General features: G+C 43.9%; 4 protein-coding genes, 2 long non-coding RNA genes and 1 pseudogene across 6 annotated transcripts; 4 read left to right on the plus strand and 3 right to left on the minus strand.

Annotated features, from left to right (window-relative positions):
- Window positions 1-1,722: 1,722 nt before the first annotated feature.
- LOC123407043 (ADP-ribosylation factor 3) lies at window positions 1,723-20,395 on the minus strand. Its single transcript, XM_045100078.1, has 8 exons — window positions 20,045-20,395; window positions 19,897-19,935; window positions 19,723-19,785; window positions 16,134-16,152; window positions 14,146-14,257; window positions 4,408-4,455; window positions 4,029-4,159; window positions 1,723-2,005 (listed from the first exon to the last, which is right to left on the minus strand). Exons 1-8 carry the CDS (start codon window positions 20,145-20,147, stop codon window positions 1,972-1,974), a joined length of 549 nt encoding a protein of 182 aa, XP_044956013.1. The 5' UTR covers window positions 20,148-20,395; the 3' UTR covers window positions 1,723-1,971.
- A 2,461-nt stretch (window positions 20,396-22,856) lies between these two features.
- LOC123408734 lies at window positions 22,857-24,139 on the plus strand. Its single transcript, XM_045101785.1, has 5 exons — window positions 22,857-22,923; window positions 23,006-23,167; window positions 23,246-23,650; window positions 23,748-23,954; window positions 24,054-24,139. The coding sequence occupies exons 1-5, from the start codon at window positions 22,857-22,859 to the stop codon at window positions 24,137-24,139; spliced, it is 927 nt and encodes a 308-aa protein (XP_044957720.1).
- A 42-nt stretch (window positions 24,140-24,181) lies between these two features.
- On the plus strand, window positions 24,182-25,616 carry LOC123413344. The gene is made up of 4 exons (XR_006613728.1): window positions 24,182-24,301; window positions 24,379-24,444; window positions 24,528-24,605; window positions 24,705-25,616. It is a non-coding gene; the product is annotated as an uncharacterized LOC123413344 (long non-coding RNA).
- Window positions 25,617-26,237: 621 nt separating this feature from the next.
- Window positions 26,238-26,765, plus strand: LOC123408736. Its single transcript, XM_045101786.1, has 2 exons — window positions 26,238-26,321; window positions 26,412-26,765. Exons 1-2 carry the CDS (start codon window positions 26,238-26,240, stop codon window positions 26,763-26,765), a joined length of 438 nt encoding a protein of 145 aa, XP_044957721.1.
- A 13,020-nt stretch (window positions 26,766-39,785) lies between these two features.
- On the minus strand, window positions 39,786-40,184 carry LOC123408737 (probable calcium-binding protein CML16). The gene has a single exon (XM_045101787.1). The coding sequence runs from the start codon at window positions 40,182-40,184 to the stop codon at window positions 39,786-39,788; it is 399 nt and encodes a 132-aa protein (XP_044957722.1).
- A 253-nt stretch (window positions 40,185-40,437) lies between these two features.
- Window positions 40,438-43,000, plus strand: LOC123408738 (annotated as a pseudogene).
- Window positions 43,001-46,724: 3,724 nt separating this feature from the next.
- On the minus strand, window positions 46,725-49,574 carry LOC123412661. The gene is made up of 2 exons (XR_006613565.1): window positions 49,431-49,574; window positions 46,725-46,886 (listed from the first exon to the last, which is right to left on the minus strand). It is a non-coding gene; the product is annotated as an uncharacterized LOC123412661 (long non-coding RNA).
- Window positions 49,575-72,089: the final 22,515 nt, after the last annotated feature.

Consider the following 72,089-nt stretch of genomic DNA (forward strand, 5'->3'; position numbering starts at 1 on the left):
CCGTTTCTTTGGAATCCTTCTAATGTTCATGAACATATGATGTTGCCTAAGTTAGATACTTTTGTTGTACTTATGAATGAAGGACCTGACATGAACAAGAAGGATATCCGTTGGAACGGGATCAAACATGGAAAAGAAGATGCACGCATGGGAAAGAACAATAGAGCTTTCACTGATGATTTTCGCACTTTGAAGCCACCATAAGAAGAGCATGAAGGTCCTTTCAAGGTGTTAGAGAAAATAAATAATAATGCATATAGACTTGAGCTGCCTACAGATTTTGGGGTTAGTCCCACTTTTAACATTGCAGATTTGAAGCCATATTTGGATGAGAAAGATGAGCTTTCGTCGAGGACGACTTCAGTTCAAGATGGAGAGGATGATGAAGACATCAATACCATTGTTACACCCACGGCCCAACTGATATACATACTAGACCAGTTATTAGAGCTCGCGCACACCAATTGAATTACCAGGTACTTCCGTTTCTTCGGGATCCTTCTAATGTTCATGAACATATGATGTTGCCTAAGTTAGATACTTTTGTTGTACTTATGAATGAAGGACCTGACATGAACAATAACGATATCCCTTGGAACGGGATCAAACATGGAAAAGAAGATGCACGCACGGAAAAGAATAATGAAGCTTCCAGTGATGATTTTCGGACTTTGAAGCCATCATAAGGAGAGCATGAAGGCTTGGACGAAATATTCAAAACATCACTTCATAAATTTCGTCCATAGGCTATTATAAGTATTACGCCACCTTATTTTTGGGTCATGCCCATGTAATTTTGAAATATCATATTATAGACTACTTTTAGAGCATGTGTGTATGAGGGAACTAAGTTAGGGTCAGTTTCAGATCCCTCCTCCAAAGAGTCACGGATTTCTTCTCTATTCCCCCATATATACAGCCCTTAAGGCGTCGTTTAGACTTGAAATTTATTTAGATTACAAATTCACCATAGCTGCAACTTCACGTTCTTCGTTTGTGTCCCACCTCCTCCAAAGAGTCACGGATTTCTTCTCTATTCCCCCATATATACAGCCCTTAAGGCGTCGTTTAGACTTGAAATTTATTTAAATTACAAGTTCACCATAGCTGCAACTTCACGTTCTTCGTTTGTGTCCCACGGCCAGAACCCACTTTCACAATAAAGCTTTCCTCTTATATTCAAAATATCTAGATTGCAATCTTAGTTTCTTACTAGTTCTTGTTTGTGTGTAACAAACCATCATGATCAAGTTGATCATGCCATGATCAATAACCTCTTGAATTTGGTTAGCAATTGCTAAGGTTGATCGTGCTCTGACATGATCAATAACCTCTTGAATTTGGTTGGTTTCGTAATTGCTAAAGCGCGACGTCCTCACACGTTCATAGTCGGATCGTCAAAGTCTACTCCACAAAACGATAACCACCATCTCCAAAGACAAACTTCAAGGAGCCTTTCTAAAAAAAGTTTTTCTGGTCCAACCAGCTGTTGGTCCGATCTGGTTTTCAAAACTATGGTTCCAACACACAGTAACTAACCAGTAGATGTAGAAGCAGCAGTCGTAAGTTACTTTTGATGATTGAGGCAAGCATATAACTTTGTAGTTAATGACATGATTAGATTTCAAGGGTTCAGTAACCTCAGGCGTCTGATACGGTCCCAGCCAAAGAGAAGAAGAAAAAATTGTGAGTTCAATCATTGCAAAGGGAAATGTGATGAAATTTACGCGGTGAAGCCATAGATTTCAAACCATAAGTCTGCTCAGTATGTTCTACAAATATATTCTTGCTCCCGATATGGGTACACCTGGTGTTGTATCTGGAAACTTCAACAAGCACTCTACAGATAACTGATTGTGTATAACTTCCGAGTTAAATAAAGAGAATGTGATTTTCACGCAGACTAGTGAGAAGGATGTCATCGTCCCTGTTCCTTACCATCAAGCAATGATTCGCGGAATGGAGCCTGCATTAGCTGCTTCCGGACTTGAGTGCGTTACTGAGCCTGCAGCAAATAATAACCCGACAGTATCAGTTGAATTTTCCATTGTTTAAGGAAGAGTTGATTACTCCCTCCATTCCATAATGCTGTGTGTATAGTTTTTTTTTTAAGTCAAAGTTTGCAAACTTTACCACGTTTATAGAGAAAACTATTTATATCTACGGCACAGATATTGTAGATATTGTAACTACAACTTACGATGAATCTAATGATATATTTACGGCATTCCAGACGTAAATATTTTTCTCCACAAACTTGGTCAAAGTTTGTGAGGTTTGAGGCACACCTGCCTTGCTGGATGGATTCTTATATCGTGCATGGAAGAAAGATAAAAAATAATGCATCTACTCACTAAAAAATGCGCCATTGGGTTGAGTGGTTAGGTCTTGTGTATGTGCGAACAAACCTGAGATCTGTGGTTCAAATCCTGTGCCGATTTTAATCCTGTGCTTCTTTGTTTTGCCGGAAAAGGAAAATAATGTGTCTATATAGCAAGCAACATTGGAGGGGTTGGCCATGACATGCGCCTAGCAAGTTCCATGTCCTGGGTTTGACCCCCCTTCTCCCGTTTTAATTCCTATATTATTTGTTTCTCCATCCCACTGACAGATTGGCCGCACTGATGGATTATTTTATTGTGAATAATCCGACAACCTCAAGAGGAAAAAAGGCATTTGCATATTATAAAGATGGAGCGACTTGACTCTTTATTTTGCTTTCTTTTAGCCCTACCCATTGTTTTTAAGGCGTCCGTAAGGTGTCTCCTAGGCGACGCTTAGGCGTCAGGGCACCCTGCAAGCTCAAGGCGCGTCCACCTTGCCTTAGGTACCCACGTAAGGCGTCCGCCTTAAGCTTTAAGGCGTCTAAGGCATCTGCTTAAGCGTCCAGGTTGGCGCCCTGGTCCATATTGGACGCCTTGAGCTTGCCAGTCAGGCAGGGGGGCGATTTTAGGCGGGAAACAGAGATGCTGTTGGCGCCAACAGGAAAGAGGGCAGAAAGAGAGAGAAACAGTCCCCAATCCACACGCACCTCCTCCACCTTCTCTACAGTGGCTCCTCTCCAGCAGATCTGCTCCCTCCTCTGCAGCAGATCCTCTCCGGCAGCTCTTCCTCTCCAACGACTCCTCCTCTCCAGTACAGCAGCTCAAGTTATACTATATTCTGCTGCTTAGATTGCCTAGTTTGCCTATCAAATTATACTATATTCTGCTGCTTAGATTGCCTAGTTGCCTACCAAATTACACTATATTCTGCTATTTAGATCTCTCTAAGGCGTCCGCCTTGCCTTATGCATTAGCACTTAGTCGGTGAGGTGCCCCCCCAGCGCCTTGCCTCGCCTTACTGCCTTAAAAACATTGGCCCTACCTATAACTCAGTCTTCCGAAAAAGAGAATGGGTTGGCATAGAGAGAACCAAATTTGTAAAGCAAACAAACCCACGCTTCGGGAAGGTGAGGCGAACTAACAATTCCTGCATTAGGCAGCTGCCACACCAGACATAAACGTAAGCCACGGTGAACAAACAGTCTCCATCAAATTTGATTAAAACATGCTGTTATGTAAATTGTTGTACAATTTTTATGGAGTTTTCAAGATTATGTATGGGTCTTTTATTTTTCTGCAACTTTGTGTACTCTGGTAGTAATTAACTCTTTAGGGAATGCATAAGCATGTCGCTATCTTATTAGACAGAGATTCAGTCTGATGATAAGACACTAAAAGTTATAGACAGCAACAGCGAACAAGGGAAAACATTCCTTTCGTATGTGCAATGAAATCATCTAGTCCTTTCTTATGTGAAATGAAATCATCTAGTCCTTTCTTATGTGAAATGAAATCATCTAGTCATTATTCATGTCCAACCAGATTGTTGGGCATGGGTATTTTTCTAATGATTTGAACTGGGGATACAGAATTTGCAGTCCCCTGCCTTACCGCCACCGCCACAAACAAAAAATTGATTGAAAATCTAGAAAAGAGCAAGTATTCATTCAGTCACTTTAGAAAAGAATGTTTTATTAAACGTACCAATTCAAGCCTTCAAAAAGGCCCTCCCCTTTTATAGCAGATGTTTTGAAAATTGCCCATTGGCGGCTCTTAATCTTGTGAAGTTCTAATGATTCAGTTATGGCAGCATCATCAAGTGCACCTGGAAGGTCCTGGATAAGAAAAGACATCACGATAATGACTTAGGTAAGATACAGCATATCAAGCAGGATGCGCAACAACCTGCATCCAAAAGGTATTCAGACATGTCAATTCACCTTGAAGTATTCATTTACTTATAATAAAAAAGGAGCAGTTAATGAACGATGATAGTTAAAGTAAAGGAGGGGTTACGATGTCCAAGTAGCTATAACAATTTCAGAACGGTATATAAAAAATCGAAAATGTTTTGTTTCTTCACCTGTTTATTTGCATATACAAGGACAACCGCACCTTTCAGCTCATCCTCCTGCCATTACAGTGCACACAATAAGGTAACATATGCAATCAGATAATTATCTTGAAGAAAAAAACATCCTGGTCACTGAATTATTAGTACATCTGGCTCAAAAGACCCTGTTATCAAATGGAGGAAAATGTACTAGGTAAGTTGTTTACGTGGCAACATGCATTACCAAATCACGCTCACCTTTCAACATGCATTTTTTGTGATCTAAAAGGCTCCTGGTCCGGATGGCAGACGGCAGTTTTTTTGTAAGTTTTGGCATTTCGTCGGACCCAGGATTCAAGAGGAGGTCCTAAGAGTTTTAACTTTTAAATGGTGTGGTAATGCCGGAGGGATGGAATAAAACAACGATTGTGTTGATTTCCAAGGTAAATAACCCGGAGTCTCTTATGCAATACCAGCCAATCAGTCTATTTATTGTGCTTTATAAATTGATCTCCAAGGTTTTAGCAAACTGCTTGAAGGCGATTCTTCCGGAGTTAATCTCCAAAGCCAAATCATCTTTTGTTCCCAGGCGGATGATTATGGATAATGTGTTTTTAGTTTGTTCCCGGAAGGTTGATTACGGATAATGTGTTTTTAGTTTATAACCCACTTGATGCACAAGAAAAAAGGGGGACAAGGGCTAGTGGCGGTAAAGGTTCACATGAGCAAAGCATATCACCAGCGGAGTGGAGATTTCTCAGGGTTTGATGAATGTTTTGGGCTTTTCGGCTGCACGGCTGAATGTGATCATGACTTGTTTTCGATCAATTTCCTATCGTGTCAAGTTCAATCGGAAATTAATTGTCAAGTTCAATCGGAAATTAATTGACGCTTTCCTCCCGCAGCGAGGCTTGCCCCAAGGAGATCCACTATCATTGTGCTTGTTCATTTTGTGAGCGTAGACTTTCTCAGTCTTGCAGCAGCATGCTGAACTGGACCAATCCATTGAAGGGGTACAAATCTGTCCAGGAGCTCCTCGGATAAATCACCTAATTTTCGCGTACGATTCACGGATTGTGATGAAGACTACAGCTTGTCGGGCCCCTGGGACCAGGGGTACCCAGGCCCGTCGGCGCCCGGCAAGGGGAACCCTCCCGAGGGCCTGTGCCCTGTGAGGCGAGCGCTTGAAGATCGTCGCCAAGGGCCTCGGGAGGGCGTCCGCCGCGAGGTTTTCCCTGAGGGCCCCGCGGAGCAAGCCCGCCGAGGGCGACTTGGTCGGGTCCCATGACCCAGCTCCTTCATATGGATGAGGCAGACCGCGCAAGAGCGGTGCCAGCGATTGCATACGTGGGGGGGGGGGGGGGGGGGGGGGGGTTCCCCTTCCGTGCTAGGTAAGCCGAGATAGCTGGCGCACTCCCGAAGCGACTCCCAAAGGTTTCACATTTGGTGCAAGGAGACTAAAGCCGTAGGCTCCGCAGGACAGAGGTCATCCCCAAGCCCACCAACGCGTCATGAAGAGAAGCTTTTGCAGGCGAAGACCACCTTTGTGAGGGCGGACTGCAGTCATGTCCCCTTTCAAATATGGCCGTTGTGGCAACCTTTCCCGCCAATGTTTTCGAGGGGGGGGGGGGGAAGAGGACCAAGGCCAATATATAGGAGAGGCCAGGCCTCCATAGAAGGGGGGGTTCCCCTTCCGGGCTAGGTAAGCCGGGATAGCTGGCGTGCTCCCGAAGCAACTCCCAAAGGTTTCCCGTTTAGTGCAAGGAGACTAAAGCCGGAGGCTCCGCACGACAGAGGTCATCCCCGAGCCCACCAACGCGTCATGAAGAGAAGCTTTTGCAAGCGAAGACCACCTTTGTCAGGGCAGACTACAGTCATGTCCCCTTTCGAATATGGCTCTTGTGGCAACCTTTCCCGCCAATGTTTTTGGGGGGAAGAGGACCAAGGCTAGGCCAGGCTAGGACAAGGTCTCCATAGAAGGGGATCCAACTTTCATCCCCGGGCTAGGACAAGAACCCGCCTTTGTACTTGTCTTCCACCTCAAGCAATCCCCCCATAAGCAGGAGTAGGTTTTACACCGTGAGGTGGCCCGAACCTGGGTAAACTGTCGTGTGTCTCACCTAGTCTTCCTAGCTCGCGCCACCGTAGGGCCGTCGTGAGGTTGAGAGGTTGAACAGGGTTGGAGAGCGCGCGCACCCCCAGTGCTTGAACATTTCCTTGGTTCTGCGGAGCCCCGGTTCCGACATTTGGCGTGCCAGGTAGGGGTGCGCAGCCGCTCTTCTGCTCCACTTTCGCTCCAGCTTCACCGACCCCGTGGCTGACGCTCACCGCATGCGCCGCGGGAGCTCGACGCCGGACGGCCGTTACCGGCCCGCCAGCGTTGTGGCCACCACCGTCTTCACCCCCGCCGCGCAGGGCAGCAGGGCTTCCTGTGGCCACCGGCACATCAAGGAGGTTGCCTTGTTGCGTCCCCTGCGGCCTCTGCCTCGGGCTGCGTTCACGTGGGGGGCCTGAACGCACAGGACGCGCTGCTCGTGGCGAGTGAACTGCTCCGCCACCGCCCGACGGACGGAGAGTACGATGTGTAGGCGAACAATGTCGCCGAACTCGTCGCCGTCGCCAGGAGGGCCTTGGCGCCCTACGCTCCGCTTCGACCCCCACCGTCGGAAGCAGGGTGACCGGCCTCGGACCTCAACCGGCCCCCTGCGGCGACGCGGTTCGTAAGGCCAACGGCAAGTTTTGCGCCCTCCACAACATGCACACCCACAACACGAAGGATTGCCAGGCGGTCAAGATCCTCAACAACAAGCGAACCGCTCGACGCCGGGACCGTGTCGTCCCTGCCGACCGCAGAGGAGACGTCGGTGACCACGCTCGACGACCCCGCGGCGGCCGCCACCCGGACGACACCGCCACGCCTACGACCCACGGGCGAGGGGGTGTCGCGTCGGGCGTTGGCGTCGCGGCCTACGTGCCGCAAGACGTCACCCGCTTTCCCCCGACATAAGGGGTATGTCGAGTGTTACCGTCGAGTGGGCTCGGGGCTCCAGTCTAGGGCCGTCGGGCACGACCAGAGGGACGGGAAGGCGCCTAAGGGTCCACGAGGGCGCGCCCTGACGCGCGCCCCCACGGGCTAGGGAAGAGGCGACGAGCGCCAAAGTCATGGAAGTTCGTCGTTCAGGAGCTCAACGGACCACAAGGGATGTGCAACAGACCGCAAGGGATGCGGGGCATGTCCACCTCACGAGGTGTCGGGATCCCTCGGGCTCAAAAAGCTTCAAGGGCCAGCAAAGCAGCCTCAGGACCCGGCTATCGCCCGCCGGCGAGGTGGACCCCCGCGATACGCGGCGCCAGGCGGACGCGCCCGTAACAATCGGGCCGTCGAGTGATTTTTTGGACCAACCGGGATACGCGATCGGACTTTGCAGGCCGCATGGAGCATGAAGGTCCCGTCGCGAGAGTCAAGGGAGCGGTGAGCCGGCGTACGCGCTTCCTCGTCGAGCGGCGGGAAGCGTTGGAGAAGAATCCCCTGGGGAAGGACACCCCCAAGGGCGCCCGTGTCTCCAGGCTGGACGCCGCACGTCTGGAGACGCCACGCGCCTGGGGAGTGAGGGTGGGGGCCCCAGAAGACCGTGCGAGTCCCCGAGCCCCGCGCCACACGCCTGGGAGCTTGAAGCCATGCGCCCGAAGGCCAACCCGTGACCCTCTCATGTAATAACGAGGGGGTTATAACGCCCGGGGGTCTCTCATGCATAACCCCACAGCGAGCCGCCTCGTGGCGGCGATAGGGGCCCCCTCCCACCTCTTAGTGGAAGTCCTCATGCTGCGTGCTAGGGAAGAAGCTCGTGACCCTCACGTAATAACGAGGGAGCTGTAAACGCCCAGGGGTCTCTCGTGCGTAAGACCACGACGAGCCGCGTTATGGCGACGGTAGGGGCCCCCTCCCACGTCCTAGTGGAAGTCCTCATGCTCCACATCCCGGGGTACGCGTTTCTTTTTAGGTTTGGCCCTGCTAGGCATGGCGGCCGCTTTTATTAGTCCTTGCTTTTGGCTTGCGAGCGAGCTCACCAGGCTGACCTGCGTTGCGTGCGACGGGCATGCCTATCTTCTTGGGCTCGCGAACAAGTTAGCTTTGGGTTTTCTAACGGAGGTCTCGGTTTTTTTTCGTTTTTATGGAGCTCCCTTGGTTTTTGTTCTCTTACCACGCCCATGTGCAAGCGGGGACGCCCAAATGCAAGCGGGCAGTACGGGTCGTCAAGGCTTGGTGTTTTTTCTCTCCGCAGGACTTCTCACGAGCAGCCGCCGCAAGCGCGAGCCCCAGAGAGTCGCACTTCAGGGGCCCTCACTCTCGCGCTCGAGGGTTGGGCCATGGCACCACGACGTATCAAAGCAATCGCAAGAGGAGACGACATGAAGGAAGGAGGAACCGGGTTCCTGAAGCGCCCCCGCCCGGCAGCCCAGGCGAGGGCCTCGCCAGGGTACCAGCCTCATGATATCCGCGCGAGCAACCACGGCCGAGGAAACGCGAAGCTGGACAGCACCCAGGGGTTGCCGGTACGCGCCCCGGGAGCGCGTCAGGGGTGAGGCCTTAGGAGATGTGTGCGACGGGCTCTCGTTGGCCGGGACGCAGACGACATGCGAAAAAAAAGGGAGAGAACATTGCAGAAGGAACAAAGATGCCCGAAGCTATTACTTGGAACAAAGGTAAGTTACAAAATGTCTAACGCCCTCACAGGGCCAAGGGTTCTTTGGTGCGGTAGATAAATGTTGAGGAAGCTAAAGCGGAGGAGGCATCGTCCTCGTCGTGGTCCTCGGGGGCTACAGCGCCGACGTCGCCGTACCCCTCGGGGGGCACCGCCTGGGCGAACTGCCCAACCAAGGACTCCACATGTCCGTGCACCTCGTCCCCGAGAGGGCCCCGGAGCTCCGCGGGCACTGGCTCGAACGCGGGATTGTGGCGGCGCAGGTTGGAGAAAACGCGCATCACCACGTTGCCCAGAAGGTCACGCGTGCCGGACTCGTTTTCCTCCTCCACCTTGGAAGCACGTGACTCCATCGCCTCCACCACCGTGAGGAGAAAATCGTGGTGGCCCCCGTCGCCATAGACTCGCGGCAGCACGAGTGCGTCCCTGATGAAGCTGTGAAGCGCGGCGCCCGAGCGCAGGGCCAGCTCCCGGGATTGTTGCGCACACCGCTCCTCCATGTTGTGAGTGCTAGCGGTAGTACCGCTGGAGTGCTAGCGGAAGTACTGCTGCAGCCAGCGGTAGTACCGATGGAGTGGCAGCGGTAGTACCGCTGGGCTCGTGCTGTGAGTGGGAAACGGTTGGATTTTCCCCCCACTATATAAAGGGTTCTTCTTGCTGAAGAACCCTACCTTTGACCCTCCCAAGCTCCATTGTTGCTCCCTAAGCTCAAAAGTGCCCGATCTCTCTCCCTAGCCAATCAAACTTGTTGATTTCCTAGGGATTGGTTGAGAAGGCCTAGATCTACACTTCCACCAAGAGAAAAATGATTCCCCCCACTAATCCCTTGCGGATCTTGTTACTCTTGGGTGTTTGAGCACCCTAGACGGTTGAGGTCACCTCGGAGCCACATTCCATTGTGGTGAAGCTCCGTGGTCTTGTTGGGAGCCTCCAAGCTTTGTGTGGAGTTTGCCCCAACCTTGTTTGTAAAGGTTCGGTCGCCGCCTTCAAGGGCACCTATAGTGGAATCACGGTACCTTGCATTGTGTGAGGGCGTGAGGAGAATACGGTGGCCCTAGTGGCTTATTGGGGAGCATTGTGCCTCCACACCGCTCCAACGGAGACGTACTTCCTGTCAAAGGGAAGGAACTTCGGTAACACATCCTCGTCTTCATTGGTTCCACTTGCGGTTATCTCTAACCTTTACATTGTGTATGCTTTTGGTGTTGACTATCTCTTACTTGCCTTAGTACTTTTAGCTGGTAGCATCATATAGGTTCACCTCCTTGTTGTCATTTTAGAGAACCTTTATGTTGCTAACCCTAACTTGCTAAGATAAATTAAAAAGTGGTCGTTGCCTATTCACCCCCCCCCCTCTAGTCAACCATATCGATCCTTTCAACTGACCTTGGGGGCCAAACCTCGCCGCCCCCGGGGGACGACGGTGGTGCTGAGAGCCCTGCCCACGCTCCGACGCTCGTAGTATCTCCGCTGGACGCCATGGAAAGAGCGAAGGCCAAGTTCGCTCGAGGACAACGAGGGAGCAGAGGAAGAAGGCGGCCGGGGAACAATGCGGCGGTGGATCCAGCCTTGGGGCACGATGGTTTTTATAAGCACATCCACCGTTCCCGAGGCGGCGCATGGGGGCGGGGGCGATGAATGCCCTGTTGGACGCCGCGCGCCAGGCCTGGCCCATGGGCAGTGGAGGCTCGCGCCTCCCCATTCCACCAACGAGCTGCCCCACGCGTGTCGCGGGCCCGGGGACGATCAAGCACAAGACAGGTGGCACGAATGGGTAGCGTCGGTCAAAGGAGAAATGATGACCGGCACTGCGCACAGGCGGCATGACAACTCGCTCGGAGCAGTTCCCAAGGTGTTGCGGAAGGAAGAATCCCACGTCGTGTAGGGTGCCACGCGTCGGAGCCTGGCCCACGGGCGGTTGGGTCCCACGTCGCCTTGCCCCTCCCGTTGGGAGGAGTCGTACTCAACGCGGGCCCGGGGGCTACTGTCGAACCCCTGGGACCAGGGTACCTAGGCCCATCGGCGAGCCCGGCAAGGGGAACCCTCGCGAGGGCATATGCCCTGCGAGGCAAGCGCTTGAAGATCGTCGCCAAGGGCCTCGGGAGAGCGTTCGTCGTGAGGTTTTCCCCTGAGGCCCCCGCGCAACAAGCCTGTCGAGAGCGACTTGGTCGGTTCCCACAACCCAGCTCCTTCATGTGGATGAGGCACACCGTGCAGCCAGCACAGGAGCGGTGTCAGCGATTGCGTTAAGGGGGGGGGGGGCTTTCCCCTTCCATTCTAGGTAAGCCGGGACAGCTGGCGTGCTCCCGAAGCGACTCCCAAAGGTTTCCCTTTTGGTGCAAGGAGGCTAAAGCCGGAGGCTCCGCGGGACCGAGGTCATCCCCAAGCCCACCAGCGCGTCATGAAGAGAAGCTTTTGCAAGCGAAGCCCACCTTTGTCAAGGCGGACTGCAGTCTTGCCCCCTTTCAAAAATGGCCGTTGTGACAACCCTTCCCGCCAATGTTTTCCGGGGGGAAGAGGACCAAGGCCAGTATATAGGAGAGGTCCGACCTCCATAGAAGGGGATCCAACTTTCATCCCCGGGCTAGGAGAAGAACCCGCCTTTGTACTTGTCTTCCACCTCAAGTAATCCCACCATAAGCAGGAGTAGGGTTTTACACCGCGAGGTGGCCCGAACCTGGTAAACTGTCGTGTGTCTCACTTAGTCTTCCTAGCTCGCGCCACCGTAGGACCGTCGTGAGGTTGAGAGGTTGAACAGGGTTGGAGAGCGAGCTTACCCGAGTGTTCGAACCTTTCCTTGGGTCTGTGGAGCCTCGATTCCGACACAGCTGCCGGTGCAAATCGGCTACAGGAGATACTAGCCATGTACAAGTCCCAGACGGGCAAAAGATCAAAAGAGACAAATCCTCAGTGCTCTTCAGTAAAGGAACAAGTATGGCGAACAAACATCAAGTCCTTCAGGCTCTCGGTATACCCAGAGAATCCAAGAACAATCAATACTTGGGTTTGCATGTACATCTCAGAGCAACGAAGAGTATAGAGTTCGAGTAGATCAAAGAAAACATTTGGAAGAGGATGCAAGGGTGGCTAGAAAAGCTCCTATGGGAAGGAAACCTTGGTTAATGCCGCCGCCCAGGCCATACCAACATACACAATGTCCTGCTTTTATCTGACCAAAAGCACATGTGAGGAAATCAGTGGCATGATTGCAAGGTATTGGTGGAGTCAGCAGGACGGCAATGACAAATGACACTGGATAGGCTGGGAAAGGTTGATGAAGTCGAAGAGAACTGGAGGCCTAGGGTTTAGAGACTTGCACGTATTTAATATGACCATGTTGGCACGTCAGAGCTGGCGTTTTTTGCAGAACTCAGAGTCCCTCTGTGCGGTGGTACCATCCGAATTGTACGAATATGGAAGCAACAGAACAGCCAGGCATGACTTATAACTGGTGTAGCATCCTGAGGGGCAAAGATCTATTGAAGGAGGGAGTGATTTGGCGCAAGGAGATGGTTCACAAGTGAATGTATGGTCTAATCCGTGGCTGCCAAGTGGGACGACAAGAAGGCCTGATTCGACGATAATCACAAAAGTAAATGAATTGATTGACCCGATTACGGAATCATGGGATACGGAATTCGTACAAGAGTTGTTCTCTCCGGAGGACTCGAAGGTCATCCTTGGGATCCCACTCAGATCGGGTATGGAAGATTCCTTGACATGGCATCACGATAGAAAGGGTGTGTTCTCGGTCAGATCGGCCTATCATCTAGGGACCAATGTGAAGGAAGTGAAGAGGAACTAAAATGCTGAGCCTTATAGTGGCCAGAGCCAAGTTATGGAGAAATGGAAGCATATTTGGCAGTTGCAGGTGCCTCATAAGATAAGCATGTACCTTTGGAGATTGGCGGATAACATATACCCACAAGAATAAATATAAGGAGGAAAAAGATTGAATTAGACACTAGATGCCCTATGTGTTCTAGGCTTGATGAGGATAGTGGTCATCTGTCTTTGAAGCGCGCTTGCAACTCTGTGAATGTGCGGACTCTAATAATTTGCATCAGGTCTGCTCGTTGTCTGTGGAGAAGAAAATGAGAGTGGCGGTTCTTCTATGGGATTGCTGGAGAACACGGAATAAAACCAATGCGGGTGAGAAGCAAAAGACAGTTGAGGAAGCGAGTATGCTTATAAATAAACATCTGCTGGAATTCTCAAGTATGAAACCATCACCATCTCCACAGCCCGCTCGTCAGGAATCGTAAAGATGAACATTGATGCAGCATTTAGAAAAATGTCTGAGGCCGAAGCTTGGGACTTTGTGGCACGTGATGAAGCGGGAAAATGGAACATGTCCGGAGCTCACTGCAAACTGAGACGACTGCATGTCTTAGAGCGATTGAAGGCGTGGCTGATCCGGGAGCTCAAAAGAGTCATCTTCGAGTTGGATTGCCAACCAATGATTAGCGCACTGAAAGGAAGAAACTACGATGCTGCGGACCTGGGAGTTTTATACCGCGAAGCTAGAAGGTTATGCCATGCCTCCTTTGTGTTCTATGATTTTTATGTTTTGCCATAGAGAATGTAATAAGGTCACACACGTTGGGGTAGGTTTGGTTTAGAGGCGGATGTGCCTCCCACCATGTGGGCTTTGGTTGCCCCTGATTTTGGTTCGGGTACGGTGGCCAGCGAGTCGGCTGTGCACAAAGTTTAAGTGGAATACAAGTTACTCCTTACAAAAAAAAGCACGCAATGGTAGTTGCTATTTACAGTGTAATTGATGTAAAAATCATCAAGTAGATCAAAAGCGGATGGGAAATCCAAAAAGTACAGCTAACAAATAGTCTTTTAACCGCATCAATTTTGTGTGAACCATTAAAATCCATCACGTATCCAGTTGATCACTTCAAAGTAGCAATTCCCATGCTCCCGTAGTACAATTAGCATTAACAATCAACATTATTTTGTGAGAAATATCTAAACCCTTGTATTACCAATATGCATTGTAGGAAAAGCACATCCAATTGTGATACAAATCAGAGGCCCCGTTCATTGTGATGCATACCTCAAGGATAGAATGAAATTCTTCTTTTGCAGTTACCAGCCTATCAGTATCACTTGAATCAACAACATATATGATAGCCTGAGTGTTTGGAAAGTAGCATCTCCAGTACGGCCTAAGAACACACATAAGAAAGAGCATACTCAGTAGTACATCTCAGATTTACAGTTTATATAATGGTAGAATTTGCAAGTGGTTCATGACAGGCATTTCACATTCTGCTAGTAAAGAGATGCAGGGCAGATACCAGAATGATTAGCACAAACTGAACAGCATACAATTTACAGTTTTATATAATGAAAGTGGCCTGAATTAAGCTTTAAGAGATTACATGCCAGGTCTTTATTGAACAATCTCCCAAATCGAAGAATGAAAACAAGAAAATGAAGCCATTACAAGACTAATTCTCCTTAAAAAGACTGAGTGACACTGATAGTACACAATAAACTAACAATGACTCCAACAATCAAGATATGCATACTGAAATAGTTTCAACAAATATAATTACAGATCTTCTTGAGATTCCAGCAGCAAATAAGATAAAATAACCAAATTTCTCAACAGGTCACCAAAGGTTGGTTGGGATAAGTACAGTAGAGTAACTAGAGTCTTCTAAGATGTCAAAAACTACATTATATAAAACTACAGGTCAACAAAGGTTGGTCGGGATAGCTTCAGATGTCAAAAACTACACTAGTGACATATACTTTAAAATTTGTCTACTAAGATTCAGGCCTAGAGACAGCAAACCGTGATAAGTTGGTTACAATTGTAACTACCGTTGCAACATGATGATTTGCCTTCTGGAGACAGCAAACTGTGATAAGTTCATCTTCCGCTCAAAAAAAAGGACATCATACGCACCAATACTTAAATGACTGGAGAAAAGGTCAATTATGTTGGAGTTAATTAACCTTATTGTATAGGTGATTAGATCGTGTTTATTTCTGAGTTAGGCATGTATTGAAGCTGTGGTAGTGTGTGCACGTCAGAGGTGGGTTTCACGTGTGCACACAATGCAAAGCTAAATTTGTTTAATTAGTGGTGTCAGTTAGGTGCATGCCTAGTTAGTGGGAGGAGCGATTCACATGCATGCATGGATAGTGTTTGTTAGAAAGGCTTAGTTGCGGACCTGGTAACCACCAACGTTGTGCAGAGAGCACACCTCCAGGTCAAGGAGAAAGGCTGAAACTGAGAGTGGCTAGAGAGGTGGTTATTAGTCGTTATTTCTACTGGCTAGTGGAGCTAGTCGTTGTTCAAGCCGTTGTGTTGCTTGACTCTGTGCGTGCACTACTAAGACTAAAAGGCATTGTAACCAAGTTCAGTTGTGTGAAAGAGTGAACAAGAGAAAAGGCACGCTAGCTAAAAGGCATTGTATCCAAGTTCAGTTGTGTGAAAGAGTGAACAAGAGAAAAGGCACAAGTTGTGCGGCGCCAAAGCCTATGTGCGTGCTTGTGTGAGTCTCTTCTTCTACCTTGAGCTACTGTGTGTATGTCCTGGACAACGCCACCAAATTACTGTGGGAAGGCATTACTCCAAAATGGGTATAAGTTGAATAAAATAGTTACATCATAAAATGCTCCTAGTGTGAACAGTAAAATCGAAAAAATAGAAAACAAATTCAAAAAATTCTGAATTTTTTGTGTGACATACTTTCACAAATGTTTGTTGTAAATGCAAAATTTCACCACGAAATCACATTGGTGGAAGTCATGCCAAAAAAAACAAAACCAGAGCTCCAAAATGATTTTGCAAGTAACATTTTCAGAGCATCGATTTTTTTACCACGCCTTCCACCAATGTGATTTTGTGATGAAATTTTGCATGCACAACAACAAACATTTGTGTAAGTATGCCACAAAAAAATCAGATTTTTTTGAAAAAAAATGATTTTACTGTTCACACCAGGAGAGTTTGCTCCTGGGTGTAGAAACTCCGCCTCCCATCATATGACCGATTTTGGATATGGATACTCGTTGTAAAGAATGTACCTTATGCTTGTTTGACCACCTGTTGAGGATAAAATTCATGTTAAGATCTCAAGGTGGGTATTCTGAAAGAGCAGGGCATAACATAACATACTAGCATAGCACTAGTCAAAAATGAAGGACACCAGCTTTTCTCCAGAAAGAATAATATTAATGCAAAACTTGGCACTCAAAAGAAAACCTCACCACAGCTTAAAAACATTTAAACTGCATAACCATTAAGCACATTACAACCAAATGATTCATGAAGGGTAGATGAATGTGCTTCATATTTGGGTAATCACCCACATAAGCAAGAGTATACAATCATAATAACCTTCACAGCAGATCTCAAAATTTCAATCCATGATGTAGATCTTATTTCACAATGAGAAGGAGATTATTCATGCCATTCCGGTTAAAATAACAATTATAAGTTATAACTTTTAAGTGATATTATCTTTGAAGTTGGCATTTCATGGTGGTGTATTACAACAAGCATTTGTAGAGATGGTGCTTTAGAAATTAAAACACCGGATGAATGAATATGGTAAATAAACCACAATTTAAGACAACAAAGCATTGATTTTTTAATCGTCTATAGTTTTCCTAAGGATATATTAGCCAGCTCTACGATCATGGACCCATCAATCACAACCAAATGGGCGCAGAAGTAGAGCAACTTTTGTCTACAAGGCAAATCTATTCAACAGAAAAGAATGTTATTTTAAATTTACGCATCATGTATTGGAGATAAGAAGGTCTAGGATTGTTGAGTATTAATCTAAACGAAGCAATAAGGATATGGCCAACGCGTCACCCCAGCCTGCAGAACCAACTAGGCTCCACAATGGCGGCTCTGCGGGTGAGTCGGTGCTTCATGTGAGAAAGGATGAAACTGGAAACTGTGAGGAAAGAAAAAATGGAGAGATGGGAGAGGGATGTGTTGGCTCAAATGACTGAAGTGTGTAGCGCACGGGGACGACGATGATGCCGGGATGAGGAGCTCCGGCTATGGCAAGTGACCATATGAAGCATGGATTAGGTGGCAGCCAGGACTTTTTCCATGGCGGGGGTGAGGAGCGCCGTCCATGATGAGCGATGTCAGGTGCGACAATGACTGGGCTATTTTTGTGGCGCAAAGCATGACTTCGACTGTATGTGGGCGCCTCACTGCCTAAGCGCTAAGGCGGCAAGGTGGCGCCTTAGAGAGTTTTAAGAAGTAGAATATAGCAGAATTTGGTAGGCAACTAGGCATACATAGCTTGCAGTTGCTGCTGTTTGTAGAGCCCATATAGCATCCATGCTGCTTGCTTGCTGTCCTGGAGAGGAGGGAGAAGCTGCAGGAGAGGAAGGGGAGGAGGAACTGCTGGAGCAGAGGGGGGGAGGAACTGCTGGAGAGGAGGGGGAGGGGGGGAGGAACTGCCAGAGATGAGGGGGGGAAGCTGCCAGAGAGGAGGGGGGAGGGGGGGAGGAACTGCCAGAGATGAGGGGGGGAAGCTGCCAGAGAGGAGGAGGAGAAGCTGCTGTAGAGGTGGGGGAGAAGCTCAGATCCAGCCTGAGGTGGGGGTGGGGGGAAACTGAAACTGGTTACAACTCTCTCTCCCTGCTAGTAACTATTGGCGCCAAAACAGACTTTCTCGCCGTTTTCTTCCCTCCCAGATCTCTGTTTCCCGCCTGAACCTCCCAGACCTGTCTAAGGCGTCCTCACTTGCCTAAGGCAGGCAGAGTGGCGCCTAGGCGGACGCCCTATGTACTAAGGCAGACGCCTTAGACACACAGGTAAGGCAAGGCCGACACCTTGGCTCCTTGGGGCACCCTGACGCCTAGGTGTCGCCTAAGCTACGCCTTAGGGACGCCTTAAAAACAATGTCAGATTGTATTTCCTTTTGAGCCGGCTCGCCAGCCAAGGTATCCCTACTATATATTGGGCTTCTTCCACGATCAATAAAGCATCAGAATTCACAATATTACTTCCTATTAGGCCTAGGATAATTAGAGTTTGTTCCATATGGTATCAATTGTCGGACAATGATAAAGCCAACGATGACATCAACCTCATGCTCAAAGAGCTTCCGGCCCAGCTAAAGGAAGTGATGGTGAAATGGACCACCGAGCGTCTTCGTGGAGGGTCTCTACCAACGCCTCAACGCACTGGAGCAGCACTCCACCACCTCCCACCCTCATCGACTCTTGAGCCTGGGCGCTCAGTGTCAAGTGTCAACGACCCGCACACAGCGTCGGCCTAGAGTAATTACAGTGTGTTCCATCGGTTGGGATCAAGAGGACGAATTTGGAGGAGAATTTTGGGTGAGGAAGGGAGATTCGGGAAGCATCTGAGGCAATTTTTTGGAAAGAGAGATTCTGGGAGTTATCTGGTGAAGAAGATGCGAATAGAATGGGAATATTCTGGATTCTGGAGGTCGGGGGGGTAATTGGTTGCCTCTTTTTACATCTATGTGGATGCACAGAGCAGCACCTTGGTGCTGGTTCCTTTGCTCCTGCCCTAAGCATGCTTTAGTCTAGTGAGTCGTGCTACGCAAATTGGTTATAGGTTTTGCTTCCTTTGCTACTGCCCTAAGTATGCTTTACTCTAGTGACTCGTGCTAGACAAATCCTCTATTCTTAAATAGTTAAACCCACTATCTATGTTTCCTCTTCATGCAACTATGCCACGCCATTAAGTCATGCATGTGGTCATAAGTTACAATTTGTGCACCAATCTATTCATGCAACTATGCCACATCATCAAGTCATGCATGTGGCCGTAAGTTACAATTTGTGCACTACTTTCATGCAACCATGCCACCTCAGCAATCATGCATGGATTTGTTTCACTAATTTTTGTACCCAGCATAACTGTCATGTTACACATTTTGGTAGCATGACCTACATATGTTTGTAAGTTGGACATTAGCTTCGAGCAAATATATATAGGTCATGTTACACACTTTTGTTAAAAATGGCATCTCGTTTGATTTCACTAACAGATTTCTCTTTTTATACAACATTTTTGTTCACTTCATTGTTTTCAAACTATACCTCGAGGGCATTCTTAAATTTGTTTTTGCAATAATTTTAGTTTTTAGCATCTATTTATGCATCTCTATCTCTTTCACCAAGGTTCCCGCGGCAACGCGCGCGGCATCATCTAGTTGGTTATAGGTTTTGCTCCCTTTGCTCCTGCCCTAATTATGCTTTACGCCATGGTTTAAGCATCACATCAATTACCTAAACCTCAAATAATTGAAATACCTAAACCTCATTCAATTGAAATACCTAAACCTCATTTAATTGAAATATACATAAGGAAGACTCCAAGATGGTATTCAAAGGGTAATAACACATTGGCAACATACAGCAAATCGTCCAACAAGATCCAATTTTTCACATAAGTATAAAAATTGTATGTCAAATCCTGGTCAACTTCAACTTGTGTGGTGCTCTGTGCTAGTTATGCAATGAATAATATTCCCTCCGTAAAAAACAGCTACTTTAGTGATCTAAACGCTCTTACGTTTCTTCACAGAGGGAGTACAAGGATTGTGCTTTAGATATATCTATATGTGATCCGTTAGTTCGAGCGTTAACATTCAAATGAAGGGCGACTTACCGAGATCCCAAACTTGGAACTTGATGTTATTGTACTGCACCGTCTCCACGTTGAAGCCGATTGCTGCAGCAAGACACACACGGACACAACACCACCTCACATCAAATCTAAGCTCGATCCATACACATCAAAAGAAATGCGCACGCTAGTTGAGCACCAGAACAGGAAACCCACTTGGGATCGTGGAGACGACCTCCCCCATCTGCAGCCGATCTGCAGGCCACGCCACATGAATCAGAATTCAGAAATACCAACAAACAGAACCGCAGATCCAAGGCGGGACCACGGAGGATTCGGGGCGAATGAGATCGGGCTCACTTACAGAGGATAGTAGTCTTGCCGGCATTGTCAAGGCCGAGGACGAGGATGCGAGCCTCGCGGTTTCCGAATACTGACGAGAAGAGCCGCGTGAACACGATGCCCATGGCGGCGCCCCTACGCGGCGGAGGGGCGCGAGCTAGGGTTTCGTCGGGGACGCGGCGGCTTGCGGTCGTGGGATCTACGATGGAAGGGGGAGATCTGGAGCGAGCGAGCTTGCGCGCGCGAGTGGTGAAGACGAAGATCTCTCCCCCACTTCCTCTCTCCTATCAGTTGCTTCGGCGATTTGGAGCGGCTGGCTGTGTTTGGTACGGAGGTCGGGGAGGAAAATGTAAGGCACGGCCGGGTCCACTTTCCATTGAAACAGATCCCGGGGCGTTGCTGTGGATATCTATATACTAAAGATCAATCGAGAATTTCTCTAAATACACACAACTATTACACCCACAAAAAACAAACATCAATCACCACCACATAATTAGTCAATAAATTGCAATCTAACGGCCTTCCACCATCCATGCACCACGACGATGTGCAGTTACCAAATTCACCAAAGGCTGACTGTGCTCCACCTCCTTCTACAGCGAGCAAACAAAAATAGATCCAACTGTTGCACCTCCCCGCAAAAAAAAACGAGCCAATCAACTACAGAAATTTAGCCACAATTAACGGCAACTAACACGTCCTCCTCACACCATACGCCGCAGCCACCCGCCTTGTCCTGCACCATCGCCGTCGCCTCCGCCTCCGCCTCCCCCTCCCCCTCCCCCTACGCCTTCGCCTTCGCCGCCGCCGCCGTCGCGAACTGTTGCCGCGAGCAGCGTCGCCATCGCCAACTGACAAAGGAGAGCCTGGAGTCCATCCGCCAGGTAGACAACCGGGACGCCAGGCGATGAAACGCGACTGTAGATTCAAAAAGGAAGCACAGGTGCACAGTTTGAGTTCTCTTGCATTTTTTGAGATTACAGAAAAACAAGTATACCAGATCATAAAGGTTTCCAGAGCTGAAGCACACTACTCATGTTTTTATAATCAGTTTAAAATAATTTAAATAGAAGGATCAACAATCGAATCTAACTAAAGGTCACAAAAGGTACTTAACAGAATCATATTATTCAGTCAAAATGTATGTATCAACTAACTTGAGTGAATCACTGTCTAGAAACATTTAGATCTAAAGCTTTCGAGAGCTAAAGCACACTACTCATGTTTTTATAGTCAGTTCAAAATAAGTGCCTTGCTTGTCACCAAAAATTAGTGATGAAATAATTTCCGGTATATTTGGTTGTCAAGCAAGAAAACCCCTGAACTAGCCCAACAAGGTTGTGCGTTTGGGAACAACCAGAATTTACTCTTTGACAGCAATGTAGCCTAGGATAGTTTCAAAAGTAGTTGTGTGAGCCAAATCCACTTGCACTTTTGGGCAAGAATCGCACACAAGAGCAGCTCTTTGGCAACTCATATGGATCTCTGAGGGGGCTTTCCTACAAAACATAACTATTCTCCAAAAGCTAGGATTAGTCAGATTAAACCAAACAGCTAGCCAAGGCTAGCACAACAAAGTCGGGATAAGTTACTTGGGCTATAGCCCAGCTTAGCTAAGAGCTAAATGTATCCTTCGTTTCATTATTCAGCTTGCATGTACCCTCCATAAAAATTACACCAGTTCGAACAAGCAGAAGGTCTGGTGAAATATAGACATCATTCTTTTAATCATTTTACAGGTTACTATCCTAAGTTCTAACAATCATTTATCATGACAAGCCCCAGACACAAATAAAGGCTTTGGGGTGGGATAAGTCTCAGCATTCAGCATGTACCTTTGTCATTATTTTAACCATGCTCTATTAAGTGATACCACACATGGCATTTGGAATTGGATAAGTCTCAGCATTCAGCATGTACCTTTGTCAATGTCGACATCATCAAATACTACAATGGGACTTTTGCCACCAAGTTCCAATGTAATAGGCTGTCAAGAAAAGATGCAACACAAAGGGTGAGAATGGTCTGCTATCAGGAGGGCATTCGAAGTATCTTGGTAAATATTCTAAAAATCTAAAGGAGGAAAAACAATTGATGCTTGGTGATAAATTACTATACAAAGATTTTTTTAAACAGAAACATGTGGAACAAACCTTGAGTGTAGGAGCTGCAGCAACCATAATCTTTTGACCGGTTGCATAGCTCTCGGTAAATGCAACCTAAAAGTTCAAATAAGCCATATATTTGTGAGGAATATACTCCATAGACATTGATGGATCACAAGAAGATAGAGGACAAATATATGTACCTTGTCGACGTGAGGGTGTGATGACAAAGGAGCACCAACTTCATTAAATGAGCACATTTTTTTTATTTGCAAAGATACCAACAAACAAAATGGTTATCATTTTGACCATGGCTACAGTTGGAACAAACTTTTTCTCAATAAATAATGCAGAAGAATACACCGATGAACTGGAAATAAATTATAGAGGTGCCAGGAAGTTGTACCTGTTTCGGTCATAGTATTATGAGCAACCATCTAGGGAAATTGGTTAGCATAACCGTAATCAACAACTTGGTAATGCTCATCATACTCATCACAGCTGAGCTAAAAGATGTCACTGTCTACATAAAATCCATCTGGTTTGATCTGAGGAGCAAGAATGATACTCTGGGAGAAATTTGTGGCATGATTATTATATTTTTAAATTAGACCATAGTAATTGCATGTTGTTTATGGTTACTGTTTTGGCTACTGCAATTATCTAACATCTTTAATCATGCTTCTCAAAATTAAATGACATCAATATTCATATGAAGGCTAAGATATGTCAGATTCCAACGGTGCGGGGGCGCGCACCCCATTTCAGGACATAAGTAACAACCAAAATTCGGGTAACTATCATCAACCTTTCCTAAATTCTAATAATGTTATTGTTGTTGCTTATGTCCCAACTTGCTGTGTGTATTTATGCAGACCCTAAAGAATTAAAGAGGCAGAGGAACAGAGAGTATTATGCACGCAATAAAGATGACATTCTTAAGAGACGTCGTGAGGCCCGTGATAAGAAAGCTGGTTCAACACCAATGCTTACTGACCAGCAAAATGAAACAAATACGCCCGTGCCTATGTCCCGAGGTAAAAATGAGCTCATATTGCATGCCTATGTTTTGTTCATATAACTGATGAGATGTCATGCACCAATCTAACACTAAGGTGCCATAGATGTGGACACGATTGAGCTGCAGGGGCAAATGGTTGGCGAACATTATTCGCACAATGTGGATGATGCATTCAGTGGACAACTTCAAGCTGAACAAGAAAATGAAACACAAACCCAGTTGTCCATGCCCATTGGTAATGATGCTCAAAACAGTAGATACAACCCTATGTGTTCATACTATTTATCTTTGTATGGAGACCCTAAGGAGTTGAGGAGGCAAAGGGACAGGGAGCGATATGCACGGAACAGGGATGAGATATTAAAACGACAACTCATATCCCGTGAAAAGAGAAAGACTGCAAGTCGACTCGTGAACGATGATACCACTGTGTCACACACACCATCTACAGGTCAAACCGGTGTCACCGAACTACAAAGGCTGACATGTGATGTTACAGGTTTGTGGGTTACCATGTAATATTGATTGTGTGTTCTTGGCTCATCGAACATGACCAAACCAATGTTTACTCATGTGGTGCTGAAATTTTCTCGCAGGCTTATCAAGTATGCAAAAATCATCTCACGCACGCGTCCCTCATAACCAAGAGATTAATTTAACAAACGAGGAAGATTCCAATTGGTTGCATAGGAATGATGCGTATCAGAGGCAGCAACGACATGGAAGCTCAGAAATAGCTATTGTTGTGCCTCTAGGCCGGCTAATTCAACCAACTGGGAGCATCATCAGAGATATTGCACAAGGTATATTTAACTGGCTTTGTTATGTTGTTCATGACATTTTGGCTTTCGATTAGATCGTGGCTGTAATCATTCCTGGATGAAAATTTATTGTGCATGCAGGGCCTCTCACCCAAAATTCAGTGGTTCATGTACCCCAATTGAGCATACTACATGGTAAAGATTCCACAATCGAATATGCGGGTTAGTTTAGAGATATAATCATTTTGCATGTGGCCAACATGATTTGTTTTGGCGTAAATCTGGGTTCTCTGTCTTATGTTCAGGTATACAACCTTCAAACGGATCCAATCAACCTGTAAATAGGCCGTCTAATGATATGAGAAGACTTGCTGAACCGGCTTCGCATGGTACTCAAAACACTAATAACCTGTAATGGGATATTGCGACATTCTTATGCTCTAATGATCTTGTGATTTCCTACCAGGAGAGGACCAGAATGATGATCCATATGGAATTTTTTAGCCCGTTGTTGAACATACCAGTTTACAAGGTAAAACACATACTTGCGTTCACATATAAAGGTCGTCAACCATAAGTTAGATACTTCTGTCTGACCAATATATTCCCTGCTAGACTGCTTGGAACCATTGCATAGTGGAGAACGTGCATACCATGAGCCTGATGAAGAAGCTAGAATTTATATGGGTCAAGGTGTGTCCATTGTGTATTTCCTTATTATTGTTTAGCACCCTCAAGTGCAAATTTTATAAGTGTTTACTGATGATGTGATACTTGTGTCTTCTGTTGTAGATGTTGCTTTTGAATCGTTCCAAGATGGACGTCATACTACACGAGCAGTACCCGTAGCAAGTACTGATGAATTCATATATCGAAACCTACCTACAAAGCATCATGTCCTAAGAAAGGTTGCGGATTGTTGCCACTGTGGGGCATTGCGGTTTCCATTCGAGGGCCCAGCATTTTGTTGTAGAAAAGGAAAAGTCGGATTATTTACTCCAGATGTTCCAGAAGAATTGAAACGGTCGTTCACAAGTCAAGATGATGAGGATGCTAAATATTTCAGAGAGCATATACGGTATTTCAACTCGCACTTCTCATTCACAAGTCTAGGAGTCACCCTTGATCGTCGAGTAAGCACTGCGGCAGGAACTAGCGTGTGGTGGGTTGTACCACGCTCTTGACGATCTGGTGTCGGGTGATAATGGCCCTCGGCATTTGCAACTCTATATTTATGATACGGATCAAAACTTGGTTCACAGGGCTAATAGGTCTCCAGATCTTAATATAGACCTCATACGAAAGATTCTGAGAATACTAGAGCGTAACCTGTATGCACAAACTTTCAGAAGCCTTGTGTTGGTTCCAAATCTAGATGAGTACAAAATCTCACTAAACACGGATATCAAGTTGGATCAGCGAAGGTACAATGCCCCAACGACCTCCCAAGTGGCAGCCATATGGTTTGAAGGGAGTGACCCACAAAATTGCTTCGACAGGAGTGTTGTCGTGCATGCGAGAAAAGGAAACCGGCCACTATATATTAGAGCATACTATGGGTGCTATGACCCATTGTCATATCCACTATTCTTCCCACGTGGAGAGACTGGTTGGAATCGTTGCATTTCATATATTCCGTAACAGGATGACACGACCCAAAATTCCATGCATATGTCTGCAACCCAAGGAAACCAAGCCTCTGATTTACATATGGGTATGATGCTCGTTGTTAATTTATATAAATACCTACTTTTGTCAAATGATGACAAAACCTAATGTTTTCATGCATATATCTATCAGACATAGACTTAATTAGAGAAAGACAACAAGATGGGAATGGTGCATCGCGAGAAGCGGATAATCCTATGCCACATGTAAACCAAGCCCCTGATTTATATACAAGTATGATGTTCACTATTAATTTATATACTGGTGTATTTCTGAATGACGGTCATAAGTTGTGTTTTCATCAACATCTATCAGAGGGGAACTTAAATAGAGAAATAGAACGAGATGGGAATTTTACACCGCATGAAGCCACGACCCATGATGTACCTTCAGGTATCATTCATCATTGCTAAATATCCAATTTGTATGTTGTCGACCATTATAGGTAAAACCACCATACTGATATTTATGTTCTTAATCTTAAGATGACAATGAGGATAACCCAGATGAGGATTTTGCTGACAATGAAGTCAATGGAACACAATCCAGGAAATTTGTTATTGCAAGGGAATACTACTGCTTCAAGCTACAAGTCAGGAGGAAGCTTTTTAACATAGTCTTCTTCGGGGGCGCCTTTTCCAACAATGGGCTGTTGACATGTATATTAAGATTGAGACTATACGGCTTGACTGGTACTCAAAGCCGGAAAATCAGAAGGTCATCCGCGCTGACTTCTACCAGGTAATGTGCTTGTGTTTATTGTAATACATCATAATACAACTATGTGGTGGATGTTCCATGCTTTGAGTATAACATGGTACGCTATTACAGGGTCTTGTTGACACCGTCGTTGCCGGTGAGTCACGCGGTGATCGAATTGGCAAAAGAATCGTGCTTCCACGGACATTTCCTGGTGGTGATCGTGACATGCAGCGAAGGTTCTTGGATGCTATGGCAATAGTGCAGCGGTCGGGTAAACCCGATTATTTCATCACGATGACTTGCAATCCATATTGGGAGGAGATAACCGAGGAACTGTTGCCTGGACAAATGCCGCAGGACCGTCCAGACCTGGTGGCAAGAGTATACAGTGCTAAACAGCGAGATATGATGGACTTACTAACTAAGGGGAAGCATTTTAGAGAAGTCGCAACCTATGTACATGTCATCGAGTTTCAAAAGTGAGGTCTCCCGCATGAGCATATACTTCTAATCATGAAAGCAAAAAAGCAAGTTAGCGACACCAGATGACTATGATCGGGTGATATGTGCAGAGATACCTGACAAACAGAAACACCCCATTCTACATGATCTGGTCGTCAAACACATGTTCCACGGACCATGTGGTGAGTTGAAAAAAAGTTGCCCCTGCATGATTGATGGAAAATGTCGGTTCCATTACCCCTGAGATTTTTGCGATGCCACGCAGCAAGGGAAAGACTCATATCCCATCTACAGGAGGAGGGACGATGGGCAGCGAATTAGGATTCGAGGAGCATATTTGGACAATAGGTGGGTGGTCCCTTACAACCCTTCTGTGCTTATGCGATACAACTGCCACATTAATGTAGAAGCATGCTCCAGCATCAAGGCATTCAAGTACTTGTTCAAATACATCTATAAAGGGCATGATCGTACATCCTTTGCATGCGAGCAAGATATCATCAATGATGGTGGAATCATCAATGAAATCCGACAATATAGGGATGCACGCTATGTATCTCCTCCAAAGGCTATATACAGGATTTTTTCGTTTTAAAATGTTTGGTGTCAGCCCATCTGTGCTACAACTCTAGCTTCATTTGCCAAATATGCATACAGTTGCATTTAAAGCTTGTGAAAATCTGGAAGATGTTGTAGCACGACCGTCTTCTTCCAAGTCCATGCTTACATAATACTTTGAGATGAACCGGAAGTTTCCAGTAGCACGGAACTTATTGTACAAAGAGTTTCCAGAACATTATAGATGGATACCTCGGAAAAAAAAAGTGGCAGAATAGAAAAACTAAGAGATTACAGATTGGAAGACTTGTGTATGCACACACTGTTGAAGGAGAAAGATACTACTTGCGTGTGCTCCTAAGTAATGTCCGAGGTGCCACTTCATTCAATGCTTTAAAAACTGTAAATGGCAATCCATGCAGTTTCTTCAGGGAGGCATGTGAGCACTTAGGTCTGATTGAGCACGATAGAACTCTCGATGATTGCATGACGGAGGCAGCCACATTTCGGATGCCTTCTGCCCTGAGACGGTTATTTGCGACTATACTGGTGTTTTGTGAGGTAACAGAAATCCGACAGCTATGGGACAAACATCTAGCATCGATGTCTGAGGATTACCGTCGTAATCAATCCAATGATGCATCACTTGAGCAGATGGTCCTCAGAGATATTAGGGATATGTTGCAATCCATGGGGAAGGATATTGCAGGCTATGGACTTCCGGATTTGCTTGACACTGATGGTTCTTATGAGGGTGAGTACAAAGAGGTAACAGAGGAGAGGGAAATCAGCGTGGACAAAGAGCACCTAGATTTATTTAGCAGTTTGAACAATGAGCAGCTTGCTGGTTACAATGACATAATGGATCATGTGATGAAACAAAAAAGTCAGATATTCTTTGTTGATGGTCCAGGAGGCACTGGCAAGACATACTTATACAAGGCATTGCTTGCGAAGGTGCATTCGATGGGCCAGATAGCGATCGCAACTGCTACATCAGGGATAGCGGCGTCGATAATGCCCGGAGGACGGACTGCGCACTCCAGGTTCAAAATTCCAATCAAGCTCACCGACAACAACATGTGTAGTTTCACTAAGCAGAGTGGTACAGCGGAGTTGCTTAAACAGGCGTCATTGATTATTTGGGACGAGGTTGCTATGACAAAATGTCAAGAAGTTGAGATGCTTAATAGATCGCTTCAAGATATAATGGGATGTCCTTTGCCATTTGGGGGAAAGGTTGTAGTCTTGCTCTGCTTCTGCATCTGATCCCCCTTTGATATAAATGTATGCTACTGTGTTCTTGTGCTACTGTTTTGAACTGTTGTGCATATTTTTGGGCTAAATGAGCTAAGGGTATGCTAATATGTTCTCCTGCTAATATGGTTTTTTTCATGGACGGACATGTGCTTAGAAACCTTGCGGAAAACTTTAAAGTTTTGACCAGTAAATTTGTTTTTAGCAGTATGCTCTGGAAACTTAAAAAAACCTTGCTGCCAAACAGATTGGTTCAACAAGTATATTATGAGCCTAAATGTTAAAAAAATGTCTACTGCCAAACATATTGGTTCAACAAGTATATTATGAGCTTAAATATTTTAAGAAACCGCAGTACGCTCTGAAAACTTAAAAAAAAACTTGTTGGCAAACGTAGGCTAAATGTTTTTTAGATAATATGAGCTAAATGTATGCTGCTGTGTTCTTCCGCTTAGGTTTCGAACTGTTGTGCATCTATTGTTTGCAGAAGGTGCTGTTCTGCTGATGTTTTCAAATATTTCAGGGAACTTCGGGATGTCAACGGACAAGTTGAAGAAAAACAATTATGGAAGAGGCACACGACAGATTGAGTGTCGAGGTGCATATTAAGCGAGAAAGAGGAGAAAGAAACAACACATCACATGAAGACGGGCACACAAAGTTAATATGTTGTGATCTTAATAAGATGATGTATCTATCATAATTATTGTCTTTTGCTATTTACTCGCTCATTATCTATATTTGGGCCATCACATTTTCCTGCTGTGATGATCAAGCGATTGCGCTCGGTTTTAGTGTAACTGATTTTGGCTACAATTTTGGGCCATCACATTTTCTTGTTGTGATGATGAGGCACCAATTTAGGTATGATGTATCTATCATAGTTATTGGCTTTTGCTATTTTCCTGTAGTGTATTGTTTCATGACCTACTTGTGGTAGTACTACCATAAGTTGATGTGAAATACTCCAATCTTGTTATCTAGGTACATGCTGAAGATGTATTCGCTACTATATATTATGAGTTGATGTGAAATCCCACACTTTTTGTGTTATGTAAGTAGTTAAAATATTTTCAGCCTGCATTCTTGTACAATCAGTTTTTTAGTTAAAACTTGTATAAGCATCATATCTAGAGTATTATGATTCTCTTCTCAAGTTTTTTACATGGCAACACTTAGTTTGATGTTGTTGTAGCACCAATTTGAGAATGAGGTGATATTAGCCTCACTGTGAAGTGTGAATATTCTCAAGGTTTTTCTTAACAATGTTCAATCAACTTGCCCATGTTGTATTTGAAATATATACAGTTCCATTAAATTGATTCTATGGTTCTTTTCTTATAAAATACAACAGAATACAACAGATCATGGTCACTTAGGGCGAAGCGAAACCCAAAGTACCCCTGCTAAAGAAAATGTTTCACCAGAGTCATAGCGACGATCGATTTGGGTATCTCTTCTAATTACATTTTTTTCTTTTTAGACACGATCAACAACAATAATAATAAAACATAGCAACGAAACTCACCTTGATGATTTCCGTTTTGCTCGAACAACCGAAATTACTTCCCTGAAAACTCCTGTCCATTAACTATCTGGCAAGACAAAATGATACAAGAATTATATTTCTATACAGAAAAAGATAATTTTTTTTGTATATAAAAATGTATAACAACGAGCACATAAAAATTCCAAGAAACGATCCGATGAGCCAAAACAAATATTACTATATTAAAATGTATTACGAAAAAACTCCATCAATTCTATATGTGTGGGGTATAATAAAAAAGAAAAAGGAAAAGCATGGGGTATAAAAAAAGAAAAAGGTCCACGATCCCAACAATTTCGGATCTCCCTCCCTACAATCCCGCAGTCCACGATCTCCTTCACATGACGCGGCAGTCCACGATCTCATTCCCTGATCCCCTCCTGGACCTTCCCTCCTCACCCTCATCTCTCCTCCACCTCTCTTCCACTCTCCTGGTCCTTGCTCCCGCTGCCCGTGCCGTCTCGAGGAGACCTCGGCCCGTCCCGACGAGCTGCCCTAAAACTGCTGTCCACGCCGTCGTCGCACCGGTGGCGGCTTCACGGGGACACCTCGGCCCATCCCCGTGCGTTGCCCTAGCTCCAGTGTCCACACCGTCCTCGCTCTGGTGGCCGCACCGTCTCAAGTACACAGGTAAGGAAGAGTACATACTTCTCTTAGTTCTGGTGTATGGAGTATATTATAAAATTTAGTATGGAGTATATGTGTATTTCCTTTTGAAACTGGAGTATATAATTTTATTAGTTCCAAAAAACCATATAACCTTTTTTCTTTGGATCAAATGAGTAGTATATTCATCCAAAAAAGAGTATATTCAAAAAGTGGCACATAATATATGAGAAAAGAGACGTAGTATGGCCATAAAACGGATGTGATGCCATTTTTTAGAGAGTACAGTGTATATATTTTCAAAAAAGTATGAAGTATTTCCCTTTCTAATTAGTATGGAGTCTATAGTATTAAACTTTTTTTTATATATTTTAATTGATGGAGTATATCATAAATTTTTTATACGGTGATAGCCGGTCTCCACCAAATAAATGTAAGGCAAGCTTTACGTACAACCTCTAAGTAGTATGTGAATACTATATAAAGAAGGATATTACGTATGGAGTATACATAAAATAGTATGTTGTATACATTAATATATGCACAAATTTTGGCTAGCCATTAACTACGTGTGATGCAAAAGAATGACCGATTTCTATGGATCCGTTGAAACACATGTAGATATCCCAAAAATATAGGAACGGTAGGTAGTTCTCTATGCGGGTCAGGTTCATATTCTATACATGCATTCAAATTCTGAGATAAGCTCACCATCAGTTTTTCTGAATAACCACGTATATTAAACTATTGAATTTAAATAATAGTAACACCAAACAGGTCGAGTTACAGCCCTAATTTTTTACATATAGGACACCATGACCTATAATCTAATTTGTTACCTACAGGATACCGTGTAACAACACACATGTTTTATCCAAGAAATTAGTAGACACTGCACATTAGGATTCTTACCAATGGCTTTATGCACTGCAAAATTGGTGCCAAATGACAGCATGTTTAATACAAATCCCTGTCTTTGAAAATACTGTATGATACCATTATAGAAGATCCATATATTTCAGCCGGTACAGATGTTTCTATTATTTAAAATGTCGTGTTAGCTTAAAATCACAGAAAAATAATTATAGAGGACGAGCTAACAATGCCTATGCAGATGAAGAAACATATTAGACAACATAACAAGCCTAATAAGGCACAAGACTATGTGGTTTATCCCCAAGGCACATAACAAAACCTTCAATGTCCTATTGCTAAATATTATTGTTTTTATTTTTATTAAATGTTATTATGGGCATTGTGACAGATTATTCCTGCACTGGCAATGGTTGGTCCGTGATAGAAAATATCAAAACCGAACCAAGCAAACAAAGACATTTAGTGAGCACAGACGATTCATTTCTAAACAAAGCATGGACGAGGAACTAATACTAATATATGCTTTGGTTTTGAGGAAAACATGGACGAGGAAGGCAAGGACAAGCATGCGGAAAATATGCAGATTGAAGGCATGATAACGAAAGATGAGGATGTGAACCCCGAGTCATCAAAGACAATAGAACAACACGCCATCATGGATGATACAGAAAACATACATATTAATGAGGTCATTATTATATTTTCACATGTCATTATTATTGTTATTCTGGCGGGACAAAACAATATGTAATTTGTGCTATGATATCAAATATACAACTGTTTACTCACCTTCATAATATTCTCTCTTTTATATGTACTACATACTGTATAATATTATATTATTGTGTGTTTCAGTTACTAATCAAGGAAGAATCAAGTGGAATAAATGACAAAGATGAAGTAGAGAAAAAGAATAGCACGCAGGCCACTAATTGCGAAGTGACACAGGCATGCTTTCTTTTCAAAGTATCCCAAGTAGTTCTAATCTAATTATATTATATTCTGCATAGGGATTACTCTTTGTAATGTTGCTCTCAGGAATTAACAAGGAAGGGAACAAGTGAACAAATGCAGCCTACTCAAGACAATGAATTAGCACAAATGTTCGACACCGAAGGGGGGGAACTATAGGGGACAACTTAGCAGATTCAAATGTACGAGCCGACAAAGATGAAAAGGAGAAAAAGAAGAGCACACAGTCCACTCAGGTGGCAAAGTCATCTTTTCTTTTTCAACTATGTCCTAAATAAATAGTTCTAATGCGAAAGTCAACTTTTCTCAGGAATTAACCTTCAAGGAAACAAGTGAACAAATGCATCAAGTTCAGGACGAGGAATTAGAACACACATGGGGCACCGAAGGGGCACAAACTATAGGGGATAAGCTGGCAGATTCAAATGGAATAGCCGGCAAAGATGAATTGGAGGAAAATAAGAGCACGCAGTCCACTGATTCTGCACTCTCTGAAGTGACAGAGGTATCTTTTCAATTCCAACTATGTCCCAAATAGTTCTAATTCTAATTCTATTATATCTTGCATACAGATGATTCTTTGTAATGTTGCTCTCAGGAATTAACAGACAACGAAACAAGTAAACAAATGGAGGCATGTGGGGATGAAGAATTAGAACAAACGTCCGGCAGGGAAGGGACAAAAATTATAGGGGACAAGCTGCTAATGCCCGCGCAAACATGGAAGCCTATCCGACTGCATAACAAACCTAAGAAGGCACAAGACTACGTGGTGGCTCTAGAAGGCACGGACAAATCTTTCTATGCCCTGGTTTTGCTACATTTGTTTTCCTCGTTATTAATAAATGTTATTACTTCCATCATGATAGATTACGCCTGCACCGGCGATGATTGGTCCGTGATTGAAAATATCATGTCTGAACCAAATGATAAAAGAACTTTAGTGAGCATTGACGACTCAAATCTCCAAAGAAGACAGTTGGAACGTCTTTTATTCCCCGGAGAATTTCTTGGCGACGAAGTAAGTATATGTAGCTTTATGACGAGACGATGCTATTTGAACATGAGTTTCTATTTTGTCCTATAACCAAGGTGTGCACTTCATATTGCAGATCATAGACGCATACATACATTGCATAAGTGCTAAAGAGCATCTAAAGATGAGGACAGGTGGAAGTGTGTTCTTAGAGAATGCATGCATCTCTAAGCTGATAAAGGAATTTAAGTTTATACGTGATGACACACTAAGATGGGTTTTAGACAGAGCTACAACTTATTTGGAACATGATATGGTGAGTCTCAGTTCCTTACATATTACTATGAATTCAATCATGGATGAATGTTTCTACAGATGGGACCTAAACTAACAAAAACTCTATTTACAGATATATGTTCCTGTAAACATTAAAGACTTTCATTGGTACCTAGCAGTTATAAATACCGGGGTGCGACGTATCCAGGTGCTCGACTCGCTAGGCCCAGGAATGAAGCACAAAGACCTCACTGCTATGGTTAGTTATTAGTCCCACTGCACCATCTTTTGATAAGACGATTTCTGTTATTCTTCGGTTGTGATGCTAATACGTTGTCATTTATTCATGCAACAACTCAAAGGACTGGAAAATGTATTCCAATATGCATCACTTCAAATTGAACTAAAATTTGATAAGTGGAAAGACGTAAACATTACAGCATGGCCAAGGGAAGAATGTATTAAGAGCAGTGTGCAGACAGATGGGTATACCTCTTTCGAATCAAACTTGTTTCTCCCATCCCCTTTCGGCACCTCCTTCTCCTTCATGATATCTGAACCATTAATATTAAGACATATGTTGTAAGAATGTGATCCTTTGTCGTCTCAGGTTCTAGAATAACTACAATTAGTAGAAGTGAGAATTCTATGTTTACATATATGCGGAATATCTTAAACTCTATTTCTAAATACAACATATAAAAAGGCAGTTTTGGAGAATCACCATTACCCGTGCAAATGGTCGCTCATCTTGCTTGAACTCATTCTCAAAGCCAGATAAAGTATGCATTGGGAAATCTGATGATCATTGAGCAGAGGAAACATTGTTTTTGTTAAAAAGAGTAGACATGTGTAGGACACAGACATTATATAAATAGTCTACACTTACACTATTATTAGGTACAGGGAAGCATGCCCAGCAAACAAACAAACATCTCATAGAGGAAAGCACCTCAACAGCATACGACATTTGCTATCATTGTGGTGGGTCAACTTCAGTGCAATGCACGGCACAACCTTCATGGAGAAAAACAGATGGATAAGTACCACACCCTAACCAAATCTAGCCGCACGATAACCGCAGCTATTAAATATCTATAATTTAATTTAATTTCTATAAAATCATTTTTATATAAAACACTTATAAAATTGATAAAAAAATATTGGATATATTTAATTTCTATAATCATATATAGGTCATCTTGTGGTCTCTAGGTGATAAATTTTATGGAGTACTTCACTGGAAATGATTTGTGTGACACTCCTACGCAGGTAAATTTTATGTAATACTTATTCTATGTTGTATCATTACTTAACTCTTATTTCTATTTTAATAGGATCATACGACAGATTTTAGAACAAAACTAGCTGCCATTTTAGTGGACTCGGAATTGAATGATGATAATATAAGAAATCGAGACATGGAAAATGACGAAAACAATATAGATCCCACGGATTGTATGATTCTGGATGGACCCCCTCAAAATCTCAAAACATCGAATACATCATTAGATGTTGAGCTCATCTCATAGTCATATATCCTTTCACCGTCTGTCAACCCAACAAACGATGACTTAATAGACGAACTGTGCTTGTTCATCAGTATGGTTGATGATGACGCTTTACTAGAGTAAGCCATGTTCTTTTAGTTCATTTTGTATTCTAATAAATTACTGTGATGTCATTATAATTGACAAAATTTTGATTTTACAGGAGCGAATGGGTGAAAATCTCTGATCCTTACCCTATCAGCTTAAAGTTGAGACAAATAAAAAACATACTAAACAGTGATGAATATATGGATATTGATTGCTTTAACATGGCTGTGCGGATACTAGCGCGCCACGAAGTCGAGCTTCTCAAAGACATTCCATCTCACTACATGGATCTAAACTTTTTTGTAAGTTACTATAATTGCGTTTTACATTTTTTGTTGACTAATTGCACTATTGTTTTCTTATTTTTATTTTAGTCCATGTTCCACTATGCACAAGACCCAAGTCATCATGAAAGTATGGACAGTGCTACGTTTAAACGATTATTTCATAGCTGGCCTGACAGCAATGAGTATCATATCTCACAGTGTGATATGGTAAGATTTCAATTTTTCATTTATAATAGTGGTTTATTTGGTTTAAATTAATATTTAATGTATTTACAAATGTATGCATCATTGCAGATTTTATTGCCTTGGGATATTTTTGGGCTGTTTCTATTGTTTGTCTTGGATCAAGATAAAAAAGTTATCTCAATTTTTGATCTGATACCAATACCTACTTTGGGAAAGAATATACTTAAAACCGTGGTCAGTAACCTAAACCTCGCACTCCAAGTTGCAAACCCTACATTCAAGGACGATATCTCTAAATGGGAATGTATAGTTCCGGTTGTTCCAACAAACTCACACTGGTATGAATCTTTTTAATGCATTATAATATTAAATAATTCATTCATTCAACGCACATTATGTGTTTATTTCATACATGCAGTGCCTTGTCGGGGTATTTGGTTTTTAACTACATGCACTCATTGTGCGATGGAAAGCTATATTTTCATGTACCCCAGGTGAGTATTTACACCATGCTTATTTGTATACACATTGCACATACAAACTTGTTATAACAATGCTGTATAATGCATATGTAGGACTGTTTTGAACTGAGGAAGCGATTTTTGGTGCATATTTTAAAGTATGAAGAAAATGAATCTCAAAACAATATCCCATACATTGAAGGAAGCATCATAGATCGCATCTATAGATGGACTTTCATTGCTTCAAAAGATGGACCATCAAGACGTGCTTAGTCCTGGTTTTTAAAACATATTTCTGTAACAATTATTGTGTGGTCGTGAATTTTGTGCGAAGACATGTTTCTGGATCGTATGTTACGCACATTCTCATATTGTTTTTAATAAAAGTCATATTGTTTTATACAAGACACCGATAAATTGCTCGATAAAAAAACTCAAATATGTTTTACTATAGATTATGATAGGTGTGTTGGATCACAAATATGTCACAATTTTGAAAATACAATTTGAGTGATATAATAACATTTCGTACCCGTCTGAAAAAATCAGAAATTATTTTACTATGATACCATATGAACCCTTTTATTGAGACGTGCGTTGCATGTGCATGCTTACTAATTTCTGATAAGTACATTGTTGGTGTGTATTGTGTAATTTCTACTGACATGATAACATTTTATACCCGTCTGTAAAAAAATCAGAAATTATTTTACTATAATGCCATGAAACCAGATATAAATTACATCAATCTAAACTGCGGGAACCCTTCAACTGTTAGTGCAAGTTTCTTTGGACTGAACAACGACGGCTTAGAAACGAACAGTAAGTGCAATGTCTATACTAGCATCAGTTCAATCTCGACGCGAGTTCAGTAGCATGCACATCAGTTTAAAAAAAGTAGCATGCACAGCCAATCTGGTAGTCTCCAAGCTAACCAGCGTGCGTACCATGGACGCGTACCATTTGCTCAATGGAGTTGCAACGTGACGCGAGTAGTTTCAAACGCAATTACTGGGCTGATGTCCCATACTGATAGACACCTTATGATCTACTTCTACTAGCAGGGACCAAGCTAGAAAAAAGCTTGATGGGATCATCTTCTATAAATCAACAGTAATTAGTACTAAGTTAATGAAGGATTTATTAATTTGATTGGGGTCAATCAACAGTAATTAGTACTAAGTTGTAAGCAGGTAAACTTACCTAGCGTTGGCAGCAGGACCGTGAGAGCAGCAACGCCGACGATCTTGATGGGCATGCCGGTGACCACCATGTCCTTCATGGTGATGTAGCCGGTGCTGAACCACACCACAACCTAGGCGGAGAGAGAGAACAAAGATCAACTATTGGCCTCAACCCATAAATAAAAGAAGAACCAAATAGAATTCAAAAGTTAAGTATGGGTGCTACTGGAGTTGACTACTATATAGTGCCAAAACAAACAACTAATGAGACAACACTCCACACCACCAACTTACCAGTTAGGACCAAGTGGCACTACAAGCTCCATACATCCATCAATCGATATTCTCGCCCTCCACAAGATCAAACTTCGCGATAGCTCAGGGTCCATGCAACTTCCTGGGCACACACACACACACACACACACACACAAAGAGAGATAGAGAGAGAGAGCATGATTAACTGGTGTCATCAACCCCAACAAAATAGAGAATTTAAAAATTAAGTATAAGTGTTACTGACGCAGACTTCTACAAGTTTGGATAGGAGCTATCTAGCACATGCAATATATAGCAAGAACAAGCAGACCTTACAAGTTAATAGTGTTGTCAAACACATCGTCCATGCCATAAAGATCAAGTAATCGTTATAGCTCAGATATTGATATTGATATCTACTACTGTTTAGGTACCATAGTTTGTTTTCTCTTCTTAGGACTTCTACTCATGTATAAAAGGATAGGTGAACAATTGAGATTGACTTCAGAAAATAGAAAAATCTCTTCTATTTCTTGAGTCAATGCATCATAAGTGCAAGCACACATGACTTCAGAAAATAGCAGGACCATGAGAGCGGCAACGCCGACGATCTTGATGGGCATGCCGGTGACCACCATGTCCTTTATGGTGATGTAGCCGGTGCTGAACCACACCACAACCTGGGTGGAGTGAGAGAACAAAGATCAACTACCGCCTCAACCCATAAATAAAAGAAAAACCAAATAGAATTAAAAAGTTAAGTATGGGTGCTACTGGAGTTGACTACTATATAGTGCCAAAACAAACAACTAATGAGACAACACTCCACACCACCAACTTACCAGTTAGGACCAAGTGGCACTACAAGCTCCATACATCCATCAATCGATATTCTCGCCCTCCACAAGATCAAACTTCGCGATAGCTGAGGGTCCATGCAACTTCCTAGGCACACACACACACACACACACACACACACACACACGCACAAATAGAGAGAGAGAGCATGATTAACTGGTGTCATCAACCCACATAACAAAATAGAGAATTTAAAAATTAAGTATAAGTGCCACTGACGCAGACTTCTACAAGTTTGGATAGGAGCTATCTAGCACATGCAATATATAGCAAGAACAAGCAGACCTTACAAGTTAATAGTGTTGTCAAACACATCGTCCATGCCATAAAGATCAAGTAATCGTTATAGCTCAGATATTGATATTGATATCTACTACTGTTTAGGTACCATAGTTTGTTTTCTCTTATTAGGACTTCTACTCATGTATAAAAGGATAGGTGAACAATTGAGATTGACTTCAGAAAATAGAAAAATCTCTTCTATTTCTTGAGTCAATGCATCGTAAGTGCGAGCACACATGACCAGTAATAACTGTGTTTTCTAATCATGAGAGAAAGAAAGATCTCTTCTGGTTCTAGAGTCTCCAATGGACTCCTCATGACAACATGATAGCATATCAATACTCAAGCTTGGAGGGCAGCACATAGAAGTACCACATGCCTGGGAACAGTACAATTCAAAACAAAGTAAGATACATAGTGTATACGAAAAACTTGGGTACAGCTAACAAAAGTATCTGTATGAGCTAGATGTGCCGAATACCAGCCAACTTTCACTAGCGTCAATGGCAATGCAACCAACCCACGAGCCCTCAAATTTCTTGTTCTGTACTGGATGTATCGTCTGCGTACACTTCCCACTTCTGCAGTCTGGACTGTCCACAGAGAGCATGAATAAGCTGATAAACAGAATAAAAACCAGCCAAAGTTAAACTTGTATGATAAATTTTGTTAGCATGTGGGCGTACCCACACGCCCGGCGGCACACAACCCTCCTCCATCGAGCAGAGACAGCAGAGCGGGGTGTAGCAGGCTCAGCCTACGTCGACGGGCGGCGTGGTCTCTCTCCTCCATCGAGCAGCGGCGGCCATGCAGGATGCAGCAGGCTCTGCCTTCGTCGGCGGCTACGGGGTCCCTCTCCTCTATCGACCATCGGCGGCAACACGAGACGCAATCGGCGGCCAGGGACGACGCTGGGTGTGGGGCCTGGCGGTGCATCCCTCGCCAATCCGGGACATGACCTTGCTGAGCTCGGCATCGGAGATGCGGCCGTTGCCGTTGATGTCGTAGACGTCGAAGGCATCGCGCAGCTCGGCGTCCAGCTCACGCTCCGTGCGGCCGTGACCGTGGAAGGCGGCGAACTCGCCGAGGTCCACGTAGCCGTCGCGGTCGGTGTCGAGCTCGTCCATCATGGACGCCACCTCCCGCCCCCCTGCCGACTCGGTGGCCGGCGGCGCGATGGCGCGTGACACGGCCGCCAGCTCTGAGCGCGAGATCCTGCCGTCCCCGTCCGTGTCGAAGCGGGAGAACACCTTCTTCATCGGCGGCCTTCTTGGCGGCGGCGGCGAGGAGCTGCGAGGGGTAGTCGTCGAGGAGATCGGATCTAGGAGGAGGCCGCCGGCATGGACGATGGGCTGGGTTGGATTGGAGGAAGGATAGGGCGGTGGAGGTGGTAGAACCCTAGCCGCCGCCCAGTGCTGTGTGGTGTGAGTTGTTGTTCGAGTGTGTGTGTGGTGTGAGTGTTGTGGAAGCCGCCGACATGTGACAACGGAGTGTGCTGGTGTGATGACGAAAATGGGGCTGGAGGTTCGAGGTAATTACGGGCGTGCGTGTAGTGGAGGGTATTGGAGGTGGGGGTGGTTTGGTCATTTTGAGGAGGGGTTGTTGGGACGGCTGTAGTGGGCTTCGGGGTGGGTGTGGGCTTCGGAGGTGGCTGTCGGCCTGCCCTAGGGGACGGCTGTAGTGGGCTTCGGGGGTCCGTTGTTGGGACGACTGTAGTGGGTTTCGGGGGTGGGTGTGGGCTTCGAGGGTTATTTGCATTAGAAAAAATAAACATTATGGAAATGATTCTATATTGACTACTCCCTCCATTCCTAATTATAAGTGTTTTTACAATTTCTAATATAAATCACATATAGGTCAAAGTGAGTGAATCTACACTCTAAAACATGTGTATATCCATCCGTATGTAGTGCATAGAATTCTTTAAAAAGACTTATATTTAGGAATGAAGGGAATATAGAGACAATAAATATCTCATATGTTCTTTATGGAGAAATTCACCATATTTATGAACAAGGAATTTTTTATGTACGATTATTCGTATATACTTGGAATTCACCATACTTGAATCATGAACATTAGTTTTGTTTACGAGCATTATTTGAAATGCATGAACATTTTTCGAATTCATGAACATAGTTTTGACTCGACAAATATTTTTTAAATCAATGAACTTTTTCTAAAATTAGGGAACAAAATTTAAATTGCCCTTTTGTTTTGTATTTTGGTGAACATTTTCTAAAATTTCATGGACATTTTTTCGGTTTCCGTAATATGTTTTAATATACAATATTTTTTTATAAAAATCATGAACATGATTTTATTTCCTGACCATTTTTTCAAATCGTGTTTCTTTATAATTTATGAATAGTTTTGCAAAACCACCAACATTTTTTGGATATGCGGAAACTTTACAATTTCATAAAAAAATGAGCTCACATACATATTATGATTTGTCAAAACAAATATTAAAATCTCAGAACTTTTGAAAAAAATAGGGGAGTCAAGCCCCGCACATTGGTCGGCCCATAAATGCATAGGTGAGGGAAGGACGTGTGTGACAAAAAGGGAGAGAAAAAGCATGGAAGCTGGGGATCAAACCCTGGTCTCTTGTCAAGTGTGGCGGTTTTGCATCTATGATTATTATGGGTATAACCACTAATAAAACAACAAAGCATGATGGCAGCTTTAAAAGAAAATCAAATTGTTTTCTTTACTTACGGATGTCATAGTGGTTAATTTATAACAACTTTGAGAAATTTGTTTATGGACGGGCAAAAGTATTGCGTATTTTATTATTACGTAAATATATCTTACATGGTTTGGCAAGACCAAATGGTAAATTCAGGAATTCCAAAGTATATATAGGTCATGTAGAGGGTGCATTTCAAGTTTACTTTAATTATCTCATATGTTCTTTACGGAGAAATTCACCATATTTATGAATAAGGAATTTTTTATGTACGGTTATTCGTGCGTTGCACATGCATGCTTACTAGTGAGTAAAAAATAAAATAAAATGTAAACTAAATACTAAGTCAAAATCTCCATTCCGATCTTCACTTGATGACGTATTCCTCTTTGTGCCTCCCTCTCATCGAGTAAACTGCCAAAAACTACCACATTTCGCGCAATCGTGTCCAGTAGCTACCACTTTACGATTTTGTGCAGAAAACTAACAAAATTTTCCTAATCCGTTGCTCAAAACTACCAAGTGTGAAAACTGCTCCATTAACCTCTTCTAAACACCTTTCCGACATGCTCGGGACACAAGTCAGGTTGACCATTAACTTTGAGGACGAGGTCGTCTCCTCCAGCACCTCGCGCGCCGCTGGGCGCGTCATCGCGGCCCGCGAGGGACCGCGTGATCGACTTCGGCAAGTACAAGGGCCAGATGTTGGGCACGTTGCCGCCGTCCTACCTGCGGTGGGTGGTGGCGGAGCTCGACTACGGGTACACGCTGGTCTGGGCGCGCTTGGCACGCGAGGTGCTCGACGACCCCGTCTACGTCGACTGGGTCGAGTGGGAGAACGCGCATCGCTTCCTCCGCGGCGACTCCAAGTTCGACTACGTCTACGACGGCGACGGTGACGGGCCGCTCCAGGAGATGGCCGAGCGCTTCGGTTGGGACCTCTCCGACGAGGACGGCTGGGGCCTCCTCGACTTCCGCCTCCTCGGGACCTCCTACGGCGGCCGCATCCCGAGGAAGGCGGACCGGCGCTAGAGCACCGACAGCGGCAACAGATCCCCCCGCGGCGGCAACGCCCTGTTGGATGACGGGGCGGCTGGCCTGGATGGCCCGATGAGGAAGAGGGACGAGAGGAGGGAGCGGATGCGGACGAGGAGGGAGGAGCAGGTGAGGACGACCAAGCTGGACGTGCTCGGCATGAACGCCGGTGCACCGAGGACGCCGAGGAAGGCCTGCATTGGAGCGGTGGCAAAGAAGGACATCCTGGGGCTGGGGCGCGGTGGCGAGAGGGCGGCGCCGGGGAAAGGCGGCGAGGGAGGTAGCCCGTTCCTCGGCCGGCAAGCGTTCCTCGACAAGGTCAGGAAGCTCAAGGGCGATGATAGCTAGCACGAGCACCTTGGCTAGGTGATTCCAGGATCGTTTGACCATTAACTCCGGCGATGCGCGAGGTGCTGGAGAAGGCGGCCTCGTCTACGACGACGTGGGCGAGGCCGGAGAGGATGCGCCGGAACTAGCCGTGGCAGGAGTGCGCCAAGGACGACGACGATGATGCAGAGGCCGATGATGATGATGAGGAGGAGGCCTTCGAGCTCTGCGTGCTCTGCGACGAGACGCACATAACCTGTTCGATGTAATGCACATGAGGGTGGAGAGAGGTGAAAGAAAGGTCTAACGTGTGGGTCCTATCTCTAATAACGGTCAAAGTTAATGGTCAACCTGACTTGTGGGCCCAGCATGTCGGAAAGGTGTTTAGAAGAGGTTAATGGAGCAATTTTCACACTTGGTAGTTTTTAGCAATGGATTAGGGAAATTTTGGTAGTTTTCCGCACAAAATCGTAAAGTGGTAGCTACTGGACACGGTTGCGCAAAATATGGTAGTTTTTAGCAATTTACTCCCTCTCATCTAAACTTTGTTAGTACTGCTTTAACGATCTTTAGAGAATCATCATACGTAAGAGTTTAAATATTCTAAATCATCGGTCATCCCAATTAGAACAAACACCGTCGACACGAGACGTATTAGGGAGATCCTTCGATGACGCATAGGGCAATTTTCATGCAAATATTTGGGGCCACGGTTTGGTATTTCACAACTCATCAAGGATCAGTGGCAGCCAATGATTAACGCACTCAAGGAGTTTATTGAGGGTTGTTCACGATGCAAAATCACCTTGTGCTTCTTAAGAGTGTCAACGATGCTAGATCTATACATCGATTTCTTCTGTTGGACCTCCTAATCGAGGAAATTGACAAATGAATGAAGGCATTCTTCTCGAAAGGATCGGTTAAAATACATGGAGGCCATTGCCTCGTGGCATGGAACACAATTTGTCATCCAACGGAGTTTCGAGGTCTAAGACTCAAAAACTTAAAGCTCCAAGCACTAATGATGCGTGTTAGATGGGAATAGTTGTGTAGGACAAATCCTAGGAGGCCCTCGCAAGGCCTCCCACCGTTGACCGATGATATGGTCGGGGCCACCTTCGACAACCTGGTGCATATCTAGATAGGAGGTGGTAAATCCATCCTTTTCTTGAGAGATTGTTGGATCAACGGTGCAACTGTAGCTAATATAGCACCCCTGGTGTTGGAGAAGATGAATACGATATGTGTCAAAAAAAGAGCAATATATGAGGCCCTCACCAGTCTAAGCTAGATCGCGGACGTAGGTGGGTCACATGGATCTCCAACAATTCTCAAACTTATGGGCGGTCGTCGGCATCATCTGCCTTAACAACGATACTGAAAGTGCAACTAATCCCGGGATGGCTTTGGTAATTAATTACAACATCTACATCATTGAACTAATGCCTATTTAAAGAATTTGTTTTCCATAGAGAGTTCAATGTAGGTGTGGCTAGGACATGTGGATGTGGACCCCTCGAAATGCTAAGTGCAAAGATTGGCAGAAGCTCCAAGGCTCTATTTTTTGGTTAAGTGATCCAAGATCACATTGAATCCATAAGAAAGTCAATACTATTAACAAGGGATGAGGTTTTGATAATGACTCATTCGCTCAAGTGCTTAGAGATATGGCTCCAAAATCCTCAAACACACTCTCACATTCAAACATGTCCAAATACCTCAAGTCTGACTCGGTCCTACTGAACCAGTCCATCCAGACCAATCGAGATATCCAAGACAGCAGCCACAGTCTAAACCCTATAGTAACTCGGTGAAACTGAGATGACATTCAATCTCACTGAAGTGCATGTGCCAAGCTTCTGTTAACCATTGTTTTCATTCCAGAATCTCCAAGCGAAACCAATTGGTGCCACCAAAGTGAGGAACAACTTAGGTCATCTCCAAACGGTCCCACCGATTGAATCCATCTGGTCTCACTACTACTTGTGAGTTGCGTTGGGTTTTTCACCGAAGAGGAAGGGTGGAGAAATATAATAGTGGTAAGTATTTCCCTTAGTGAGAACCAAGGTTTATCAAACCAATAGGAGAATCAAGGCAAACTCTCGTCGTCAGCACCTACACACACAAAACCAAACACTTGCAGCCAACACAGGCAAGAGGGTTCTCAATACCCTTGAACTCGTTACTTGCAAGGATTAATTTTGATAGAGATAGATAAAAAGGTAAAAATAAATAATTGCAGCAATGTTTTTAGGTTTTTAGAAATATGATTAAATAGACACACGGCCATAGTTTTCACTAGAGGCTTCTCTCCCAAAAGGAAAACATACTATGGGTATACAAATTATTGTCAGATAATTGATAGAAAAGTGCATAGTTATGATGTTATTCACGACAATGATCGTGTATATAGGCATTACATCCATAAACAAGTAGACCGAAATGATTCTGCATCTACTACTAATACTCCAGTTCTTGCGTGCTTCTATGTTTGCCCCTGAGGGTATTAATTTGATACAAATAGAGTAATGCCTGGAGCAAGGTGACATGATGTAGACAAAGTAAATCCAATCAATATGAATAAACTCTATAGTTTTACCCTTAATGGTAACAATACAAATACGTGTCTTTTTAACAATACAAATACGTGTCTTTTGCCCTTCTGTCACTGGGATATAGAGCACCGCAAGATTGAACCCATTACAACGCACAACTCCCACTGAAGATAAATCAATCTAGTTAGCCAAACGAGACGTATAGATCAGAGGGAAATGCGAAGCTATAACAATCATGCATAATAAAGTTCAGTAAAGACTTGCATTCAATGAATAATCTGATTATAAACCCGTAATTCATCGGATCTCGACAAACACATCGCAAAAGAAGATTACATCGAATAGATCTACACGATAATCGCGAAGAATATGGTATTGAAGATCAAAGAGAGAGAACAAGCCATCTAGTTACTAGTTATGGACCTGTAGGTCTGTGGTGAACTAATCACACATCATCACGGAGGCAACAAGCACTACTACATGAAGGTCCTAAGACGACACATCAATTAGAGACCCTTCGACCAAACTGTGTGTGATCCATCAATCACAAAACGGTATAGTTCTAGCTCCGTCGCCAATAACGAGAATTCTGTCACTACAAGGAATATGCTAATACACGACGCTATTTTTTCGTCGCTACATCTTCACGGTTTTTAATTTACGATGATCTCACGATGAAAAACCAAGCATCAAAAACGGAGCATCACAAATGAACAGCACCGATGTTTTGATCAAAATCGTCGTAACTTTTACGACAATTCCTCGATTGTCGTAACCTTTACGACGATCCTAAATCGTCGTTGGCAATCAAACCCAGTCCTACATGGCAAAATTATGACGAAATCAAAACGTCATGGTTGAAATCAGCCCAACCCATTTCAATTGATCACATGGGCTGGTTTATTTTTTGGGCTTTTTCTTATTGGGCTTCTTTTTGGGCCTTAGCCTATTTACAGCCACTTTAGTATTTTTTTTTAATTTTTTGGTTTGTGGCCTTTTACTTTCTATTGATTTTCTTTTTTGACCATTTTATTTTTGTACTGGTCCCACATGTCATGTTGATCTCAAAATTAGTCCCACACGTCAGAAATTTCACATTTTATCAAATAAGTATCATAACTTGGTCCCATTGTCAAGTTGCCTTTTCATAGGTATTCAAATCACATTCAGAATCAATATTTCAAACAGGATAGGGAGCAAATGAAATTCGTCCAAACCAACATTAAATTTGTCTATTACAATCTTTACACTACACCACAACCCAGATATACCTACTACTGCCTACTATTATAATATATATGCTACTCTTTGTTGATACGCTTCATAGCTTCACACTTGGCTTTGTACTTTACCTGTGCAAAAACCTTGTAGTTTCTGCAAGCTGGACACCTCCACAAGCATGATAGGCATTCAATTAGCAGAAATAAAATAAGACGAAAACAAATAGCAACTTTGTTATCATGAGGCATGTTTAGGCTTCAACTATTTTACTATAGGAAAGCGATCTGCACATTATGTGGCTATACAATATACCTAAGACTACTATATTGACAGGGGACACGGTTGATCTCCAACTCGTGCTAATTCCGTTAACGATAGCAGCAAGTACACCTGCCCTCCACTTTACATATTACATAGTTTGGTTACAATTAGGACTGATAGTGGAATGTCCATGCTTGGCTATAATTAGGACTGATAAATCAGGTTCTAATTCCCATGTTTCGTTCAGGATGTCCAGATAGTCTAGTTTGTAGTGCATTGCCTCCAGATAGCCTAGTTTTTATAGCTGCACTTTTTGGGGACAATGGTGGACGGTTATAATCAAATTCACATTTGGTTATATGATTGTAGAATGGCATGTTATATCATGTTCTTGTACGGAGAAAGTGATGCATCACTCACAAAGAATCAAACTCATAAGCATGCATTATGTCTCCCACTAGATTTTTTTCCACCCAAACACAAGACGAAAGACGGAGAGGTGAACCGAAGGATAAAAATACCTGATAGAGATCAACTAACTTGACAAACTCAATGATTGCTGCAACGGCTTCCTCCTTTGCAGCACCGATTGCGTCGGCCTCATCAGTCGATCCATCGAATGTGGCCAGGTACTTGTTCAGAAACTTGAAGTACTCGTTGGCCATGCCGACAATCATATCATCATAACAAGAATGGAACGCATCGGTATACAATCTTGCCATGTCACTTACACACTGGGGTAAAAAACCCGCAAGAAACTTGTGGAAGTAAAGAGCGAATGTGATGATGGTACCCCTTTTGGTCCTTGAGTTTAAAGTCAAAGGCCGGTATGACACTAGATCAACCTAAAGTACTGCTTAGTGAAACCCACTGCCCACAACAAACTTAGCTTGAGAACACACAATTCATAGATCCATAGCCTGACAGCGACCAATCCTTTTGAATGATGCACGATAAAAATAAAAACACAAAAGCTGCACAGATGATAGGGTGTTCAGTGCTCACTCTCCACAGATCCTATCGGCAACCATAATATAAGCACAAGAAAACCATACGAGTAAATGAGCATAGTACCAGGCGAGCTTCCGTCGTATCCATAAAGCTCGTTCATGATGGTTGACTTGCCCACACCAGGTGGACCGATTATCCCGATCACCATGAAATCGTTGTTCTCTGTCAGATACTGCAAAACAGGGGAAACAAAAACATGAATTCAAAGTTCATGTGTGCCATTCAGCGACCAACAATTCACAATTTCAGTAGTATAATAGATCATAGCCTGTGAATTCACAACAACAACAACGTGTTTTAAGGATCAGCTTCCTCATCACAACACATCAAAACAGACCTACTGGACTGAACTATGTACTAAATGCTAGTAGTACAACTTAATGCAAGGAAGTATCAAGTACAGCCAGCAATGAGACATATTATGAAGCTAACTCGTACTGTTGCTAGGAAGTAAAACCATCTCCGCCAAACCGCAACGACTTTTAACATGACCGACTATGAGTTAGGTGATTGCTAGGAACAGGATACGGAGCTATGGTCTGTACAACAAAGGGAGAAAATATGGGGTCTAGTCTGGTGTCAGTTTTCTCTGAACAAACAACAACATGGGATCCGCTACGCTGGCCTAAAACTATTGTCCAGGGATACAATTGAGCCACCGTTTCATACTGACCATGTGGGATGCTTGAATTCCCAGACCTTCATATGCCACTTCGGTACAAGGCATAGAATTCAACTCGCACCACAAGTTCACTGCATGCGCTGCCATGTTTGTCTGAAATGGTAGTCCCTTCTTCCAAGCACCAATTACTTCTATCTATTTAATATAAAAGCATACAAAATAAACCTTAGGTTTCCTTCTTTCATTTGTTAATGTTCAAAAATATGATGAAGCACACAATATTAATACTGAACTGGTGGGATTCTACTAATCAATAGTCAATGAGTGCAAACTCCACTTGCGGATGCAAAATTTAAGAATGGCTGACTGTGTGTGTGGTATTAGACTCTTGGGACTTGGACCCTTAAATCTTAATGAGGCATTTTTATTTTGCAAATTAAAAGTAGAGAATTACCAATAGTAATATGCATTCAATGATTACTAAAAACAGTACTCTGAAATATTCTAAGGAACCCAATCATGCAGAAATTTATGTTCTGGACACAACACTTCAAGCATTACCGCATCTTCTATTTCATTCACAAGAAGTGTCAGCAACAAATTTGGGAGTTCCATTACTTCAGGTAGTAGAAGCCTAGAAGGTATATTATTTCTGAAGCATTATATCACATTGTACTAAATTATAAACCCATTCAAGTAAGTAAATATTCTGCATGTCCATTATACGAGTTATTTGCATAGAAGGCACGAACAAATTATAAACCATAGAAATGAATCTTACATTCAGGTACGTCACTTCTGGTTGGCACTGCAATCTGCAGTAGAACTACTTTGTATTCAGAATCCAATTCCTCGTTTTCCTCAAGAATTTTCTCAAAGGCCAACACCTTTTGCAGGAATCCTTTAATCATGTCTAGCCGGTCCACACCAAGTATTACCTATCACATTAGCAAACAAAAACGATTGCTTAGATGTAGATGGATGGATGGATGGATGTAGATAGATAGATGGATGTTCCTGGGCACCCATCCGTCGAGCTCGAAGGTCAAGAAGTACTTGACCTTGATGAGCCACACAAGGATGCATATGAGGCCGATGATCTTGGTGAGCGCCTCGCCGAACTCGTTGAGCTTATTTTTGAGCGGCGTGTCGTCGTCCTCCTGCAAGGCCTCGTGGATCTGCGAGTGGATCTTGCCGATCTCGGTGGCCATCCCGGTATGCACGACGAGGTAGACGGCGCTGCCATTGACGATGGTGGTGCCCGCGAACACCATGCAGTCCTTGGCCAGGATGTCGGTGTCGTCGGCCGGCACAGTGTGAGCCGTCTTGTTGACGGAGTTGGTCTCGCCGGTGAGCGACCCCTGCTCGACCCGGAGGGTCGACAAGACGAGCCTTAGGACGCGCATGTCGGCGGGGACCTTGTCCCCGATGCGGACCATGATGACGTCCCCAGGGACGAGGTCGCGCGCGGGGAGGGCGGGCGCCCACTCGGCGTCGCGGAGCACGACAGCGTGGTCAGACTGGATCTGGCGCATCGCCTCAAGCGCCTTCTCGGCGTTGGTCTACTGCCAGACCCCGATGGCGGCGTTGACGACGAGGATGAGGAAGATGACGAGCGGCTCGACGAAGGCCGAGAGCGTGAGCGCGCCGACCGACGAGGAGAGCGCGAGCATGAACGAGACGGCGCCAACAGCAAGAAGGATGCGCACCAGCGTGTCCTCGAACTGCTGCGCCACGAGCTGCAGCACCGAGGGCCCCGGGTGGTCAAGCAGCTCGTTGGGCCCGTGCGCGCGCAGCCGCGCTGCCGCCTCCGACGAGGACAGCCCACGGTCCCTGTCCTCCAACGAGGAGGTGGGGATCGGGAGGGGGGCGGGGACGGGGAGGAGGTGGCGGTGGCGGCGAGGAGATGGGGACGAGGGAGGAAGGGTGGGATGGGGGGATCTGAGCTAGGGTTTGGGCTGCTTTTTTTAGTTTTTTTTTTCTGTAGATAGATGGATGGATGGATGTGGGATGAAGAGATGGATGGATGGATGGATGGGTGCCATGTCATCGATCCGTGGGAAGGGTTGTGATTGGTTCGAAAAATCAGTGATTTAAAATAGTTTGCAAACACTTAAAATAGAGGAATTTTGTGAAACATCTATCAAAAATGTTTTTCAAAAGGACACCACATAAATTTTCACTAAAGTTAGACCACATTTTACGGATGAGGACCAATTTGTATGCATTTCTGATCTTTCTAGCTTTTTTAAATTATTTTCTAAGTGGCAAAATTTGGTTTTTTGTGAAGAACCTACCAAATATTTGTTGCAAAATTGAACTACATCAATTTTCTAAATACTAGTACATATTTAATATACAATTGACCAAATGGTTGGGTGTCAAAAGCTTTTATCCACCTCTTGTGAAAAAGAAAATTGAGCTCACATGGATTGTTAGATGTGGATAAAATTTTGTGGAGAGCTATGTTTTGGGCACATAGATGATGTGGAAGAAATTCAACTCACCAGGATATTCCTATCTAGTACTTCCTTCACAAAGCTATTAGCTGAACACAAACTTTGGAAATTTCATGAGAAAGATTTACTAGGCAAATCCTTACGAAAGTTTTCATGAGACAATGATTTGGATAGGAAAGAGTGCCCACAAAATATGAGGGTAATCAAAGAAATAGAAATAGCACTTCCTTCACAAAGTGCTATTCTAAACAGAATAGGAAAATGAATATTGCTGAATTATTTTTGAACTATCGAAGGAAGGGTTTTCACATATTTGAGAAATATATGATCCAAAGTATTTATGAGAATGTTTCGAGAATTTTTGGAATAACAGAATAGTAGGTTGCTTCACAAACTAGCATGAGGTGGGATAGAATGGACCCACGAGTGACATGTTGACATAGTTAGAACATGTTACGACATTTTTACAATCGTCGTAAAAGTTATGACGATCTCATCTTATGCTGTTACGACGTTTTTGACTCACATCATCGTAATTTATATGTAGATTTGATCCCCTCAAATGGTTTACGACGACCTCGGATGAAATCGTCATAGATTTATGACGAATTCATCAACGACGTCTTAAAAAACGTCATGTATGAGCATATTTCTTGTAGTGTGTGTGATGGCATATCATCAAATACGATTCAGAAAAGACTTACATGTGTGATACGTGGCATACAATTGGTTCTTATGAAGTGCGTGCAATTAGCCAAGATAACACAAACAGTTAAAAAAATACATATGTGTGCGAAGTACGACATACAGTTCACTCAGATAAGTTGTTTGTGCTGACCCAGTAGAACACAAACGAGTTAGCATAAGAAGGTGTCTGTGATACCCAGCAAACGGTTCATTCATCAGAATTGTGTGGGAAGGCCAATAATAACCCAAACGATTCATCCTCATAAGTTGTGTGTGTTGTGGCCAGATGGTTGCTCCTAAACAATTATACGAGATGTGATTTTTTGTGTTTGCACAACATCTATGCTCTGTCTACAGAACACCAACATTGTTGCATAACCAACTTGAACATCCAATTACGTAAGTGACTACAGAACACATGTACATTCCTCAGTATAAATTTACAAGAAGTAGATTATCATCAAATCATATTGTCCCTCTAATGACGGTTGCCGCCACTGCTCTGCTTATGGCTATCCCCGCCGTCTGGAGGAAGGAGGCACTTCGTTATGTCAACGATGCTCATGTTGGAATTATGCCCTAGAGGCAATGATAAATAAGTTATTATTATAATTCCTGTATCAAGAGAATCGTTTATTATCCATGCTATAATTGTATTGAATGAAGTCTTAGATACATGTGTGGATACATAGACAAAACACTGTCCCTAGCAAGCCTCTAGTTGGCTAGCCAGTTGATCAAGGATAGTCAAGGTCTTCTGACTATGTACAAGGTGTTGTTGCTTGATAACTGGATCACATCATTGGGTGAATCATGTGATGGACTAGACCCAAACTAATGAACGTAGCATGTTGATCCTTTCATTTTGTTGCTACTGTTTTCTGCGTGTCAAGTATTTATTCCTATGACCATGAGATCATATAACTCACTGGCACCGGAGGAATGCTTTGTGTGTATCAAATGTCGCAACGTAACTGGGTGACTATAAAGATGCTCTACAGGTATCTCCGAAGGTGTCCGTTGAGTTAGTATGGATCAAGACTGGGATTTGTCACTCCGTGTGACGGAGAGGTATCTCGGGGCCCACTCGGTAATACAACATAACACACAAGCCTTGCAAGCAATGTGATTTAGTGTAAGTCATGGGATCTTGTATTACGGAACGAGTAAAGAGACTTGCCGGTAAACGAGATTGAAATAGGTATGCGGATACTGACGATCGAATCTCGGGCAAGTAACATACCGAAGGACAAAGGGAATGACATACGTGATTATATGAATCCTTGGTACTGAGGTTCAATCGATAAGATCTTCGTAGAATATGTAGGATCCAATATGGGCATCCAGGTCCCGCTATTGGATATTAACCTAGGAGTCCCTCGGGTCATGTATACATAGTTCTCGAACCCAGAGGATCTGCACACTTAAGGTTCGGTGATGTTTTATGCGTATTTGAGTTATATGGTTGGTTACCGAATGTTGTTCGGAGTCCCGGATGAGATCACAGACGTCACGAGGGTTTCCGGAATGGTCCGGAAATGAAGATTGATATATAGGATGGCTTCATTATATCACTGCAAAGTTTTCGGACATTACGGAGAATGTACCGGGAGTGACGAATGGGTTCCGGATGTTCACCGGGGGGGGGGGGGGGAGCCCACCCAGGGGAAGCCCATAGGCCTTAGGGGTGTCGCATCAGCCCTTAGTGGGCTGGTGGGACATCCCATGAGGCCGTATGCGCAGGAATCAAAAAAGGAAAAGAAAAAAGGGGGGAAGTGGGAAGGTGGAGAAGGACTCCACCTTCCAATCCTAGTTGGACTAGGATTGAAGGAGGAGGACTCCTCCCCTTGCTTCGGCCGACCCCTTGGGGCTCTCTTGAGCCTCAAGGCAGGTCCCACCCCCTCCCTCCTATATATACTAAGGTATTAGGGCTGATTTGAGACAACTTTGCCACGGTAGCCCGACCACATACCTCCACGGTTTTTCCTCTAGATCGTATTTCTTCGGAGCTCGGGTGGAGCCGTGCTGAGATAGATCACCACCAACCTCCGGAGCACCGTCATGCTGCCTGAGAACTCATCTACCTCTCTATCTCTCTTATTGGATCAAGAAGGCTGAGATCATCGTCGAGCTGTACGTGTGCTGAATGCGGAGGTGCCGTCCGTTCGGCACTATATCGGAGCGGATCGTGGGACGGTTCGTGGGACGGTTCACGGGGCGGATCGAGGGACGTGAGGACATTCCACTGCATCAACCGCATTTCTTAACGCTTCCTGCTGTGCGATCTACAAGGGTACGTAGATTGGAAATCCCCTCTCGTTGATGGACATTACCATGATAGGTATTGCGTGTGCGTAGGAAAATTTATGTTTCTCGTACCACATTCCCCAACAGCTCATGTACATATTGTAGTTTGTGTACGCTTCCTTGGTCGTGTACTTGATGTGTTCTTCATCCAGTTCGTTCACCTAGGACTCGTGCCAGATAGACTTGTTCTTGTCGCACCCACTCTTCATGAACTTTCGAAATAACAAGGTCACATGATAGAAGTTACAAAGGACAAATATGCTAGGTAGCATTCCGCATCAAAAAATCAGTCTTTATCACTTCCCTACTCGAGGACGAGCAGGAGTTAAGCTTGGGGATGCTTGATACGTCTCCAACGTATCTATAATTTTTGATGGTTCCATGCTATTATCTTGTCAAACTTTGGATGTTTTGTATGCCTTTTATATCTTTTTTGGGACTAACTTATTAACTCAGTGCCAAGTGCCAGTTCCTGTTTTTCCATGTTTTTGACCCTTTTCAGAGGAGAATATTAAACGGAGTCCAAACGGAATAAAACCTCCGAAAAGATTTTTTCCGGAACAGAAGATATGCACGGGGCGTGAGAACCAAGGCAGAGGCCACCAGGGGAGGCCACAAGCCCCCTAGGCGCGGCCAGGGGGGCCCGTGCCTAGCAGGCTTGTGGCCCCCTTGTGGCTCGTCTGCCCTACTTCTTCCGCCTATGAATCCCCAAAAAACCCCAAACCACGGGAGAGATCCATGAAAATACTTTTCCGCCGCCGCAAGCTTCTGTCTCCGCAAGATCCCATCTAGGGCACGTTCTGGTGCCCTGCCGGAGGGGGATTCAGATACGGAGGGATTCTTCATCAACACTATTGCCTCTCCGATGATGCGTGAGTAGTTCACCATAGACATTCGGGTCCATAGCTAGTAGCTAGATGGCTTCATCTCTCTCTTGGATCTTCAATACAAAGTTCTCCATGATCTTCATGGAGATCTATCCGATGTAATCTTCTTTTGCGATGTGTTTGTCGAGATCCAATGAATTGTGGATTTATGATCAGATTATCTATGAATCTTATTTGAGTTTCTTCTGATCTCGTATATGCATGATTTCATATCCTTGTAATTCTCTTCGAGTTGTGGGTATTGTTTGGCCAACTTGATCTATGATTCTTGCAATGGGAGAAGTGCTTGGTTTTGGGTTCATACCGTGCGGTGACCTCACCCAGTGACAGAAGGGGTAGCGAGGCATGCATCGTGTTGTTGCCATCAAGGGTAAAAAGATGGGGTTTATATCTATTGCATGAATTTATCCCTCTACATCATGTCACCTTGCTTAAGGCATTACTCTATTCGTCATGAACTCAATACACTAGATGCATGATGGATAGCGGTCGATGTGTGGAGTAATAGTAGTAGATGTAGACAGTATCGGTCTACTTGTCTCGGACGTGATGCCTATATGTATGATCATTGCCTTAGATATCGTCATGACTTTGCACGGTTCTACCAATTGCTCGACAGTAATTCGTTCACCCACCGTAATATTTGCTATTTTTAGAGAAGCCTCTAGTGAACACTATGTCCCCCGGGTCTACTTCACATCATATTTTCAGCCTTACACTTTTACTTCGTTGCACTTTCCGCCTTCAGATCTCACCTTACAGTTAACCGTGAAGGGATTGACAACCCCTTTGTAGTGTTGGGTGCAAGTTTGCTGTTTTTGCGCAGGTAATTTGGAAACTTGGCTTGATACTCCTACTGGATTGATACCTTGGTTCTCAAACTGAGGGATATACTTACTGCTACTGTGCTGCATCACCCTTTCCTCTTCAAGGGAAAAACCAACGCAAGCTCAAGAGGTAGCAAGAAGAATTTCTGGCGCCGTTGCCGGGGAGGATCAAGTCAAGAATAGTCTCCCGTCAACGTGTCAATCTGTGGCACCGAGGATTATTCTAAGTGAAGCTTATCCAAGTAAGTGTCGCAAACTCATCTCTTGCATTTACTTTTTTGCCTCTCGTTTTCCTCTCCCCCACTTCTGAAAAACAAAAAATTACAAAAATATTTGCCTTTTTCGTTCACCCTTTTCTTTCGCTTACTTTCTGTTCGCTTGTGTGCTTGTCTGCTTGCTGAAGTCACCATGACTGAAAACACCAAACTTTGTGACTTCTCGAATAGTAATAATAATGATTTTATTAGTACTCCGATTGCTCCCGCCACTAGTTCAGAATCATATGAAATCAATGCTGCTTTGCTGAATCTTGTTATGAAAGAGCAATTCTCCGACCTTCCTAGTGAAGATGTCGCATCCCATCTTAATACCTTCATTGAGCTTTGCGATATGCAAAAGAAGAAAGATGTGGATAATGATGTGATAAAATTGAAGCTATTTCCGTTCTCAATGCGAGATCGAGCAAAAACTTGGTTTTCATCTTTGCCCAAAAATAGTATTGATTCTTGGAACAAGTGCAAAGATGCTTATATATCCAAGTATTTTCCGCTGGCTAAGATTATCTCTCTCCGCAATGATATCTTGAATTTTAATCAACTTTATCATGAACATGTTGCACAATCTTGGGAGAGAATGAAATTGATGATTAGAAATTGTCACGCTCATGGCTTGAGTCTTTGCATGATTATACAAATCTTCTACGCTGGTTTGAATTTTGCTTCTAGAAATATCTTGGACTCCGCCTCCGGTGGAACCTTCATGGAAATCACATTAGGAGAAGCCACAAAACTCCTAGACAATATCATGACAAACTATTCTCAGTGGCACACTGAAGTGTTACCTACTAGTAAAAAGGTACACGCTATAGAAGAAATTAACTCGTTGAGTGCTGAGATGGATGAGCTAATGAAATTGTTTGCTAGTAAAGGTGCTCCTTTAGATCAAAATGATATGCCCTTGTCTTCCTTGATTGAGAGTAGCAATGAGAGCTTGGACGTTAATTTTGTTGGTAGGAATAATTTTTGGCAACAACAATGCTTTTAAAGGAAACTATATTCCTATGCCTTTTCCTAGTAATCCCTTTAATAACTTTGGCAACTCCTACAACAATGTTCATGGAAATTACAATAAATTACCCTCTGATCTAGAGAGTAATATTAAAGAGTTTATCAACTCGCAAAGGATTTTCAATGCGTCCATAGAAGAAAAACTACTCAAAATTGATTATTTGGCTAGGAGCGTTGATAGAATGTCTATTGATATTGATGCTTTAAAAGTTAGATGTGCTCCTCCCAAGATCAATATGGATGAAACTTTGAAAGCTATGCGTGTTTCCATGAATGAGAGTAAAGAAAGAACCGCCCAAATTCGTGCTCGACATGAATGGCTTAAAAAGGCGTGTTCTCGTGATGAGAATCACGAAGATCTTAAAGTGCTTGGTGTGACTCCCATTGAATCCTTGTTTTCTAGTGTCAAACCTAATGATGATGGGGCTGGATAAGAATCCACCTTGGTTGAAAAACACCCCAATGATTCGGAGTCTAACTATCTTGATGCTAAAAGCATTGAAAGTGGAGTAGAGGATATCAAAACTTTGAGTAGTAATGAAACTATTACTTTGGATTTCAAGGAATTCAATTATGATAGTTGCTCTTTGATTGAATGTATTTCCTTGATGCAATCCATGCTAAACTCTCCACACGCTTATAGCCAAAACAAGGCCTTTACCGATCATATCGTCGATGCTATGATAAAATCTCTTGAAGAGAAACTTGAATTGGAAGTTTCTATTCCTAGAAAACTTCATGATGAGTGGGAACGTACTATCAAAATCAAGATCAAAAACTATGAATGCAATGCTTTGTGTGATTTGGGTGCTAGTGTTTCCGCGATTCCAAAGTCTTTATGTGATGTTCTAGGCTTCAATGAGATTGACGAGTGCTCTCTTAATTTGCATCTTGCGGATTCTACTGTTAAGAAACCCATGGGAAGGATCAATGATGTTCTTATTATTGCAAATAGGAACTGTGTACCTGTGGATTTCATTGTGCTTGATATTGATTGCAATCCTACATGTCCTATCATTCTTGGTAGACCTTTCCTAAGGACTATTGGTGCTGTCATCGATATGAAGGAAGGGAATATTAGATTTCAATTTCCTTTAAAGAAGGGCATGGCGCATTTTCCTAGAAATAAAATAAAATTGCCTTATGAATCCATGATGGGGGCTACTTATGGTTTGAGCACCAAAGACGACAATACGTGATTCTATCACCTTATGCCTAGCTAAGGGCGTTAAACAATAGCGCTTGTTGGGAGGCAACCCAATGAATTTATCTTTGCTTTTTTGCTTTCTGTTTTGTTGTGTCCACACCATCATAATTCTGTTATGATTGTGTCTTTTGTGTTTGAGCCAAGCAAAACCTTTATGACTAGTTTGGTGATGGTTGTTTGATCCTGCTGGAAAAAGACAGAAACTTTTCGCTCATGAAATTATTTTTCATTTTTATCCAGAAAGAGATTTTGAGTTGATTCTTTTTTCTGCTGGTTGATATGCCAATTGCCCAAACTGTCGTAATGTTTCAAAAGTTTTGAGATACCAGAAGTATACAGATTGCTACAGACTGGTCTGTTTTTGACAGATTATGTTTTTGTTGTGTTGGTTGCTTATTTTGATGAAACTATGGATAGTATCGGGTGGTATTAGCGATGGAAAAGTGAGAATACAGTAATCTAACACCAATATAAATAGAAATCAAGTTTGCTACAGTACCTCAAGAGGTGGTAGTTTGTTTGCTTGTGCTAATGATATCACGAGTTTTTGTTTAAGTTTTGTGTTGTGAAGTTTTCAAGTTTTGGGTGATGTTCTCATGGACAAAGGAATAAAGAGTGGAAAGAGCTCAAGCTTGGGGATGCCCAAGGCATCCCAAGCCAAATTCAAGGACACCAAAAAGCCTAAGCTTGGGGATGCCCCGGGAAGGCATCCCCTCTTTCGTCTTAAATCCATCGGTAACATTACTTGGAGCTATATTTTTATTCACACCATGATATGTGTTTTGCTTGGAGCGTCTTGTATCATAGGAGTCTTTTATTGTTGTTGTGTCACAATAATCCTTGCTGCACACCTTTTGAGAGAGACATGCACTCATCGTGAATTTGCTAGAATACTCTTTGAGCCTCGCTTATATCTTTTGAGCTAGATAACTTTGCTCTAAGTGCTTCACTTAGATCTTTTAGAGCACGACGGTGTTATATTTTGGAGAAATAAGAACTCTCGATCTTCACTTATATCTTTTTGAGAGTGATCTCTCTGAGTAACTTGGTAGTTGGCTTGTGCTATGAAAGTAGTCCCAAAGGTGATAGGCACCCCAAGAGGATACAATAAAACTTCCATATTCATGTGCATTGATTATAAAGAGAAGTTTGATTCCTCTCAAATAGTTTTGAGACATGGATTTGGTAATATTAAGAGTTATGTTAGTAGGGTGTTGTGAATCTAGAAATACTTGTGTTAAAGTTAGTGATTCCCGTAACACGCACGTATGGTGAACCGCTATGTTAGGAAGTGGGAGCATAATTGATCTATTGATTGTCATCATTTGTGTTGTGTTCGGGATCGCGTGATGGTTAACACCTACCAACCCTTCCCCCTAGGAGTATGCGTTTAGCACTTTGTTTCATTTACTAATAAAAACTTTCGCAATAAGTATGTGAGTTCTTCATGACTAATGTGAGTCCATGGTATAGATGCACTTTCACCTTTCACCATTGCTAGCCTCTCTAGTGCTACGCAACTTTTGCCGATGCACAAACCCACCATATGCCTTCCTCAAAACAGCCACCATACTTGCCTACTATGGCGTTTTCATAGCCATTCCGAGATATATTGCCATGCAACTCCCACCTTTCCGTCTCATGACATGTGCCGTCACTTTCATATTGCCGTTGCATGATCGTAAGATAGCTAGCGAGATGTTTCAACGTCATGCGCCAAGCTAGATCGTTGTACATCCCGATACTATGCCGGAGGCATTTCCTATAAGAGTCATCATTGCTCTAAGTATTGAGTTGTGAGTAAATAAAAGTGTGATGATCATCATTATTATAGCATTGTCCCATGTGAGGAAATAAAAAAAAGAGGCCAAAGGTGCCCATAAAAAAAATAGATATGGAAAGAGGCCAAAGAGCCCAAACAATAAATAAATAAATAAAAAGAGAGAAAAAGAGAGAAGGGATAATGCTACTATCTTTTCCACACTTGTGCTTCATAATAGCACCATGTTCTTCATGATTGAGAGTCTCTTGTTTTTTCACCACCATATGCTACTGGGAACCTTCATTATATAACTTGGCTTGTATATTCCAATGATGGGCTTCCTCAAAATTGCCCTAGGTCTTCTTGAGCAAGCAAGTTGGATGCACACCCACTAGTTCTCCTTTTGAACTTTCACATACTTATAGCTCTAAGTGTGTCCATTGCATGGTAATCCCTACTCTTTCACATTGGTATCTATTGATGGGCATCTCCATAGCCCTTTGATACGCCGAGTCGATATGACCATCTCCTCCTTTTTGTCTCACAATCTCCACCATAGTCTATTCCACCTATAGTGCTATATCCATGGCTCACGCTCTTGTATTGCGTGAGAGTTGAAAAAGGTTTGAGAAAGTAAGAGTGCGAAAACATTTATTTGGCAAATACCGGGGTTGTGCATGATTTAAATTAGTTGTGTGGGGATGATGGAGCATAGCCATACTATATGATTTTGTAGGGATAACTTTCTTTGGCCTTGTTATTTCGAAAGTTCATGATTACCTTGCTAGTTTGCTTGAAGTATTATTGTTTTCATGTTAATAGCAAACTATTGTTTTGAATCTTACGGATCTGAACATTCATGTCACATGAAAGAAGTTACAAAGGGTAAATATGCTAGGTAGCATTCCACATCAAAAATTCAGTCCTTATCACTCCCTACTCGAGGACGAGCAGGAGTTAAGCTTGGGGATGCTTGATATGTCTCCAATGTATCTATAATTTTTGATGGTTCCATGCTATTATCTTTTCAAACTTTGGATGTTTTGTATGCCTTTTATATCTTTTTTTGGACTAACTTATTAACTCAGTGCCAAGTGCCAGTTCCTGTTTTTTCTATGTTTTTGACCCTTTTCAGAGGAGAATATTAAATGGAGTCCAAACGGAATAAAACCTCCGATTTTTTTTTTCCGGAACAGACGATACACAGGGGGCGTGAGAACCAAGGTAGAGGCCACCAGGGGAGGACACAAGCCCCCTAGGCACGGCTAGGGGGGCCCGTGCCTAGCAGGCTTGGGGGCCCCATGTGGCCCGTCTGCCCTACTTCTTCCTCCTATAAATCCCCGAAAAATCCAAAACCACGGGAGAGATCCACGAAAATACTTTTCCGCCGTCGCAAGCTTCTGTCTCCGCAAGATCCCATCTGGGGCACGTTCTGGTGCCCTGCCCGGGGGGGGGGGATTCGGATACTGAGGGCTTCTTCATCAACACCATTGCCTCTCCGATGATGCGTGAGTAGTTCACCATAGACCTTCGGGTCCATAGCTAGTAGCTATATGGCTTCTTCTCTCTCTTGGATCTTCAATACAAAGTTCTCCATGATCTTCATGGAGATCTATCCGATGTAATCTTATTTTGCGGTGTGTTTGTCGAGATCCGATGAATTGTGGATTTATGATCAGATTATCTATGAATCTTATTTGAGTTTCTTCTGATCTCTTATATGCATGATTTCATATCCTTGTAATTCTGTTCGAGTTGTGGGTTTTGTTTGGCCAACTTGATCTATGATTCTTGCAATGGGAGAAGTGCTTGGTTTTGGGTTCATACCGTGCGGTGACCTCACCCGGTGACAGAAGGGGTAGCGCGGCACGCATCATGTTGTTGCCATCAAGGGTAAAAAGATGGGGTTTATATCTATTGCATGAATTTCTCCCTCTACATCATGTCATCTTGCTTAAGGCGTTACTCTGTTCGTCATGAACTCAATACACTAGATGCATGCTGGATAGCGGTCGATGTGTGTAGTAATAGTAGTAGATGTAGACAGTATCGGTCTACTTGTCTCGGACGTGATGCCTATATGTATGATCATTGCGTTAGATATCGTCATGACTTTGCGCGGTTCTATCAATTGCTCGATAGTAATTCGTTCACCCACCGTAATATTTTCTATTTTGAGAGAAGCCTCTAGTGAACACTATGTCCCCCGGGTCTACTTCACATCATATTTTCAGCCTTACACTTTTACTTCATTGCACTTTCCGCCTTCAGATCTCACCTTGCAGTTAACCGTGAAGGGATTGACAACCCCTTTGTAGCGTTGGGTGCAAGTTTGCTGTTTTTGCGCAGGTAGTTTGGAAACTTGGCTTGATACTCCTACTGGATTGATACCTTGGTTCTCAAACTGAGGGAAATACTTACTGCTACCGTGTTGCATCACCCTTTTCTCTTCAAGGGAAAAACCAACGCATGCTCAAGAGGTAGCAGATGTGCATCCTATCTTTATGTGTTGTCGTGGATGTGCTTCTTGTGTTGTGTGACGCGATGGGAAGGTGAAAGAGATGAAGGTAAATGGTCGTGGGAATAAATGGATGGGCGTCAGACGGCCTGGAATTTTGGCACGTCCGCATGATAGTTTTTGCAACGCTTAACTGCATGGTAACGCACGTATAATTGCATGATGGCGCCGGGTACGGTGCAACCGCATGCATATGGTGCCCCAAACGTCCGTGATTGTTCGCGCGTGGAGGGACGCTGGCAGAGCATGCATGCACAGATGCGAGCAGAGCGCACCACGGCCACCTCAACCGCCTCATGCGTAGAGCAGTTCACGACGGTGCGTACAAAAAGGCCGTTTGCCATGTAATAAAATGCAAACGTTTATTATTATTAACCGTTTGTGTACTTCTCATTTATCTCTCATTCGTCCCATCTTGTCACCGCGTTGCCGCCCGAGGATTCATGTTCACGATTCGGGATCGTGCATGCATTTCTTTTTGCCTTCCCGTTCCCGCGCAACCGTGCAGGTTCCCGTGCAAGCTTCCCGCCCGACTCGCCGAAATCCCCGAAACCCCAATGCTTGGCCGCCTGCTTTATAAACCCTCACGACCGTCGAATCCACATTGCATTAATAACCACCCTGCCCGTAGATACTCTAGTTTGTTTCTCCCTAATCGCCAATGGCACATGCCCATCGTCATCGCTCCACCGCTGCACCGAAGGACAATTCGACCTAGGAGGCTCACCACGTCAACGACGCAGTCCCCGGAAGCGTGTAGTGTGCATGGTGTCTGATATGTCTCCAACGTATCTATAATTTTTTATTATTCCATGCTATTATATTATCTATTTTGGATGTTTTATATGCATTAATATGTTGTTTTATATTATTTTTGGGACTAACCTATTAATCTAGAGCCTAGTGTCAGTTTCTGTTTTTCCATGTTTTTGAGTATTGCAGATAAGGAATATTAAACGGAGTCCAAACGGAATAAAATCTCCGGAATGATTTTTCTTGGACCACAAGAAACCCAGAAGACTTGGAGTAGGGGGCAAGACACCAGCCGCAAGGCCACAAGCCTGTAGTGCACGCCCTAGGGGGGCGCCCCCTGGCTTGTGGGTCCCCTGCAGGTCTCCTAACCCTATTCTTTGGCCTATAAATTCCCAAATATCCCCCATTGCTAAAGGGAGCCACATAAATACTTTTCTGCCGCCGAGAGCCTCTGTTCCCGTGAGATCCAGTCCGGGAGCCTTCTCCGGTAATCTGCCGAAGAGGGAATTGATCGCGGAGGTCATCTACATCAACACCATTGCCCCTCCGATGATGCGTGAGTAGTTCACCATAGACCTACAGGTCCATAGCTAGTATCTAGATGGCTTCTTCTCTCTCTTTGATCTTCAATACCATGTTCTTCATGGAGATTTATCCGATGTAATACTCTTTTGTGGTGTGTTTGTCGAAATCTGATGAATTGTGAGTTTATGTTCAGATTATCTATGAATATTATTTGAATCTCTTCTGAATTCTTATATGCATGATTTCATATCTTAGCAAGTCTGTTCGAGTTATTGGTTTGGTTTGGCCAACTAGATTGGTAATTCTTGCAATGGGAGAAGTGCTTAGTTTTGGGTTCAATCTTGCGGTGTCCTCACCCAGTGACATAGTAGGGGTAGCGAGGCACGTATTGTATTGTTGCCATAGAGGATAAAAAGATGGGCTTTTCATCATATTGCTTGAGTTTATCCCTTTACATCATGTCATCTTACTTAATGGGTTACTCTGTTCTTCATGAACTTAATACTCTAGATGCAGGCAGGAGTCGGTCGATGTGTGGAGTAATATTAGTAGATGCAGAATCGTTTCGGTCTATTTGACACAGACGTGATGCTTATATGCATAATCATTGCCTTGGATATCTTCATAATTATTCGCTTTTCTATCAATTGCTCGACAGTGATTTGTTACATCCACCGTATTATTTTCCTTTATGAGAGAAGCCTCTAGTGAAACCTATGGCCCCCGGGTCTATTTTCCATATTATACTTTCAGATCTATAAACCAAAAATATCAAAAATATCTTGCTGCAATTTATTTACTTTTGTTTCTGCAATCTTTTTATATCTATCTCTATCAGATCTCATCCTTGCAAATAACTCTGAAAGGATTGACAACCGCTTTCTAGCATTGGGTGCAAGTGTTTGATTATTTGTGTAGGTACTACGATTGGGGCCTTGCTTGATCCTCCTACTGGATTGATACCTTGGTTCTCAACAAACTCAGGGAAATACTTATCTACTTTGTTACATCACCCTTTCCTCTTCAAGGGAAAACCAACGCAAGCTCAAGAAGTAGCAAGAAGGATTTCTGGCGTCGTTGCCGGGGAGGATACATAGCAAGATTAAGCCTACCAAGTACCCATCACAAACCCATCTCTTGCATTTACTTTATTTGCCTTTTGCCTCTCGTTTTCCTCTCCCCCACTTCACTAATTTGCCGTTTTATTCGCCTTTTTCTCGCCGGGTATCTTTGTGTCTACTTGTGTTACCATGTGCCTTCTATTTGCTTGCATCTTTGCTTGATTAAAATCTATTGATATGGATCCTCATCCACTTTCTAATCTTTTCAAGAGATCCAATTATGATGAACCAATTGCTAGTGAGTTGAGTGTACTCGATTATCTCCGTGAAGTTTTGCTTGAGATTCGTGAATCTAAAAGTTGTGATGAAGTGATTCATGATGTTCCCTTGAATGAAAAGCATGATTGCAATGATATTGTTATAAATTCTATTAATATCAGTTGTATGATATGCAAACCCACAAGCTTGGGGATGCTATATTTGATGAGTTTGATATGACCACTACTTATTGCAATGATCATGATTGGGGTGATGATGCTTCTTATGATCTTGATAATTTATTTAATACTCTTGATGAATATGATATCGAAAGTGGGTTTGGAGAGGTCATGACTTTAGTTAATGATAATCCCACTATTTTGGAAGAGTGTCAACTTTGCATGCATGTGGACCATGAAGAGAAAATTGTATATGATAGTTATAATGTTGAATTCCTTCACGGTGCTACTAAAATTTATTATGAGGGAGGAACATATGCTTGTAGTGATTGCAATAATATCAAGTTTCCTCTCTATGTGTTTGAAGTTTTGAAGTTATGATTGTTTTGCCTTCCTATGCTAGTTGATTCTTGTTCCCATAAATTGTTTGCTCAAAAAATCCCTATGCATAGGAAGTGAGTTAGACTTAAATATGTTTTTCATGCTATTCATGATGCTCTTTTGCATATCTCAATTACTACTTTTTATGCGAGTATCATTGAAATCATCATGCCTAGCTAGGGGCATTAAACAATAACGCTTGTTGGGAGGCAACCCAATTTTCTTTTTATGCTTTTGTTTTTTGCTTCTATTTTTGAGTGCTACACACATTATTACCTCTATAATAATTGTGTTTTCTTGTTTTAGTTAGTTTTTGAGCCAAGTAAGACCTTTGGGATGGTCTACGGTGTTTGCAAGTTGATTTTGCTGAAAAACCGAAACTTTCGCTCTCGGTCCAGGAATTTTGTAAATTCACTGGAACATGCTTTTGATCTGAAATTTTTACATAAGATTGATATACAAATTTCCCTATTGTCCTAATTGTTCATAATTTTGTTACATAAGTATTCAAAGTTTATAGATTGCTATAGATTGTTCTGTTTTTGACAGGTTCTGTTTTCTTTGTGTTGTTTGCTTATTTTGATGAATCTATGGGTTGTTTGGGGGTATGAACCGTGGAGAAGTTGGAATACATTAAATATTACATCAATATAAATAAAGAATGAGTTCACAACAGTACCTAAAGTGGTTATTTATTTTTATTATACTAACGGATCTCATGAGTTTTGTGTTGTGAAGTTTCCAAGTTTTGGGTAAAGATTTGATGGACTATGGAATAAGGAGTGACAAGAGCCTAAGCTTGGGGATTCCCAAGGCACCCCAAGCCATATTCAAGGATACCAAAGAGACTAAGCTTGGGGATGCCCCGGAAGGCATCCCCTCTTTTGTCTTCAATCCATCGGTAAATTTACTTGAGGCTATATTTTTATTCACCACCATATATGTGTTTTGCTTGGAGGATCTTGTATGATATGAGTCTTTACTTTTTAGTTTGCCACTATCATCCTTGCTGCACACATCTTTTGAGAGAGAAACGCTGAATCATGAATTTATTAGAATAATCTTTCTGATTCACTTATATCTTTTGAGCTAGGCAATGTTGCTCTAGTGATTCACTTATATATATATCTTTTAGAGCACAACGGTTTTGTGTTCTATAGAAATTATTAAACTCTCGTACCTCACTCCTATTATTTTGAGAGTTATTTAAACAACATGGTAATTGGTTTAGGTTATGAATTTAGTCCTAATATAATGGGCATCCAAGAGGGATATAATAAAAACATTCATATTAAGTGCATTATAACCCACAAGTATAGGGGATCACAACAGTTTTCGAGGGTAGAGTATTCAACCCAAATTTATTGATTCGACACAAGGGGAGTCAAAGAATATTCTCGAGTATTAGCAGCTGAGTTGTCAATTCAACCACACATGAAAGAATTAATATTTGCAGCAAAAAAATTAGTAGCAAAGTAGTATGGAAGTAACGGTAATGGTGACAAACGTAAGAGTAGCAGTTTTGTAGTGATTGTTGCAGTGATTGTAACAATAGCAACGGAAAAGTAACTTAGCAAAGACCAACATGTGGAAAGCTCGTAGGCAATGGATCAATGATGAATAATTATGTCGCAGGGCATTCATCATGCAATAGTCATAACATAGGGTGATACAGAACTAGCTCCAATTCATCAATGCTATGTAGGCATGTATTCCATATATAGTCATACGTGCTTATGGAAAAGAACTTGCATGACATCTTTTGTCCTACCCTCCCGTGGCAGCGGGGTCCTAATGGAAACTAAGGGATATTAAGGCCTCCCTTTAATAGAGAACTAGACCAAAGCATTAGTACTTATTGAATACATGAACTCTTCGAACTACGGTAATCACCGGAAATAATCCCAGTTATTGTCACCCTGGGGGATGCAGATCATAACTCGTAATAGGTGTCTATAACTTGCAAGATAGGATCAAGAACACATATATATTCATGAAAACATAATAGGTTCAGATCTGAAATCATGGCACTCGGGCCCTAGTGACAAGCATTAAGCATAGCAAAGTCATAACAACATCAATCTCAGAACATAATGGATACTAGGGATCAAACCATAACAAAACTAACTCGATTACATGATAGATCTGATCCAAACCATCACCGTCCATCAAGCCTATGATGGAATTACTCATGAACGATGGAGAGCATCATGAAATTGGTGACGAAGGATGGTTGGTGATGACGACAGCGTCGATTTCCCCTCTCCGGAGCCCAAATCAGACTCCAGATGTGCACTCCCTAGGAAGAAGAGGAGGTGGCGGCGGCTCCGTATCCTAAAACGCGATGAACTATTCTCTCTGATTTTTTCTCTGTGGATAGGAATACATAGAAGTGGAAACGAGGTCGGTGGAGCCTCAGGGACCGCACAAGCCAGGGGCCGCCGCTAGGGGGGCGCACCTTACAGGCTTGTGGCCTGGTGGTCGCCCCTCTCCGGTAGATTTTCAGGTCAATTCGAGAACTTTTATTTCTGCACAAAAATAACACCAAGGCAATTCTGCTGAAAACAACATTAGTCCGGGTTAGTTCCATTCAAATCATGCAAATTAGAGTCCAAAACAAGGGCAAAAGAGTTTGGAAAAGTAGATACGTTAGAGACGTATCAACTCCCCCAAGCTTAAACCTTTGCTTGTCCTCAAGCAATTCAGTTGATAAACTGAAAGTGATAAAGAAAGACTTTTACAAACTCTGTTTGATCTTGTTGTTGTAAATATGTCTAACTTATGTTTAGATTTTCAGCTCAGATTATAGACTAACCATATTCACAATAATATTTAGGTCTCATATTTACTTATATCAATGTTATAATCAACTAGCAAGCAATAATAATAAGTCTCGGATGACAACAATTTAATAAAAACAATCATAATACAATATGACAAACTGGTATTGTCGTGGGTATAAGCCTGACAGTAGATGTGTAGGGTACGAAAAGGATGGGAAGAGTCCCAACTACAGCGAGGTTGTATGAGTTCAGGCCCCTCGACGGTGGAGGTAATAGCCCTACGTCTCAGTGCTCTGGGAGCTTGTTGTCGAGTGGAATATGGAATACAATGATTTTCTAACCCCTGCACCAGAGGGGGAGGGTGGCTTATATAGAGTGCGCTGCCCTCCACAACGGTTCCGGTACAAGGGTGGAGTAGTGGCGATTGAATGCGTACGTTACCGGTAACATACGTTCTAAATGCTAATAAATGCATAGGGAAATGTACGACCGTTTCCCTCCAGGGGGGTTACGATGTTCCGAGTGGCAACCGGTCGGTTAGTTGGATGTTCTCCGAATGCTAGTCTCCGACTGGATGGTCGAGGACCTGTTGCCGACTGGACGATGGGGACTCCTTAATTCAGTCGGAACTGACTAAGGGCCTTGTCCCTTATGAGGGGTAGTCCTTGGGTAGGACTTACAGGGCAAGCATATGACCCTACCCTAGGACTATAACCCCATCATTAGTCCCTGAATGGATTAGGGTTGGAACGACGAAGCGATGCTTGAAGTTTGGATCCGACTGGAACAGATGCGACTTTGGCGTTGTGTGCCTCGATCCATTTATCTTCTCTGACCAACGATCCGAGTGGAAATCTTTGTGGAACAAACTGTCGGAAACCGAGTGCTCCCGAGGTATCTCTTGACGTGACCAGTCAACTGACAGCAGGGGATTTTCCGGGATCCTCAAATTTCGGTTTCCGCGCGCTCAGCGGGGATGACGCCAGCGCGCTCGAGTAGCGCCTGACGCCTCGATTCTCGCGCCTTCAACTTCCCCACTGATATCTCCGCGGTTGGCCAGGGGATAAGGTTTCGGGGCCACCTGCCAGCGGCCCAGTCGGAACCTTATTTAAATCCCAGTGGTGATGGTTTTTCGTTACGCCCGCGGGATCTTTTGCCTTTGCTTCGTCCTCCTCGCCGCCTCCAGCGCACCTAACCTCTCCACTCTTCCTTCCTCTCTGCGGATTCGTAGCTTCCGCCATGACCAAGGGTCAGACCAGCAAGATGGAGGCGAGGAAGAAGAAGGGGAAGGCGGTGGCTCCTGCTCAGTGGCGGCAGCGGCCGTTGCCGACGGGGTGGATCCAAGGCGACTTCCTCCCCTCCACGGTGACGGAGGGGGATCTGCTGCAGCTGGTGGAGCACGGGATGATCGTGCACAAGTCTTGGAGGCTGCCGGCGGAGAATGAGGTCGAGCCGGCGCCCCGGGAGGGGGAGCGTGTCTTGCTGCTCAGCCATGTCTATCGAGGTTTCTCTCTGCCCCCGCATCCTTTCTTCAAGGGCATTATGAACCACTTCGGGGCACAGCTTCACCACTTTCCCCCGAATGCTATTGCCCATCTCTCTGCTTTCATAGTTATGTGCGAGTGCTTCATCGGCTGCCCTCCCCACTGGGGGTTGTTCAAACATATATTCTCTACTATATCTCAAACTATCAAACGACTCAGTCAGTCGGATGATAAAACGCATCTTCTCCAACTCCGCGGAGGCTTAGGTTTCCAGAAAAAGAGTCGGAGTAGTTATCCTGCTCTTCAGCTGAGTGAGTCGGTTAGGAACTGGCAGTCGACGTGGTTCTACTGCCAAGATGTTGCCTGCCCGAATGCCTCGACAGGGTTGCCTCCTTTTAGCTTAGATCGTCCCGCTCCACCTAAGCATCTCGCGCTTACGAAGGCGGAGAAGATCGACATCCAGCCCCTGGTCGACGCACTCGTAGACGTCGTCAGAAGGGGAGTCACCGACATTGATTTGCTGGAGACTTTCCTTGGTCGGCGCATACAACCACTGCAGGCTCGCGACCACGCCATGTGGCACTACACGGGCCCCGAAGACTCCACTCGGACCAACGTATTGAGCGTGACCGAGGAGAAGGTGGCGTCATGGGTGCTCCAGATCACAGGCGCCTGTGAGAACCCCAGAGGGTCTCGGCGAGTGAGGGCTTTCAACGCGGACAATCCTCCTCCGAACCAGGTGAGTACCATTTGTTGAGTTCACGTATCTGTTTCAGTTTCGTCGTTTTCTTGAACCTCTGCCTGTCGTTTGATGTCGCCGACTGTATTTCACGCAGAAGTGGACCAACTGGTTTTCTCCTGTCTCGAACGGGGACCCGGACGAGGAAGAGGAAGAAGGTAGCCAGGAGGGCAGTGTGGAGAGCGGCGAGTATGTCTCCGACAGTGGGGAGACGGAGGAGGAGTCTGGTGAAGAAGAGGAGGATGACGAAGAGCAGGACTCGCCGCCTCCGTTGCCAGAGCACCGGACCAAGCGCCGACATGAACCTGCGGTTTCCTCAGCCCCTCTGGCATCCTCGAGTGCTCCGCCTGTTGTTCCCGTGGTTCCGAGTGCTCGGAGCACCAAGAGGGCCAGGGACGCTGCTGTCGAGTCCGTGGGTCAGCCTTCCAAGGTGGCCAAACCGAGTGGGTCTAAACCTCGGAAGGCTTTGCCACGGATAAGGGTCGTCGTTCCTGTCACCTCGACGTAAGTGTTCTGTTCCTCCAACTTCTTATGATATTCGATCGAACTCCTGTTTGAAGGTCGAATGAATTTCACTTGACAGGATTGTCACCTCTGCCACCTCTCCGGCGCACCAGGAGGATGATCCTATGGACGCAGACAACGTCGTCTCGTCCCAGCGAGGTGCGTTGTAGAGACTCCGAGAGTGTTATACTATCGTGTCGCGAATTCTATCTTAAGTCTTGCCTCTTTCTTTTTTTGAGACCTTGTGCCGTTCGGTCTATCAGGGGCGATTTGCATGGACGAGGGCGACCAGGGAAGACCTGAGCAAGCTGCGGATCCTGTTCTTAAGGCTGCTCAGCCAGTCACTACTCTCGCCGCAGGCATGCTGCCGACTGAGGCGATGTCGCCGACTGAAACGGCACTGGTGGCTGATGAACCTACCGAGCGGGTCTTGGGATGCCCCAGGGACTTCCAACGATGCCAGGCTCGTCGAATGTCGAGTTCAACATCCAGCATCTCCTGGAGGAGCAAGTGGGAGCGGCCAAGGGGGTCATGGTGCAGGCGGAGCTGATGGCGGGAGAAGCCAAAAAAGCATACGACTCCATCGCATCCCTGTACCAGCGGAGTTTGGAGCTGCGGGAAGATATCCGAGTAAGTGGGCTAGTAAGTATTTACTTTTCTCTTGTAACCCACCGGGTGTTCTCGGTTATCGGATGATGTTTGCAATGGGTTCACTCTGAGTGAACCCAGTGGGTGTAGTCCCCGAGACTTCTGTCGAGTGCTTGCACCGGCAGTTGTCTTTATACATATTGTCTTTGCCTTGGTCAGATCTGGAAATAATATGGTCGACTGCA

This window comes from Hordeum vulgare, chromosome 7H, assembly GCF_904849725.1.
Source record: "Hordeum vulgare subsp. vulgare chromosome 7H, MorexV3_pseudomolecules_assembly, whole genome shotgun sequence".
Taxonomy (NCBI): domain Eukaryota; kingdom Viridiplantae; phylum Streptophyta; class Magnoliopsida; order Poales; family Poaceae; genus Hordeum; species Hordeum vulgare.

Bases quoted from the DNA above. Each gene is read 5' to 3' on its own strand.
- LOC123407043 (XM_045100078.1), bottom strand. From the start codon at position 20,147: ATGGGCATCGTGTTCACGCGGCTCTTCTCGTCAGTATTCGGAAACCGC. The intron at 19,786-19,896 runs GTGGGTTTCCTG...GTCTTGCTGCAG, and splicing joins GGTCGTCTCCACGATCCCAA to CAATCGGCTTCAACGTGGAG. The intron at 2,006-4,028 runs GTACGTTTAATA...TATTTGCTGCAG, and splicing joins CTTTTTGAAGGCTTGAATTG to GCTCAGTAACGCACTCAAGT.
- LOC123408734 (XM_045101785.1), top strand. From the start codon at position 22,857: ATGTCAGATTCCAACGGTGCGGGGGCGCGCACCCCATTTCAGGACATA. The intron at 22,924-23,005 runs GTAACTATCATC...GTATTTATGCAG, and splicing joins AAGTAACAACCAAAATTCGG to ACCCTAAAGAATTAAAGAGG. The intron at 23,955-24,053 runs GTATATTTAACT...TTGTGCATGCAG, and splicing joins CATCAGAGATATTGCACAAG to GGCCTCTCACCCAAAATTCA.
- LOC123408737 (XM_045101787.1), bottom strand. From the start codon at position 40,184: ATGAAGAAGGTGTTCTCCCGCTTCGACACGGACGGGGACGGCAGGATC.
- LOC123408736 (XM_045101786.1), top strand. From the start codon at position 26,238: ATGTATATTAAGATTGAGACTATACGGCTTGACTGGTACTCAAAGCCG. The intron at 26,322-26,411 runs GTAATGTGCTTG...ACGCTATTACAG, and splicing joins TCCGCGCTGACTTCTACCAG to GGTCTTGTTGACACCGTCGT.